Consider the following 72089-nt stretch of genomic DNA (forward strand, 5'->3'; position numbering starts at 1 on the left):
ATGAGTATAAATTTTGAGGAAAAAAACTAGGTTTGGAGAGTTTTGATGTGAGGAATGATGAAGAACATTTTCTTCATCAAGCCATCCATTTGCCCGAATCTTTGCTCAGCTATTTGAATTAGTTTTATTCAAACTCAGCATGCATTCTCAATGCATATTACCTTGACACCATGAAAGAAAATGATGAGGTGGTATCCAAGTGTGTTTAAGTGGGAAAAACCCATTTTGATCTCTTTTCCAATTTTAAAATTGAATTTTAATAAATGAATTTTCATAAAATTTATATTTTCAATTTTAAGTGAAATTAATTCAAATAATTGATTTTAAATTAAATTAATAATTAATTAAATATTTTTATTAATTAAAATAATTTAATATCAAATATTAGATTCTAATACCACAAACAACCTTCCACATATCTCCACAATTGTATGATATTATCCACTTTGGATATAAACATTCATGGTGTTACTTTTGGAACAACCCAAAAAGTCTCATACCAATGGAGATAATTGTCATCTCTTATAAACCTACGATCATCCTCTTATTTAACCAATGTGGGATTTTGGTCGCATTCCCAACAGTTTCAAGAATAAATATTGCAAATAGTTTCATACAATAAACTATGATAATAAATTAATTCCAAACAATGTAGGATAGGGATAGAGAAATTAACATCGAAAATTTTATAATGGTTCGGCACAACCGGCCACTCCACTTTCCAAGATCCTCTACAGTATTTCAATATAAGTTTTTGACTCCTTTCCTCGATTTAGAATTAAACCTTTATAACTTTTTTTCCTGAGAGCAAGAATAAACTCGATCATTTTCACGGTTGAGGATCAGATCGTTACAACTCTAGGATCAAGAGCAACGATTACAATATGGTTTTAAAATGTTAAAGAACACACTTGACAAACTGTTTAAAAGAGTGGATTTATAAATTTTAAACTCACAATAAATCAATCCTTACATAAATCTCTCTAAAAAACAAGATGTAAAGAATAAGATTGAAGTTTGGAAAGGGTAACATCGGAGACTTAATGAATTATGGAGGGTTGTAAAAATGTGAAATTATTATGGAAATTTTGAAAGATGAAGAGTAAAAAAAATAAAAAATAAAAAATAAAAAAAAGTGGGTGAAATTTTAATGTAGGCCATTGGATGCTGGTAAAAGGAAATTCTAAGGTTGGGATTAAAAGAAAAATATGAATATAAAAAATATTAAAAAAAAACCCCTCTAATAATAATAGCAGGCCACTCAATCCACTTTTTTTTTTTTTAGTTTTCATTTGACCGTGTGTATTATATATATAAAATTTATTTTCTTTTTAGATTCAAACAAAAATCAAAAGCACACCTTATATCCATCTCCATTGCTTCACATGTCATCTTTCAATTGGTCTACGATATGAAAAAATTTTCATTTCATCGACTCAAAAATTTTTATGTTAAGTTTGTTTCAATTATATTCTTTTCATTTGAGCTCTGATTTGAGTGATTGAAATTACATTGAAACGGTTGCTTCAAGCTCTACGTAATGAATGCTTTAAAACACTAAAATTGTTAGTGAATAAAAGGAGGTTTTTATCATCAAAAGATTAATTAATTAATTTGAGATCAAAGACCAAAAAGCCAATAAGGGGCACGCCCCTCAACTCGGCGAGATGAAGAATTATTCTAAAGCTACTCTAAAAATCTATCGGAACAACCCATTTCAACCATTCGTATAAACACATCATTATAGCTCTAAGAAAGATAAGTTGACTCTGCACTATAAAATTTCATTACAAACCTATCTTTGGACTTCTCCGATCTCGATTACAAGATTACTCTCTCGAAGCATAATATAACTCACACAATTGAGCTAATATACCAAGCTTAAAGTACTTCAAATTGAGATGATTTGAAACCAAAGGCATATGCTCCTTTTATAGTGCTTGGAGCCTGCGATTTCTTTGAACTTTTTCAATGTGAGATAACTGCATTTCTAGCCAACACTCAATAATCGGCACATTCTAGCAATCTAAAGCACAACTTTCATTAGTCAAAACACATTGTAAAATGCTTCAAGCCCAAATTCATATCGGGATTGAAAACATTTGATTCGACACCTAATAGCTTCAACAATCCCTTGCATCCCTTGTGATCTAGTAATGATGATGTTTTGTTCTCACTCACATGTTTCCTAGAAAAATTTTTTAATCATACTTTCCCATCTTTAAGATCGTCTCATTCCACTTTGATCCCGAGTCATTTATGTACTCTTTCTAATTCGAACATTACCCATACATTTATTGACCAAAAGGCATGAGATTTAAATGCTAACTCCCGCAACCACCCCACTCTTTAAACTATTTGCAAATAGAAGACTCTTAAAATTATTTCCAAAACTATAGTATTTAAAAAAATAATAATAATAACTAGATTTTTCATTAACGGATAAGATGCTTTGTATTTTTTCTTCCTTTATCCGTTTTAATTTTTTTAAATACTAAGAATAAAATAAATTTGTACCAAATTTTAATTGGTTGTATTTTTAAATTTACTAAAATCTTAATTCTATGAAGATAAATTACAATCCATCAGATTTAGTAATTTGTACAAGTATAATGACTTTTTCTATTTATTTATTTTCAATTTTTTAATCAATTTTACAGGAAAGAACCAAACAAAAAAAAAAAAAAAAATCATTTACGACTTCAAAAGTGCTCACATTTTTACTATTTTCTTCTCTTTGTTAAAAGAGCTTTAATTGAAAACACTTAACATTTGGTATACGTGGATAGTCTTCACTTTGAGAAGTAGTTTAAAACAAGTAGATAGTGTGAACAGATTGTAAAAAATATAGATAAATGTCGTCATAGTCATGAAGTATCAAAAATTGATCCCATCTTGAAACCGAGACGTGTTACGGGAAGATCGTGATTGATTAAAAGTTAAAACTAGGGTGAAAGAGAGACAAAAGACAAAACGTCAAAAGGTTAGGTGTGGAAGGAAGAAGTTTGGGGGAAAGCAAAGTCTATTATATAATGATTTAGTGTTATATAAATATTTATATACACATTCAAACAAACACAAAGTAAGAGAGACAAGAAGCAGTGGACATATAATAGAACATGGAAAATTAGGCTAGGACCAGCTTAAAAGCTGCTACCTATTCCAACCATTACTTTCTTTTTTATTTCTTTGTATTTTTTCCCTTCATGTAAATTAAATTAAAAGACCAAATTATATCAAATATTCACAAATTTTGTATTTTGTATAAAAGAATACTTGTCGGCTTTCAAAAGTTTCGATAATATTTTTAACTTTTTTTTAAAAAAAAATACAAAGATACTATTACTGTTAGTATTTGGTTTCGATAATATGTCAATTGCTACTAAATTAGACTCACTTTAGCTTGTATAATTTAATTAAATGTCATTAGTGGTTTCTAAGTTAAACAAACGAAAATTTAAGGTCTCATTGGGTAAAAATCTGGTTTTTGATTTTTGATTTTTTTTCATTTTTAAAAATTTAGCTTCTACACGCTACTTCCACTCCCAATTTTCGTTGTTTTGTTACTAATTTTATAGTAATATTTTCAAAAACTAAACTAAGTTTTGAAAGTTAGAAAAATAATCCAAAAATAATTTTTGTCTTTAAAATTTGACTAAAAAATTTAAATATTTTTGTAAACGAAGATGAAAACACATAATTAAAAAAGTTGACAAGAAATAAATACAAATTTCAAAATCATAAAATAAAAAATGAAAGTCTTGTTTGGTAATTATTTAAATTTTTAGTTTTTAGTATTTAAAAATTAAACTTGTAAATATTTCTTTCATCTCAATTTCTTATTTTGCGGTCTAGTTTCAACTAATATTTTTAGTTTTTATAATTTAGTTACGAATTCAACTTTATTTTAAAAGAAGAAATAGAACTAATTTTAAAAAAAAACCAAATGGTTAACAAATCGAGTAAAAACATTACTACAGTTAAAAAGAAAAAAAAATAGAAAAGGAATAAAAGTTTTTATTTTTTTTATTTTTTTTTAAATTTATGGAAGGATGGAATAAAATAGTTATTAATTGGGTTTGGGCGGTTTGGAAAAATGATGGGGCGGTCGACCTCCATGCACGCGGGGCTGTGCATTTCTGTGGTCGCATTTGCTGCCCAACCTTTTCTTTTTCCCTTTTAATTACAAGTTTTGTCATATCCCTTCTATTATAATCGTATCAATTTAAACATTTCATTATTTTTATTTACATATATTTATAAAAATTAATTATTTAAATTGATATATTTATGAAAGTTTAAGGTTTAAATTGATGCACATATAAAAGTTCAAGATTTAAATAAAATTTAGGGTTTAAATTGATACAATTCTTAATTTAGAGTTTAAATTGATACAATCTCTAAACGTTTAAGAGTATAAATTGATATTTGTTGTTTTTATTTTGATAAATTTTTTAAAATGTTAAATAGTTCAAACATTAAAAACTAATTAAGTATATAATGTTCGATCCTAATCCTTGCAATGGTTATTCTAAAAAGCATAGATATATAAGAATGAGCATAATTCAATTGTTATAATACTTGTATTATGAATCTCGATTTCTTCACTCCACATAATGTAAAAAAACAAAACAACTAGATACAAATTTGAAAATTCAAGGTTTTAATGGATAAAAAATTTGAAGTTTAAGAGAATCTCTTATATACTTTTTGAAATTCATAGACGTATTAAATATTTTTTAAAAGTTTATAGATCAAATAGACACAAATTTAAGGCCCCGTTTAATAACTATTTTATTTTTTTTTCCGAAAGTTAGCTTAAATTAAGTTAAATTTTGAAAACTAAAAATAGTAGCTTTCAAAAAGTTATTTTGAAATAATAAATATAATATTATATTCTCAACACTATTTCAAAACCCCCATTTGCTACCATATTTACTTTTACTATTTTACATTCATCATTTTTTTAGTACAGTATTTACTATTTCCTTCTCAAACTAAAATATTTTACACCTCAAACACATACTATTATAATCCAACTAAAATAATTTATACCTCAAACACAAACTATTATAACCCATTTATAATAATTTAAGACTATAATAATCCATTCATTACTCTCTTAAAAGTTCAACAACTATAGAAAAATTAAAAAAATTCATGATCTGAAATATTTTAAGAGTTCAGAGATCCTATTATCAAATGAATTTTAAGTTTTAAAAATATTATAAAAATATTGGATGAGAAATTGAGAATCCAGTTTGTAACCTAAAAATGACGTAAGCAATACACAAAAATGATGTAATATCATCTAAGGGAGAATTTTGTAGGATGATATAGAACTGTATTTGGTGGGAATAAATAAAAGTTGAATTTTTTTCTCACAATCTTTGACCCAATTCCACACCAAACAAAATCCCCACTTCTTCTCCCTTCATTTCACTTCACTTTCCAAGTCATATCCATCAATATATATATATATATTATATATAATATTATATATATAATAATATATATATATAATATATATATATATATATATATATATATCTCCCCCCTTTTGCTTTGGAAAAGAGTTATCAATCTCTCTTTTTCTTTTTGGTGTAATGTTAAAACAAAAATTTGTGGATTAAAAAAATTCTCCAATTTCCACTACTCATATATTATAGCTTTCATCCACACATCCTCTCTTATGGTTACATTTGAGGGGCTTTCTTCTTACATTAATATTGCCCACCACTTCAAATCTCCTCAAGTGCTCTTCTTTTAGGACTTCTCTATGATCTCCACCTATCATACTAAAAAGAGGATAACATAAGTTGTTGCTTTTCTATATTGTGTATGTTAGACTTGTTATAGTATTTGGATGATGTTAGAGTTTCAACATTCAATTTTTACGATTACAAATTTATGCGGTGTGATTATGATAATAGCCACTGATGTTTAGAAGTGTTAATTTCCGAAATTTTTTTCATAATTAAGGTGCTAAATTGGTTATTATAGTATGTAGGTTATAATTAGTCTGTATTTGGTGTGCAAACTATTTTAGTTTGAGTTTTAATAGTTTTTTTTTTAGGTATAGACTATTTTAGTTTGAATAGAAAATTTTAGATACTATAGCAAAGAGGAAGAAGGCTAAGTAGAAAATGGTAAACATTGTAACAAAGAGATATTTCAAATAGTACTACGTAGATAATTGTTGGAAATATTAGATACTATAACAAAGAGGAAGAGAGAAGATCATAAGTAGAAAATAGTAAGCATTGTAACAAAAAAAAACATTTCAAATATTACAACCGTAAATAATTGTAAGTTATAAATAGTTGTAAACATCATTATTATATTTTTAGTGCCAAATATGTGTGGACTAATATTAATAATAGTCTACTCCACTAACTTTAAGTTTGGGGGAGCCAAACAGCCACTAAATGTTCTTTTAACGTGTACACTAAAGTTTTTGGGTTTAGTGAAGACTTATTGTCGTATCAAAAACCATGATTAGTTCATGTGCTCAACAAGTTCTATTACAATATATGTTTCTTTCCTCATTAATATCGATAGTCACAATCGAACTTGTTGGATGTTGATTAGTATGATGCTGATTCAACTTTCAGATAGATCTCGTGTAAAATTTCGAACTCTCAACGATTCGAGAGTAAGAGTTGAACATTTTCAAAGAATTTTAGATATTTATCCATTAAGAACCCATGGATTTAACCAACAAAGAAGAAATATTTTTTTCTTGGTAAATGCAAAGCACTCAGAAACCTTATCTTGTGCAACCACTCAAACTGAATACACATATGTACTTCTTCTACATTCTTCTTATAACTTTTTTGTAAAGCATAGCATTTTGGAGGATATCTGTGATCAGGTCCTCTCTAAAATCAACATAAAAGGTGAAGACAATAAGTTTTGGAGGATATCCCAAGTAATCCAATTGGTCAATTTGCTCAACAAGTGGACGAATCCCGGCCCGACACATGTCCATTTCCATTTTACACCATGTATTGGTAATGGGTCTCCTATCTCCTTTTCAAATTTTATTGTGTATTATATCAATTGGCCACTGCCAACTCTCCATTTCTGTCCTAATGATGCTTCCTCAAACACATTTGGGAATTAAATAATGTGTACTTTTTAAGGGCTTTCCTTTTTCTAATTATGTATTTGATTGAATCAAATAAATCTTGAAAAAAATATTATTCCTTTTTTTGGGGATGAAATGATTGATTTTTTAGGAAGTTGGGAAAATAAAAAAAAAAGGAAGGCAAAAAGTATAGCCTATATTGTTAGGTAATGCTAACATAAAAAATTTCATCATCCTCTTTTCTTTTCTTTTCTTTTCTTTCCTACTCTCTATTTAGAAAGGGTAGGTTTGCACTTTATGATAGAATGAATATAAGAAGATAATATTATTAACGGAATGATTTAAGGAAATTGTTCGTTCAACATTTTTTATGTAACATATAATTCGATTCGTTCATATGAATTTATTTTTCATATTAGCTTATATTAACACATTTTATATAGAAATTTAAGACTCTCATAGTTATACTTTTGATTTTTTTTTATTATTGTTAATATATTATCTCCTCTTTAAGTATTTATAAATGTTGTTCAATTCTTTTTAAATACTTCCATGACTATATAATCAAGATCAAAGGGGAAAAAAAGTCATTTGACTTGTTTAATTATTATTGTGACTGAGATTTTAAATTTTTGTGGATCAAAATGAATTTCCAAAAAAGTTTAAGAATTGAAAAAAAAAAAAAGATAAACAAAAGATAAAATTCACCAATCAAAAGATTCAAAACTATATTTAATCCCAAGCCTTTTAAAAGGTAATATAATATAAGATGCCTTAATCTTCTTTCCTTTACATCATCATGCCTAACATTCATAAAGTCCACTTAAGTTTCATTGAGAAAGAGAGAATCACATTATAGAATGTAAAAGTCATTGCAATTTAAATGTGTATGATAATTTAGTTTATATATTATTTAGATCATTATTATTTTTACTAAAATTGAAATAAAAAATAATCAGGTTAAGTTTAAAGATGTCCTTCAAATATTAATTAAATTTTGAAAATGATCGATATAAAAACAAAACATAGTTTTAATAACTTAGACTTAGAGATGTCCACGGGTGCGATATGGTCAAAATGACTCTCATTATCTCCACTCTCATTTATTTCCCATCTTATAAAATTTTCTATTTAATTTTGTGGGAGTTGTGATGGGTTTTCTATAGGGATCGAGTTCCCTACAAAGAATTTTTTCATATTTTTATTTTTTCTAAAAAAATATTAAAAAAATTTAATTAAATATTAAATTTCTCATTGATTCTTTTATATGACTCATTAAACATGGACAATTTTAATTAAAATATTAAAATTTTCACTAGTTCTTATATGATTTATTCCACATTGACAATTTGAATTGAAAAAAAAAATTACTCAAATTTTCTAGTAGAAGAAAATAATTATCAACCAAATTATTCATATATATAATCTTAATTTAAATGTTCAATTGAAATAAATTTATTATCTTAGTCATCAAACAATAAGATTTTGAAATTTTTATATATAATAACATAACAATAATTATTATAATAAAAAAGCAAACAAAGTAGGGATGGGAACGAAACGGAGGAGGGAACATGGAATACATTTCTCGAACATCTATATTTAGACTTTATTTGATAATCATTTGATTTTTTTAAATTATGTTTGTTTTCTCCCCAATTTATTTACCGTAATTTTCATCTTTCCATAGAAATATTTTTCAATTTATTGTCACATTTCAAAAACGAAAACTTTTTTTAATTGGCTTGAATTTTAAAAGTAGATTATGAAACAAAGAATCTCATAATTAAAATCCCTATTCAAATATAATTCTACCCATAGATTATGAAGAATGTTTTTATTTCTTGCCCTCCTACTTTTATCTGAAAACTCCCAAATAATAATAGTAATAGAATATGTTGATTTTTTTAAGTACAATAAGGACAAGGAATTTGAAATACAAATCTTTTTAGTGTCTAAAAAAACAGATTTATATGCCAATTGGTGATATGTGATCTTAATCCAAGAGAAAATGACAATTGAATTAATAATATTATTTACATTAATACCAGCACTTATTTTCAAGTTCATTGGTAACTGTCCTGAACACGTTTTGTTGATTTGGGCTTGTTTGGGGCTTTGGGCTTTTCTAAATAAATGGGCCTTATCCTTTATTACTAGGAAAACTGGAAAAGAGATATACCGATCAGGTTGAAAGTATTAGTAAAAATAATACAATATACAAAATATATAAATATGGCAAAATTTAGATAGTCTATCCGTGATAGATCATATTACTGGTAAGAGTCTATCAGTGATACCAGTTTATCACTGGTAGACTTTGCTATATTTGTAATTTTTTTTAAGAATATTGTTATATACTCGATTATTATTCCTAAAAATGTTATACATTGTAATAACCCTTAGAAAAATAACAAAAAAGGACTAAGGCCGGTTTGGGATTGCTTTTTTTAATTTACATGAGAATTTTAACCACCTAAGTTGTTTGGTAAAACTAACTCATTTATTAATCTATCCAAGAATCACTTTTAAATTTGTTCTAATGTGCTAAAGCTATTCGAGTGAGCTTTTAGATTTTAACTTTTCTAAAAACTTGATATGTTCCTTACCTATCTCAATGTCATTCTATTAATTTATTTTCTTACATTAAATTCCAAATTTTAATTGATTCAATTTCTTATAACAATAATCAAAAAAATATTTTATACAAAAAATAGATTAAACAAAGTTAGTTACCGTTCAAATCATATATATTTTTAAATAATTATATTATGATAAAGTATAAATTAAATACGAATATAAAACATAATTTACTTTTTTTATATAACTAAATTACACAAATTTAATATTAATTTACTAAATATCATGACAAGTTAAAATTAAATTTTACCAAACACTATTTTACTTCTTCTAGTTGATTTTTCTAAAAACACCGACTATTGGTAATTATTTTAAAACCTACATCAATCCCGAACTAAGAATAAATAATTATATTATTATGCCTGGCGGTAATTTTTTAATGGGCCTACTAGATGGATGACTCAACTTTTGGAGAACAAAATGAGTTTTGTCCCACTTTTTGAAAAAATAAAGTTTTTTTTACCATTTGTTGACGTCAAATTCTAGTGAAATTATCAAAAAGAAACTTCATGCATGCAGAATGGACTTGCTCGCTCTCTTGCTCTCTCACTTATGCACTCTCGCTCCTTTACTCTCATTTTAGGCTTTGAGAATATGTCTTTTCATCAATTTTTTTTTTTTTTTTTTTTGAAGGGGAGAGTAAATAAATTTTCTTTATGTATCTACACTATAAGTATATATAAATATTCACAATCATCTCCAACCACTAAATCGATATTCAAGATTCTATTAACATGTCTATTGTCTTACATTTCGTCGATATTCTTACAATAAAATAATTAAAATATGCATATCAATATCGAACGAGCTTTCAAGTACATTAAAACATCGGCATGTCGATATGATTGTTTATAAATTTTAATTTAAGGGGAGGGCAAAGGAGAGGGTGTAGGAGAAGAAGAAGAAGGAAAAGAAGTGAATAAAGTTGAAAAGAGTTTATTAGCCATGACAGCATTAGCAGCATCAGAAGGATGGAAGGCATCCCAAAACACATACTCACTTCTGTTCTTGCATAGTTTTGAGTTTGGCAAACAAAGCCCTCCAATACTTGTGTCCACATTGCAACAAGAAGTATTTGAAACTTTGAAACCTGAAAATTTTTACACAATTTTTTAACTTCTTTCTTTTTGGGTATTGTCATGAATCGATAAATAAAGATAAGCAGAAAAAAGCGTAAACAGTAGAGAACCGATATAAAAATTTATGATTCACTGATAGTGTTTTAGCTACTTCTACGAACATGGAGAGGACAGTTTATTATGAGAGAATAATTTGGATTATAGATTAGAGGCACCTCTAGGGCTAAAGAATTTTATATAATACACTTCTCTAAATTCTACGGTTAAAATTGTAAATAACGTAAATATAACAAAAACATTAGATAATATATTCAAAACATTCCCTCATGTTTTTTTCGTCTTTTTAGAACAAAATGCACATAAACTAGTTAGTTTAAAATACTAGTAACCTCTTGTTATTATCATGCCGTTTGAACTTTTATACTTATTTCATTTTAATCTTTAAACTTTCAAATATTACATTTCAGTCATCCCTTTCCTTCAGTTTTCAAAAACAATTTAGTTAGCATGTTCTATTTGAACTCATTAATTAATTTTCTTTTTTTTTTGTCGTTAATTTATTTTTAATCTTTAATTTAATTTGTTCTATATAAATTCAACCTCCTCGTCATTCTAAATGAACATAACACCCACTAAATATCATTTTTCTTTACTTAAGTAACATTATATGAAGAAAAAATCGAACGATAAGGACTAAAACGATTATTTACCGTAAACCGAGGGGTTGTTGATGAGGTCAAGAACAAGAGGGTAGGTATCTGCAAAGAGGAGATGTGAATTTGGAAGTTTTTTGTTGAGAGTTGTTGTGAGGATTTGGACTTTGGAGTTGAAGTGTTGAACCCATTGGTTCACTCTCTTTAGGCATTGCCCTTTTCTTGATTTCACTCTTTGTGAAGGAATGCACCCCAATGGCCCTAGCCCATGTACCACCATTTTTCTTGCACCCAATTGGTAAAGCCTCTACAATATAATAATCAAACAATCCCAAATTCATTACAACACACTCAACTTTAAAATTCCAAATACACTCCCTATATCTATCAAATTTTTGGGATGGCCCATTATCAAGATCATGTATTTGCCCATCAAAATTTGTTTCAAGAAAAAGGTTGTTTGATTAATATTTTTATTGTCCTAGTTTGAGTTTGATTTCAAATTTTGGTCTCTTATGTGTAATATGCAAAACTCGAACAATTGATTGTTGTGAAATGGATTATTACTTCCTTGAATGCAATTTCAGTATGACTTCGGTGTGGATCATTAATACCAGTTACTCCCAAATGTTATCCTTAATACTCGTGAGAGAATAATTTAAATTAAGGTACTCTTTGTTCATAACAATGGAAACTAACAGAGAAAAGGAGATTAGTAATATAATCCCAAGATTAGAGGCACTGGTTTTTGAAAAGAAGGAAAAAAAAAATGCTTCATATCTAGATTTAGAAACCGTTTCGAAATCTTGAGATATCCATTTTTCAAATTTAAAAACTAAAGTGCCCTAAAGAACTCTAGTATACACACTTTCCAACTTGTAATTTTTTTTCATGTAAGAGCTTGTAATGGGCCAAAGGCCCAAAAACTTATGTCATTTTCAACACTATGATTTTAAAAGTTTCTCAAAACATCCTTGCCTTGTTTACCTTTATATATATTTTTTTACTTCATTACTTGATCATTTAGTAGGTATTGAGGTTGTATTTATGTAAATAATAATAATAATAATAATTACTATTTATATAGCTACAATATTAAATTATGTTTATTCTTCTAATTTCCATTGAAAGAATAACACCATCACCCATACTTTAAGTTGTGGCTTTGAAAATCCCTTTTGTCCAAGCAACCAAAAAAGGTTGTTCTAAAAGATATATTCCTTAATTCACAAGAGGAAAAGAAACATATTCTACTTGTCACAGAAAATTCTAAGGAAACTTTATATTTTATGTTTTGAAGATTCTCAAGATAACTTTATGTTTTATGGAAATAGATTTATTTCTTTTTTTTATAATAATTTGAAGAAATTATTTTGAGTAAAAAGGAAAAAAAAATTATCATACTATGTCATATAGGTCTCTGAACTTTTTTAAAAAAATTAATAGTCCTTTGAGTAATTTTTACCGTAAGTTGTTGTTCGAATGTAGAAAGCAAGAGGTCCAAGAATTCCTCATGGGTGTATTGTTGCCCATCCGCCAAAAATGGCTGCAAGAAATTGTTCACATAATCATTGCTACCTACAATTACAAACAACACCAAATATATCATATCAACTTGGAGACCATATTAAGTCACTATCAAATTCAAAAGGTTGTACCGATGATTCACAAAGTTAAAAAAGAAATGAAATTGATTTTGAAGGAATAAAAGTATGTTTCAAAGTAATTTTGAACATAACAAAGTGATTTCAACTATTTTTAAAACTCATATCCTTAGTTTGGGAAGAAATGACGTAACACGAAATTCGAACAAACGTCCAATTCTAAACTCATGACCAAATCTAAACGATGAAATTTTAATTATATCAATACTCTTAACGTACCAATTCCAATGAAATACATGGCTTCATTGCAATGTTTATTAGTAGCCTCTTCCCCAAGTTTATTTTCTATCACCTTCTTAGTTTGGTTAAAGCTCTGGATTTGATCGTCAAACGACAGTCTTTGAATCTGAAAAAAGTTTGTCAATTTCTATAAGTAAGCCAATTTGCATAATTCTTGTGAGTCTAATTTTTATTTGTTATATTTTAATTTAATTTCACTTTGGTCTCTAAATCTCAAAATGTTACATTTTTTTTTTCATTTTGATATTTTTCATTTGGTCTATAAAGTTAAGTATTTCAAATTTTTACTCCTTGTTTGGTTTTATAAAGTCAAATTTTAAAATCAATTTTAATAGAGGTGAAAAACTAGTGAAAAATAAATTAACTGGTTGTTTTCAAATAAAAAAATTAAACAAACTTATTTATAAATATAACAAAATGTTAATGGGATAAATTTCTATCACTTGCGATCTTCACTGATAAACAGTGATATTTTGTTATATTTGAAAATATTTTCAATATTTTTATCATTTAAAACAATTACCCTAAATTAATTATAATACTTTTAAATTAATTAACAAATATTAATAATAATAACCGAAAGTGTGATTATTTATTGAAATCTAGAAATCAAAAGTTAAAAAATAAGAATAAAAAATAAAAATAAAGTAAAAAACCTCAATAGTAAAAAATGTAACTTTTTTAACCCTCGGGACCAAATGAAAATAAAACTCAAAATTTGGAGGTAAAAAATACAACATGTTCAAATCTAAGAACCAAATAAAAACTAAATGACACAAAACCAAGAGACCAAAATGGTTTTTATTTTTTGCATTTTTTATGGTTAAAATACCATTTCGATCCCAAATAATTTTTAAATGTCCAATTTAGTCTAGTACTCTTAATAAATCTTATATTTAGTTTAATTTATTGTTAATTTGTAAAATATATATATATATATATATAGTATTTAAGCATTTTCCCTAAAAATTTTGAAAATATATTCACATATTTTATTTCGTTGCATGAAAATTATTATAATTATTTTTTGAAAAAAAAAATTATTACGAGTATTTAACACATTTCAAGAAAAAAATACTTTGAGGAACCAAACTAAAATTTTATTGAAAAAAAAAAAAAACTAAAACTAGACGTTTGAAAATATATGGACTAAAATTTAATAAACTCGAGAGAGTATGTTAATTTTTATCACTTTTAAACTTAAATTTAAAATTTCACATCATAACTATTTTAAATTAATTAATAGACATCGATGTGGTAAAATTGTAACATTTTGAAACTCAAAAACTAAATTGAAACTAAAATTAAATGAAACTTACGAACTAAATAGAAACTAGATCCAAAATCTAAGGATCAAAACGTTAACTTTTTCTTAAAAATTTATTGAAAATATAAACTAAATTACGTATTCATAAAAACTAAAATTAAACAACCTCCCAATAAGAACCAACGTGACATATATATATATATATACATTAAAGCAAATTTTAATTCTATGTTTGGATTTGAGAAATGTGTAATATTCTTACGAAGTAGAGTCCAGTGTCATTGAGAATTCCTGCTCCACCGGAAGCATAATTGACGCCTTGTACGAGTTTATCCTCATCCTTTGCAACTGATAAGTATGCAGGTGGTGAAGCAATTCCCAGCTTTGAAGCTACCAAACCAATCAATCTCCAAATCAATTAATAATACTCGACGGTTCACGTTGAAAAAATTAGAGTACACCTCTTGTTACCAATTAATTTTGAGATAACACGCTATATTATCTAATATAGTATCAGAATCCATAAAACTCAAACATACGACATTCGTCGAAAAAAAAAAGTAAGATGTGACATAACTAGAATGGTGAATCCAAAGAAAGACGACCTTGAAGAGCATTCTTTTTTTCGTAATTAAAACAATATAATAAAGATATAAAGACACGTACGTGACATGTTACCCTAGCCAATAACTTACATATTATATCTCCAATGGTTCTTCCATTAGTGAATCTTCCAGTTGCTTGACCACCATTATAATCAACTCCATACCAAGGATAATCAGATCTTGCTAGTGAATTCAAAAAATTGTTGTTTCCAACCTCAGTTAAAGAATCTCCAAACACATATGTGACCAATTGAGATGTTGCTTCACATGGTTTAAATCCAATCAACAACATCACAACAACAATAACAATAATTGAACCAAAGCCATGGATTGTTATTGATTTCATCCCCATTTTGATCCCTTTTTTGGTGGTGGATTTGGAGGCTTAGTTAGCCTTTATATAACATAGATTTATTTATTTGTTTGTTTGTTTATAATTCTCAAATTTGGCATCTAATTTTTTTTAGTCATGCCCAATTCTTCAAGAAATCATTAGTTAGGTGCTTCATTTCATACCCATTTTAAGTGACCCAAGGAAATTTTTGGTTGAAATAGTGGGTCAATTTTTCTTTTAAGTTTAACTTAATGTTTCTTCCTTGAAGTTGGTCAGCTGACATATCAAATGTTAGTTTTGTTAGGTTTTTTTTCTTTTTTTTTTCCAAATTAATTCCTTCTATAGTAACTATGTTTTATACCGCTAATATAATATGCTTTGTTACAACTTACTATATGTATTATTTGAGAGTATTTTTAAATATAATAACACATGTCTAATGGCATTTATTTGATTAGTATATGGATATATTAAATGTAGAGTTGAATGTCTAGAATATTAAATATTTGTATTTATATATAAGGAAGACAATTGATGTTTGGCAATTAAATATTGTTTCTATTTTACCATTTTTGTTTCAGGAGAATTCTATTTAATTAATTGATTAACTAACTATTAGAGAGTAAATTACTTAATCAAACATTAAAATTAGTATCATTTAAAGTAGGATTAAATTAATTATATATATATATATATATATATTGAGTTAAACACATATGCAGAGAAAGGTGTAGGGATTTGAAACCTTTAACATTTTGTCAAAGACAATATCTTAACAAGTTGATCAGTTATGCTCAGTAAGATACTCTTACTGTTTAGGGTCTCTAACATAAATATAAGTAAATGAGTCAAACTTATTTACAAATATAGTAAAATGTCGATATTTGTTACTGATAGATCCGACACTGATAAATGTTTATTAGTGCTTATCACTATCTATCACTACTAGACAATAATATTTTGTTATATTTAAAAATATTTTCAACAATTTTTTCATTTAAAATAATTACTCTAAAATTTATATATAAGTAAATGTTTGATTAATTTAACCATGATCTTTATATTGTTTAAAAAAAATTGTAGTTTCTTTTTCATAATTTACTCATTCTACGAATATTCATATTCATTTTTAATCATATTTTTTAAGTGGAGCAATAAGTAAAGTATTATGAGAAATCAAACATCTGATTGTTTGATCGATAATATAATGTTTTAACCAGTCTACTTCTATGTTATGAGTGATTTTAAACCAAATGATATAATCGACATCTAGTACAAATATAAAAGACAAAGTTAAGAAGAAAACATGATACAAACCGAAAATGATAACTTAGAATCAAAATAGGTCTAAGAAAAAGGATTGGCTTAAGCCCAAGCCAGTATACTTGACCTTGGCCTTAACCAAGGCCAAGGCTTACCAAATGTCTAACGGCGCATGCCTCACTCATGCCCCAACCCCATATATCATTTTAAGTCTGAAATATGGCTCAAGGAAGGTGCTCGTCAAGACCAACCCTAGCCAAACATGAAACCAATTCGGTCTGATAGGTTATCAAATTATCTTGAGAGGACTAAAAAATCCTAGTGAACAACCTAGGCCAATTTTCTCTAGAAATATATCATTATAACTTCATTAAGGCAACTTGAGTTCTACCCTCAAACTGATCTCTAACTTCCGTACTCGTTCACTCTCTGACTTAAGCATTGGGGAGCATGTGGCAAGCACCACATTAGTGTGTAGGTTTTCTCTTTTGTAGGTCATGTTCATCTCTCCTTTAAATAAATTCACTGTTGGTGTCAGGTGATAGTCAAGTGCATTTATCCCATCTAAATTTTGGCATCAAAATTCTTAGATTTATACCGACAAAATTACTTTTCTCTAAAAATTAAAAAAAAAAAAAAAAAAAAGAGATTACATATGGTTTCAAAACACTCAAAATTGATTAGCATCAATACTTTTATTAAATAATTTGCAAAAAGAAGACTAAATAAGTTTGTTTAACAAAAAAGTTTAAACATCTGAAAAAGAATAAAATGATCATATAAATTATTGTATTATTAAAAGGAAGGTTCTTTCAAATTATGGATACGCACGTGAATCGTAGCTTTAATTAAATTAATTAATGTCATCATTTTTCCTTGTATTTTTATTATCTTTATTGAGAATCAAATACTTTTCTTCTAGATAACTCGAACCTATCTTTCACGCTTATCCGAAAAACCACTCTTTTTTATCCCAAAGAGTAACTATATAAAATAATAATTAAAAAAAAAAAATTAAATAAGGCAGATTTATTTTCATCTCACAAAACTTTTATTCTTACTGTTAAGTTCCATTTTTTTAACTATTTTGTTTTTCATATTCCGAAAATTGCATTCCTTTTCTCACCATTTTTTAATTTTAAAGAAATGTTTGTATTCTTACCCATATTTTAAAAACTATAACAAAATTTATGAGAATTACTTTTTTCTTTTTTTTTTTTCAAACCTTGATTTAGATATTGAAAATATTTATAGGAGTAGATAACAAAATGAAGAGTTCATAAGTTGAAATACTTAGCTTAATTTCAAAAACTAAAAACCAAAAATCAAATAGTTATCGATGAACCTAATTTACCAAACATATTATTTTTTAATTTTATGTAATAAGTTTAAGAAAAATATTTATATCTTTAACCATTCAATTTTCATATCTTCAAAATCTTTCTCATTTTGAATGATCTCGATTCATTCATGTATCTCCTAAACTCGAACAATATATGGTTAGTGTTTTTAGTTTGAATAATTCTCACACCTCACAATTGTATTAAAAAATATGATTTAGTTCTTTTTAATAAATGCAAGTGGGATTAGGAAAAACACAAATTATTGAATCCCCTACCTCATAAAGAAATTATATTTTCAACTTCTCCCATTAAAAAAAAAATCTCCCACTAAATTTTTATTTTTTTTGCTTCGCAGTCATTTACTCGGATTGAATATTAATTGATTATTTGATTATGATTTGAATATTAACTATTTTTAAGTACTTTGAATTTTGAATGGATCAAATTTTAGTGCAAAATTCAAAGGGATGTTGAATTTATTTTTGACTATATCTTGTTCTAGAAGGGGTTTGGGTTTTTTTAAGCAATAATGAACTTATGATTCCAATAAAATAAATTTTTTTAAAAAAAAAACAAAAAATAATTGAATGAATTATTGAATCATTAAAAGATTAAGAGATATTTTTTTTAATATTTGGTGCATCCCAAGTATCATCAATCTACATGCATCCCTTCGTTTCACTCACATAAAAAATATAAAATGTTTTAAAAAGAAGAAAAGACAAAATTTACCGTATGACAAATTATAATTGAACAATTTAGTGGAATATATAAAGATATGTGATGTTCGAGATGCAGTTAAATATTTTTTTTGTTTTGTTTCTAGATTATAGGTTAATGAAATTTGTACGTATATATGTATACAATCTTTGTTTTCTTTTATAAATACCAGAAGGAAAAAGAGAAAAAAAATTATAAATCGTTAAAATACTAAAAATCTACAATATTCAGAATTCGAAATAATTCAAGTATGAGAGGATGATCATGAAAATTTTCTTATAAATTACCATCTCCAATAATACTAACCTACATTTAACAACCTAATTACCAACTATTCAACTAAAAATCACACAATAATATTTATCATCAAACAATTAATTCACAATAGATTTCAACATTTACAGCAATTAGTTTCTAGAAACATATACTATTACACAAATTATATTTTAGTATGAATTTATATTTTATGTAAATTGAAAAATCAATTTCATTGCTAAAATTGATATTCATCCTCCATTATTTTTACTTTTTTTTTTCTTTTAATTCGACGATGAAGAGAAAAGAGAGATCGAATTATTGACTTTTACACATGATAATTAGTATCTTATCGATTGATCTACATACAAGTATTTAAATCTATTAAGAATGTTTTTTTTATTGGTTAAAAAATATTTTAAATAAAAAAATTATAACATTCGAAAAGTCTGTATTTTTTTAAATTAAAAGAAAATCATAAATGATACTAATTTTTGGGATGTGTTAATATAAATACTACTATTTTTGTAACATGTTAAAGATAAATGATACTAATAATAATAATTAACATTCTTTGAACCTCATTTTCAAAATTCAAAGTCAGAGAAAATACAAATCTTTAAATTTTATTAAATTGTGTAGATTATTTGAACGAGATTATAATTAAATCAAGTCAATTTCAGAATAGAATCATCCAAAGCCGACATGAATCAAAATTATTTTGCTTTACTCCATCCGTTGGGTTTAAATTTCAGCCTATTTTATTAGTTTGCCATGGTTTCTTGTCCCTTTTTCTCTTCATTTTTAATCAATTTATTTGAATTTATTTTTATTTTTATTACTTTATTTTTTTGGTTCGAGAAATAGTTGAGTAGAAATCTTCAATTTTAAGAGATGTTTGGCTCACCGACTTCATAAGTCGGTGTTAAATAACTTAACTCTATAAACTTCAACAATGTTCACTATTGAAGTTTATATATTTATCGAAAAACTCCATCATCCTCTCTTTTTCTCTTTTATACATTTGTCAAGAAATTCTAACTAAATAACCTTACACCCAAAACACATATCTTTTAACTTCATCGTATTAGATCCGAACTTTAAATTTAACTTAACGCCTCAAACACACTTTTAGTACCTTATACGTTGAGGTACATGTTGACTCCAAATCATGTTAGAGTTACCAATGTTTTTATTCAAGTATCAAGATAATTCATTAGTCAATTGAAATACCTAACAAACAACATAGTCGAGCATTCAAATAAATAAGGGACAAAAGTCATGGAGAGGGATTATCTACCCACACTCCCCCTTCCACATATTCAAAGTTCGAGATATAAATTTAAAATCATATATGTGGGTTTTTATCATTTTCACTCTCTAATCTCCTCCAAAATAACACTTCGGGATAGTAAATTAGAATATTAGCATGAATGGTATTGACAAATTTTGGGAATCAAATTTAACCCAAAAAGTCGAAAAACTCATTTCATGCACCAGCTATGAGTCGAGAAGTAACCCCAATTGATTTGAGAAGATTTTCAAGGATAGAATAAATCATCTCTACAAGAAAAAAGAAGGCAAATCACAAAATTTACAAAATCACGCTGATAGATGAGAAAAAAATATTCTATAGAATCTACTACACGTCACATAATAAGATCTCGACATCATACATGATATGTTGCAAAACTTGCTGCTCATAATAGGAAAACAAACTAGCAAATATGCACTACACATATCATATAAGAAAAAAAAATCTTCAGGCAGAATCTGCACGACACGAAACATGTTGCTGACATAATGCAAGACATGTTGTGAATTATCTTGCTCAAGATTTGTCTATCATAAAATCAGTCAATCATGTCATTTGCATCACAAATCACTTGCTATTCTTGTGTCATAGTAATAAGACTGGAAAAAACTTTTAGCACAAATCAAAAGTAAATATGGAGATAGCGGATCACCCAAAAGTAAGTTACACTTCGGTTGAATCAAACTGTGAGCACCATTGATCAACACAGAAGATGTAACAGTGGTGACACAACTCACATCTAACGTAAACCATGGACCCTCAAACCCCGAATGACTCATAATACACTTAAATAACAACCATTCCCCAACCATTCCCTCCAAGGATAAAAAAAATGTTATAAACAATCGTTACAAATTTAACTATAAAAGAAATTGTGTGACGATACATTAAAAGAAATTTATATCAATCAACAACTACCCTAATTTTGATCTTTTGTGATTACTATAAATATAAAATATCAAGCACAATACTTTTGAAAAAGAAAAAAGAAAGAAAGAACGAACTATATTTATGCCATCTGAATAGTTTAATTAATATAAAACACGTAATCTCTATCTAGAGACAAGAAGTTCAATGCATTTACCGTACATCATTGTAAGAAAGATGCAAATCATTATAAGAAATATGGAAGAAATAGACTTAATTTTCAAAAACTAAAAACTCAAGATAAAATGGTTACCTCTTATCAAAAGTGGCCTAAATTGATTATTGATTTTCAAACCATTCTCACATATGATAAAACCAACAAAACATAAATCAACTAAGAAAAACAAAGGTTAAACTATATAATTTCAACCAAAAGACTAGATATTCAAATCTTTACCCTAACATATCATTTAACTAAATAAATAAATAAAAACTAATCACATGCACATCCTTAAACTAAAAAAAATAATCACATGTGATAAAAACTTCTTGTTATATATATATTTTTTTCCTTGAAAAGAACTTATTGTTACTATTAATTATACAAAAAGGTGTTTTAGTCAAAAAGAAAAATCCAATTGGGTTGAGAATTAAAATAATACAACATTTTAGTAAGGTTGAGATTCTTAACCACTAAGTTATGCTAAGATGGTGAATTATTCAATAACTTAAAAGCATAAAACAACTATTCAACAACTTTAATATCATTCTTTGAGTTTGATATCAAAGAATCCAATTCCTACCCGTTAGGGATGAACCATAAATTCACATAAAGATGAAACCTAATTTTACATTCAAATTTCTATATACATAACTTCCCATTTTCAAAAGGCTCTTCCTTATTTTACTCAGTCCTACAATTTTATTTTTTTATTTTTGGAAACTATTAAATTTACTTTCAACAAATGGTTTTAAGAAAATGGTATATATTTCTAATGACTTTTCTATCAAAATTTGAGTGGAGATTCAAAATTTAATAGTTTATATCTTACCAAGTGGTTTAAGTTAGACATTTTTTTTTAGAATTATCTTTTAGCCTCCAAATTTTGAAGAAAATATATGAAAATATGAGATTAAAGCTCCGTTTGGTGATCATTTTGTTTTTCGTTTTTTCTTTTTTAAATTAAGCTCATTTTCAATTCAATTCTTATTTGCATCTTTCTTTAACTGCAACGGTTAATTCTTATCCAAAAACAAAAATAAGTTTTTAAGAACTAATTTTTTTAGTTTTCAAATTTTGGCCTAATTTTTTAAACCATCAATAAAAAGTAAAGTATAAAGAAAAAAAATTGAAAGTTAAAATACTGTCTATAGACCTAATTTTAAAAAATAAAAAATCAAAAGCCAAATGATCATCCAACGAAGCATAGAAAAAATATATTTTGAAAATTTAAGGAATAAAGACACATATTATTCAAAACTTAGAGACTAAAAATATAATTTTTTTTTCTTTTTTTTTTTTTTTTTAAGTTGAACGTAGATGAGAGAATAAAACCTTAAACTTTTCTTTGGTACAATAAAGATAAGGATTTAAATCGCACGTTTTTTTTATCGATAACACATCCATATCCTATTGAGTTATTCTCACTTTTAGCGATAGATTTACTTTGTTTTTCAAAATTATTGATACCCTAAGATCATGGGAGTTGAAATAAAAATGAATTATTGAACACTAAAAAGAACCCAAAGAATTCAAATCCCACTGTTTTCTTTGAACTTATTCAGTATTAAAATGGAGATGATTTGAGAAAGAAGGAGAAAAGAAAAGAAAAGAGAAGAGAAGAGAAGACGGCTCTTTCTGTAAACCAAAACAACCAACCAAAGCAAAGTAAAGAAGAAAAGAAAACAAATAGACAAATCCAAAGCTCCCAAAGCTTCCACTGAAGTGAAGCCAAATCACTCTCTTTTATCTCTAAGCTCAGAAATCACCATTTCCTTCCTTTCTTCCTCTGATTCTCTGTGTTTCTACAATACCCATTTGCGATTCGACCAAAACCCACATTCCATTTCTCTCTAGAAATGTCATTCTCCTGCGGAATCGAGTGCGTTGTGGTTTTGGGTTGCTTAAGATGGGCTTGGAAGCGATGCACTTACATCGGCTCTTACGACAGCGCCACTTGGCCGCCGGCCACTTGCGACGACTTCGAGCCAGTCCCTCGAGTCTGCCGCTTAATCCTCGCCGTTTACGAGGCCGATCTCAATAACCCTCAATTTCTTCCTGATGGGGGCTACCGCCCCAACCCCGAATGGCTAATCAAGCGCGTCACTTACGAGCAGACACTGGGTCGGGCTCCGCCTTACATAATCTACATCGATCACGACCATCGCGAGATTGTTCTTGCGATTCGTGGTCTCAATTTAGTCAAAGAGAGTGATTACAAACTGTTGTTGGATAATCGATTGGGGATGCAGATGTTTGATGGTGGGTTTGTTCATCATGGTCTTTTGAAATCCGCGACTTGGTTACTGAATCAGGAATCTGAGACGCTTAAACGCCTTTGGCTTGAGAATGGATCCGATTACAATATGGTCTTTGCGGGTCATTCTTTGGGGTCTGGTGTAGCGGCGTTGTTGACTGTGATTCTGGTGAACCATCGGGACCGGTTGGGGGGTATTCCGAGGAGTAAAGTCCGGTGCTACGCGGTGGCGCCGGCCAGGTGTATGTCGCTTAATTTGGCTGTGAAGTATGCGGATGTGATTAATTCGGTCATTTTGCAGGTAATGGATGAGTTTTGCTCAAACCCCATTTGATTATTAATGATTTTTGACAAGTCTATTGCAGCTCCATACCAAACCGTGTCTTGATTTCTTCATGTTCTGTGGTATTTAGATCAAATTGGTGTTGAAGGATTTTGAGCATTCTTTCATTTTTTGGATTTCCTGATTTTCATTTTGTTCATTTTAGTTCTTACGTCTATTGTGGGATCCTTCACCTCAGTTTCTCCCTTCCCCACCATTTGACTGGAGCTTTGTTTTGTTATTTCTTAAGGACTTGCTTGTCGTCCTCGAATCAGTGCTCAGCAATTTTTTGTTCACCATGAAGCGATAGAAATTCAGTTGTTATGGATAAAGTTTTGTTTGTTTCTTTGTTTGTTATTTAAATTGACATGATCTGGAGTATTTGGTTCGAAAGAAATCATATGTTTTTGGAGAATAAAAGGGTTCCTTGGGAGGAAAGCTTGGCTTTGATTAAGATTCCTGTGGCCTTTTGAGTTCTTTCTAAAGCTTATTGCTATTCAGTTTTTCAGTTTAATTCTTGTTGTGTAATTCCTTTGGTTTGTATGTAATTTTTAGTTATGATTTTGGAGCTTCGTAGTTACTTGTTACTGCTCCCTTAAGGGCAGTCCTTTAGATTGTAGCTTTTAATTATCGATAAGAACTTTTTTCCTGTTTTTTCTTTACATGGTTTGGTTTGTTCTTATTCAGGATGATTTCTTGCCAAGAACAGCCACGCCCCTGGAAGATATATTCAAGTCAATCTTTTGGTATGTGTCACTATTGGGCTTACTTCTTTGGATCTATGACAATGGCAACCTCTTCTTCCTAGAACTAGTGCAATAAAATTGCTATTAATATCTCTTAAACCAGGCCTTGATGCTTTGCACAGTTTGCCTTGCCTATTATTTCTGGTTTGCTTGAGGGACACCTTCATACCAGAGGGTCGAAAGCTGCGGGATCAAAGAAGACTTTATGCACCTGGAAGAATGTATCACATTGTTGAAAGAAAATTTTGCAGGTATAGGCCACTTAAATTCTCCTTAATACATGAATGTTGAATATTGAATGTTCAGTCTTCCAAACTGAACAGGTTCATGCCGCTTTCCAAACATTAATCATTTACGTGACTTCAACTACAGCTGTCTTCATAAACTAAGTTTTTGTCCTTTGTAGCTTAATTCTTAATTCCAAATTTGCAACAAGACAACTGTTTGGTCTTCACACGACAAATCCAGCTGATTTTCACTGTATTGTTTTCCCTTTTGTTCAAATAAGCAGTTTGGTATATGGTGTCCACGACCTTTTTTTATACTTTTGTTGGAACATTGATTACGATTTGGAAATAGAAGAGGAGAGTGGGACCTATGGGTATATTTTACCACATTACATGCTTGAGACCCCTCAGTTTGTAAATGCCAATGTGAAGCATAGCACAATTAGGGGCAAAATTCAATTATTTGTTGTGGGTTCTGTATAGATAGTGAGCTCGATAGGTACACTCTATTCTGTATCAGGTTTAGTCTGATACCTTTCTCAGCCTTTTGGCTAAGATCAAGTGTAGTTGGAAAGCTTTATCCCAAGGATTTTGTTTCGTGGTGTGGTTTGTTCTTTGGGTAGTTTTAAGGTTTTATTTCTTTCTGTTTGTGGTTTTCAAGTTTAACCATCTCTTTATAGAAACTTCATTTATGTTTTTTTTTCCTTTCATTTATGTTTATTTTTCTTTAAGGAAAAAAGAGAGTAGAGGTCATTAATGAACAATCCTATTGTATAAGTTCCCGTTGATTTTCTCTACAAATCTATTTCTCAACTTCACTTTGCTTGCCACCAAAAGAAGGGGAATACAAGAGGGGAAAAAGAAAAGAAAAAACAGAAAAAGAATCAAAGTGAACTTCATCGCCTTGCTGATTTGCAAATGATCCCTGTCATTTAAATTTGTTGTTGGAATCAATTGTGATCCATTATCATCTTTCTGATTGTAATTTGAATTCCTAAGCCAACAATCGCACACACACAAGGTCTTAGCGTCGGACACTCTAATGAACACTCACAATCATTATCATCTTTCTGATTGTAATTTGAATTCCTATGCTTTCACTCCTTGCTTTCCAGATGTGGGAGGTTTCCTCCTGAAATTAGAACTGCTATTCCTGTTGATGGAAGATTTGAACATATTGTCTTGTCATGTCATGCCACATCAGATCATGGTATAATTTGGATAGAAAAGGAAGCAAGGAAGGCCTTGGAAGTAAGTATAATCTCTAACACTTCTTAATCGATAATTCATTGTTTCTCATTTATGTGCTCCAAAATCTTTTGTTATCCTCTTTCCCTCGCTTCTTCTGTGATGGGGATTCAAGGAATACAAAAAGATAATAAAGAATGTTTTTTACCACAAAAATTCTATAGTATTATCATAATTGTGCGGAAATTTATTTGAGAGTGCCCCCTGAGAAAGCTTTACTGGATAAATATCACAGAAATAATAGAACTCTTTTCTAACAACAAAAACTCCTGCCTCTCTGAAGCTTTAACTCCCCATATACAGTAGCTATATCTGCGCATCATACCACAAGATCTCTGTTTCGACTTAAAAGAGGCAACTGCAGAATTTCGTAGAAGCAGTTCTTGATCTTCATTCTTCTGGGTCCGGGGGATGATGCTATAATCACAAAATAGTAAACTCTTCCAACATGGCAATTTTTTTCTTTTCCTGCATATTCTAATAACATACTTGGACGTTGGGCCTATTGCAAGGACTTCTGCTGTGATTATACCTGCAACCATGCTCTTCTTCTATCACCCAAAAGTCTACCTTACTCCACGTCTCCAACATATTCTTTGTTTCTTTTTTCATATTTCTTTTAATTAAAACTCTATTCTCAAGTCAACAGATAGATCAAAGTGAGCTAATTTTATAATTTTGAGGACTATGCCTATTGCCTATCACTGAAGATGCACGGACGAACGTTAAATATACAGTGAGCACTCCTAATCCAGGGAGTTTATGTATAACAATGTATTGATAGAATGCTTTCACTGGTTATAAGCCCATTCCTCGAGTCCCACTAACTGCATCCAATATAAGCACACTACACAACCCTCTTCCATAAGCCCTCGAAAGTTACTACTAGCTCCATTGAGAAATTCTTCAGATATTTCCTATGGAATGGAACAAAGATGAAAGGAGGTAGGCAGTTGGTCAATTGATCTAAAGTCAGTCCTTGTCCCCCTGAATGGCTTGGGCTTAATAGGCAAAGGAACCTTCTCTGATGGTGAATACTTATGGTGAAATGAAACTGAAATTATGTGGGCAAAAAAAAAGTACAAATGCTCAAGGAAGTGAAATTACATGGTGTAAATTCTTAATGAAGATTCCAAAGTCTGAAGTTCCTTGTCCCATCATTTTCTTGTTGTCATTGTCCTTTTCCAATGACAACAGTGCCATACCAATCAGAGTTTTTCCCATTTCCAATTCCATCCCATAATTTAAACCATAAAACTTAATTATTGATGTCACCCAAAGAAATTTATAGGATATAAGTAGGTATCTTTACATCATGTATGATTTCTTCATAAGTTTCCAAGGCAAAATTTTGCTGAAATACTCTTTATGCCAACATCTAAAAGTAGCTGTGATACTTTGCAAATACTAATACATAATTTAACAAAGTATTTCACACTCAGTTGATGAAAGAATCTGCCGATACTACAACTACAACAGCACCAAAAATACAGAAATTTGAGAGGAAGAAAACCCTTGATAAAGAGCACAAAGATGCTTTAGAAAGAGCTGTTAGTCTGAATGTTCCTCACGCCGTGAACTTGGAGGAGGAAGCTTCTCACCATGAAGATGAAACACAAGAGCCTCCTCCAAGCAAAAGTGGAGATTCCTCGACAAAGACGAAACCAGCTTCTGCCAGGACAACCTGGGACGAAGTAGTTGAAAAGCTATTTCATAGAAACGAATCGGGAGATCTTCTTCTTAGAAAAGATGTAGCAACAGCAACAGAAACAGATGAAGGCCCCCCTCAATCTCAATAACATTGTCACTCCGTTCCTCGTGTAAGTCATTTTGAGGTTAGATTTCCTTGTGCATTTTACGTCTGTTGCGAGTATAAGGACGGGATACATCTTATTCTTCATGTTTGTGAATTTTTCTGTAAAATAGTCATGATTTTTACAATTGGGCAGTTTGCCTTCAGCGTAAATAACAATTATACAGATGAAGGGAAAGAAAGTGTTGTCCTATTATGTCAAAAACATTCTTTAAATTGTGATTGATGTTATTATTTTGCTTGTGGATTCCTTTGGCGATTAATTGACAACTGTTGTGATTTTTTTCCCCATCTTGTTTGTCTGTATTCTATTAAAGCAGTTATTACAATTACATTGGAATTTAACAACTCAAATGTTGGGGATGCGCCGATTTGAATTTCCTTGCAGGTTTTTTTAAGCTTACATTGCTATATCAACCTAAAAAGAAAAAAAGAAAAAAAGAAAAGAAAAGAGAATTCTCCATAATTAGTTAAAATTTTGATAACGTTGATATCAATGTCAATAGTTCAAGTGCATTGATGTGTTGCCAAAATTTTTGAGATCTGCTTGTAAATTAAATTAAATTACAAAAATACTATGTACTTAAATGAAATAGCATTTTAGAAGATGAAACAGACAATTCAATTGATTAAATTGTAGTCGAGCATAAAACATGATAGCCGATCAAGCAAAACATAAACTTCAATCACCCAAAAAATTATCAACTTGATCAAACACAAGCTTGCAAAATCCCAGAGGAGAAAAAAAGGAGATGAGAGAACGGACGGAGTTGGTTTCAAGAATGAGAAGCTGAAGGGCAAGAGAATTGATGGAGCACAATGTCGAGATTCTTGACGGGGAATAGAAAGACATCTCGAGGTTTTGAAGAATAGGTCCTATAAATACAGGATATCTTAACATTGTGTGAAGACAACTAAACTTAATCCTTTATACATAAAGCAATTTACCTATTTGCAATATCGATGATCCCAAGCTTGGTTCGTTCAGAATCAACAAAAAAGGTAGAAGTTTTGATAACAGAGGGTCAAACAGCATCATCTCCATTAACAGGCAAAATACAAATCTAGTCTACTGGAGCAAAAATAAAATAAAATAAACTAAATAATCAACCCCGAGAATGCGATATATATTCTTACAGCTAACAATAAGTGGTTAATCAGATCATACTTTGATTTTTGCATATTCAAAGGTTCCTCAGGTTTGCATGGCTTCTGCATGGTAGTTTTCAAGCTCTTTGTCAAGTTCATCTGAGGACTTCTCCACAGGTTTCTTTCTTCCCTGGCCACGGCCACGACCACGCCCTCGGCCACGGCCGCCTCCACCTCCTCCTACACCTTGTCCACGATTCCAGCCACCTCGCCCACGGCCACGGCCATTCCTCAGCCCTCCACGATGGCTTGGACTATACAAAATCCAAGAACTTTAATAAAACCACGGCAACAAAAACTAGTTTTACCAATTCAAGCAAAGTTTGTTCATCTTTACTCCATTTCCAACTCGCGATGTACAGTTTTAAAACTTGAAAGGAAGCTGAGCCATCGTACACATAATATCGCTTCGTTCATCTTTTGTCAATTCCTCAAATTAGGCTTCGGGACCTCTCCCATAAGCCTTTGGGTTATGTTCTCTTTTCATTTATATATATAGTCTTGTTTCTCATTGAAAAAGAAAAATAATAATAAAAGACTTATTAGACACTTTTTGAAGTTTAGAGATCTATGGAATACAAAATTGTAAGTTTGAAGATCTATTAGATATTTTTGAAAGCTCAAGAACTAAATAGATACAAACTATAAAGTTGTAATTTAACCTCATAAAAGCTACAAGAAAAATATTGTTTTGCTTGTGTTTTCATTTCTTTCTCCATATCAATTTTCAAAAATAACTTAGGCGAATTTAGACAGTTTGATTTATAAAAATTTTAAAACACACGCACACAAGCATTGCACTACTATTACTAACATCTGTTGTCCGCTTTTTCTTTTTTGTTCTAAAAACTGTATTAAGGAAATAATTCATTAGCCTGTCTTCCACACTTCCAAACAGGTAGAAAAGAAATAAGTAAATAACTCTCAGTTCTAACGCCCCTAAGAAAATCAGGGATACGAGTAACCAAGAACAACTGACTTCAAAACCAATCCAACTAGCAGGCAGTAAAACAATCCCATAACATAGTAATGATAATAATAATAATAAAACCTAGCTACTCCACTACTGAATATAAGAATTTCATGCTGAAAGCAATGTCCAGTCAGAACTTACCCAGGAAAAGGGTTGACCACGTTGGAGCTAGCAGTACGACCAGATTCAGGCCTGCATATACCCAACAAATATTAATATTACTAAACATTGTAGCAGATAATATTTCTTTTCATCAAAAAAGTTAAAAATACGACTTTTAAAGGACAACACAAAAAGGCAAGGGGGTCAGTTTCAGACACCGCAGCCAAGGACATAGGAAGATAAGAAACCATTAACAGACTACAACAAAATTTATCAAAGAATCGAAAATACGTAAATTTTTTCCTTCTCTTTTCTTCCTCCTTTTTTTTTCTTTTTTTGATAAAATCGAATATAATACGTAAATTTATCAAAGAAACCATTAACAGACTACAACAAAATTTATCAAAGAATCGAAAATACGTAATATTACTCCATGTTAAAAGCGAGAAAGCATGCGTTTTCAGACCTAAAACGAATCTTGAGGTTGTATTTTAAGAAGTAACTTGACTGCAATCAGCAAATGCTAGTTTAGGCCAGTTGGAAGAATTTGTGCATCTAGTATAGTCACATTACATTGGAAGCAGCATACTCACGATGGAACTTCTTAGAGATTTTACATACATACGATTGAACTGAAAATACTATTTAGATGAAAAGAACATTTATTACATATCTTCAAAGCATTAAACATTAAATTAAAATGGCATAACCAGCCCATCAGAATCTTCCAGTTTGAGATTAGTAGAGATCATAGTATAAGAACCTATAGGTCAAAACTCAAAAGTTACTATACCATTTTGTTTCTAATGAGGACTATTTGAAATACTCACAAATGCTGTTTTCTGTCAAAGATTAGTATTTTCTCCAAGGTGATCTCGATGAAGCCTTTCCCTATTACCTAAAGACGAAGAAAACAACTCAAAGATGGCTGCTCTTCCCCCTATTTCGGTTGATTTAAGTTCTTCTAAGGGTATTTCAAAACATGTTTGTTTTCATTTTATTGGGAACAGTAACTTATGTTGACTAAATGAATTTACAAAAGGTGAGATCTTATCCAGTGGATTACAAAAAAAAAAACATCTCCCATTGGGCATGAGATTTGATAAACTATAATTTAGAAAGGTGAGCTCAATTTACACCAATTAAAGGAGACGTATCTAATAGATGTTAAATAAGATTAGAGGTCTTGTTCCTTATCTAAAAAGATACTAGAGTTGCATTCCAACCAGTAAGACCATGTTAAATAAGATTAGAGGTCTTGTTCCTTATCTAAAAAGATACTAGAGTTGCATTCCAACCAGTAAGACCACAAGAAATCCCGAATGAAGTTCAGACAAAGAATCTTCCTCTCCTTGAAAAGGTCTACAATGAAAACCAATGCTTTCAAGACACAACCAAGCGCTCACCTTGGGCGATGCGATATGAGGCATTTCTGCCTCTTGCAATCTCTGGGCAACCAACTTCAAAGGGGCGCTCACATTGGTGGCACCTCACAGTGCCTTGATGCACCTTGGCTATTTGACGAAGGCGTGCACCCAGCGAAGTACTGTGTTTCATTATTTTTTTTTTAATTTGCTTGATACCCAAGGAATTCAATCCGAAGCCATGAAGAAAGAGCCTTGGTGAAGATTTTCCATATTTGATTCGATTTTATTAGGCATTTTAAATTCAGCATCTTTCCCCTTCAATTTCTTCTTCTTCAAGGCTTCTTCCGATAGACTCTTCTTCAATGTTGGTCTTTCAGAACAGAGCGACAATTCTTCTTCAAATCTTCTTCCACAAACGAGTGACAGTTCTTCTTTCAACGTCTTCTTCCGCAATATTCCTCTTCTATTTTGCATCTCGTTCTGATTTGAAATCTAAGTGAATAAACTTAATGTTCCTCTCCTATTTTATATTCTTCTTGTCGGTTGGGTTTGTGCTTTGTGGTCACCTCCACCGATAAATTTCAATTTTCTTCTTTCCACTTTTTTTAAACCATTGAATCACTGATTAAATGGTTTAAATGTTAAATTGTTAATATTCTGTCGGTGGGTTGGTGGGTTTTGTAGTCAATGATAGGTTTTGTGATCAGTGGGTTCTTTGGTAGTTTTTTAAATAATGAAATAATGATTATATTATAGTATACATATTAGACTAGTATATTATATATTCTTAAAAGTTTAGTTTAATTTGTATTCTATCTTATTATTAATTTTGTTCATTTTTATTGGTAGGATTTTGTTCATTTTTATTGATTAGATTATTATTTAATATTTTAACATTTGGATTATTTTACCATTTATTAGAATTAATCTTTGAAGTTTTGACATATATACATATATATCCTTATGTTCTGCATATATTATTTAATTATTTATTTATTCATTGTGCCTCGCTTCATTCAGGCATCGCCTTTTTTTCGCCTCTTGCCTTCGCACTTAGTGTTTTACACTTTGAAAACACTGCTGAAAACAAGAGGGAGAATGTCCCTAACATCAAGAGGAAAGGTGATCTGCCACCCAAACTCTTGACGAATGAAGTCCCAAAGATTTCGGCTTGCTTGCACCAAAACAAGAGATGACTATGCAAATCTCCATCGACTTTGCACAAAATGCCGCAGTTAGGAGACATGGATATCCAAATAGATTTCCTTTGAAGGTGGTTGTAAGAATTAAGACATGACTGGCTTGACGACTCTCCTATAAAGAACTTCACCTTTTTGCGGCATAATTCTTTCTAAATGCTTAGATAGATCTTTACAGCCAATTGTTCCATCGAAGCTAACGAAAGATTTTGATGAGGAAAAAAAGAAACCCATCCATCTCTAAATTCCAGCATCAAATGTCAGGGATACATTGACATTCACACCGACAAGAGCATATGAAGGCTGGCCCAATCCCAGTTTCTCCTTGAGTCAAATATCTCCCACACCAGAAGCTCCAAGAAGCCAAAGATTTGTTACACATGTCAGCCACAAAATAACCAATCCCGTGCAATAGCAAACAAAGAGGGAAAGCTCTATTTCAGAGCCTCAATACCAATCCACAAATCAGGAGTACCAATAACATTAGCAACTTTGCAAGTGATGAGTGAAACAATAACTTTCTTCCACAGGGTGGTGGATTTCTCTTTATGAAGTCACCAAATCCATTTAGCCAACAAGGATATATTATTCCAACAATCCAGTAAACCTCCTACTAAAGTTAACTTACTTCTTCCCATCTAAGATTAAGAACAACCCTTTTATTTGTTGCCCATCCACAAAAAGTTCCAAAAGAATGTGATGGATGCTGAGGGAGTGGATGGGAAAAAGGGATAAATAGTAGATGGGAAGGTTGGCCAATGATGCTTGAATGAGAATCTATCGGTCTCCATTAGAGATGTATGAGTAGAGCCTTTCCTAAATTTTCTCAATGATGGAAACCAAAAAAAATGATGAAGTTTTATGCTCAGCATTTGGAGGCAAGCCTAGATAAGTCATAGGTGGCTGGCCAATCACCAACCTTGCAGTCCAAATTCACCACTAATGAAGTGAACATATGGATCAAGGTCAACCCCAAAAAATTCCAACTTTTGACAACTCATGTTCAAACTAGATACATCCTCAAAACATGTTGGGTTATTATGGGAGTTATCGAAAGAGGTCCACCCCTTTTTTAGAAGGAAAAAGAACTTTTCATTGATATAGTGAAACGAGTCTAATGTTTAAAAATATAATGAAACAAAGCAAATAAGAAATTTAAAATACAAACATGAGCAGCACAAGAGTATCTAACAAAATGATGCTAAGACAAAGTTCATTGTAAAGAAATTCTTCTAGAAGGCTTTTTTATCCCTCTTCAAGAGGAAAATTCCACTTTTCTTGTTGCTAAGATTATTTTGGTTAATGGGTGATAATGCTGGTTTTGCATTTGGATGGGATAGTATTTTAGCTTCCATGGCTTTCCAAATCTAAGGCCTTGCTTCTTGGATTACTTTGCTTGTTTTCTTCTCCTTTGGGTGCTTTATTCTTCGATGTTTAATTTCAGCAACAGTAATTTTTGGACACTTGTACTTCATTAGTTTCAATGCTGTTCTTTTCACTCCCTTCAGAAGCTTGTATTTTTCAACTTTTTTTTCGTTCTATCTATCAATGAAAAGTTTACCTCTTTTAAAATTTACGACTGTTTGGAGGGTTCATCTTCCCAAAGCTATTTTCTTTATTGTTTTTCTAAAGAAATAATTTTATTGATGAGTGAAATTACAAAAGGAGAAAAGGAGATATCCCCAATCCAAAGGAGTTAAATTGGACAAAAGAGAGGAAAGAGTATAAAAGGAGACAAGATAATTCAATTTACACCAAGAAAAAGGAATAAAGAGGACATTATCAAAAAATTGTCTACATGTAGTCTCCTTAAATTTGAAGGTTCGACGATTTCTTTCACTCCATATAGACCAAAGAAAGGCACGAAATAGATTCTTCCACAAAAGATCCTTCTCTAATTTGAAGGGATGACCCAAAAGAAGGGCATCGAGCATGTTGGGGTCATTTGGAAGGACCACCGGCCAGTTGAAAGAATTTCTCAAATCATTCCAAAAATAACAAGCATACTGGCAATGGATGAATAGGTGACCTAGCTTGAATCTCCTGGCTGCACTTACAATCATTCCATTAGCCTATTTTCTTTATTTTCATCTACCAATGAAAGATTTGTTCCTTTTTTTTCATTTTATATATGTGACTGTCAAAGCCAGCTTACTCACCGCGTCCTACTACATTTTGATTATCGAAATAACTTGCAGGATATTAAATCCTACGTATATGACCACCATGTCTACAACCTATTACCCCTAGACCCTTTATTATTGGACCCTTTATCATTTACATGGGCCCTTATTGATCACTAGGTCAACCCATAGTGATAATGAGATGTTTGTTCCCATTAAAAAAATCCATCGTCATTCCATGCACAATTTACACGGGTAGGTCATGTGGTTGTTTTTTAATAAATGTCGGAACCCACAAATGGAACAGTTCTTGCAACATGAAAATAACTCATACATGCCATGGAAAACACAGCTAGGTGGGTCCCACTATTAAAAAACACCAATTTTATAATTATAATTTATAAATTCCTTATATTATGGGCCCCAAGTGTTCACAACTCCCTAGATTTCATAACTCCTTACTTTCACTATTCCACTTCTTACCCCAAACACTCCCTAAGTGCTACCTCCTTGTGGAAAAATGGCACAGTCGCAAGGTGGGTAAGGGAAGCGAGATATGGTTATGGGAAGACCAATGGCTAAGAATATGCACCAATAAAATTCACTCACCCACTCTAGGGTGGGGAACTCAAGAGGATTAACAATGTCAAGCAGAGGTTATTAGTTAGAGTGTGTTTGGCCCAAGGAGTTGTAAAGTAGGAGTAGGGAAGTAAGAGTGTGAATTCCACCATTTGTTTGGCCCAAAGAGTTATGGGTCCCACTATAAAAAAAATCAATTTTATATCTTATCAACTCCTTACACCGTAAGTCTAGGAGTTCATGTAACTCCTTACTCCCCACTATTCCACTCCTTATCCCAAACAACCCCTTTAGGACTTGAAATTCTCACGAGAAATCTAACGATGAAGCTTGTGAGTAGCGCCATCTACCAGATCTACCAATTAGTTGTAGTTTATCTTTGCAAGAGGATTCCAACAAGTGGTCAACATTAACGGACACATCTCTGATATTTAATTTGTCAACCAAACATAAATTAACCCTGCTATTATTAACTGAATTTGGAAGTCTCAAGTCCCAGTAGAAGTCATCACATATAGTTTGAAAATATTCCTCATGGTGTTCTCTCTCTAAGAAGTTTGCTAGGCCTTTCTATTCAAGATATATATTGCAATTGGGTTGTTTGATTGTTTCCTTTGTTCCATTTTAGGTTTCATTTGACTACCATTCCCCCTGGAAAAGGTAAGGACAAATAGGGGGAGTTCACCTACCAAGAACTTCTGAAGGAGGCAAATGATAGTTTCCCTTTAGGGAATAAGAAGCAACTTAAAAGTAGGAAGATAAAAATGACCAAGAAATAGAATAATGTGCAGTAACTTTCTATTCCCAGCACACAGTCATTAACAATATAGATGTTAAAATTAATTAAGAAAATAGATAAAAGGAAGAGAAGAAGTAACTAGAATACTACATACGTTAAAACAACTGTCCTCCTGCTTCTTCCATTCACTCCAGTAACGTTTATACGTGCAGAAACTGGCATTTCAGCATTATCACCAAGCATTTCAATCTTCATTGGCCTCCCATCCAATAACACATTGTTATACCGCTTCAAAGCAGCAAATGCATCACTTCGACGAGTATATACCACCTCTGCTGAGCCCTTCAATAAACAATGGGAAGTTTATCAGCCAACTAAAGCTTGATAAGGGAGCTAACTTTTATATACACATCTAAAACAGAAATACAATGACTATCATATTTTCTTATAAATCTCATGCTAAATTAAGAGAAACTAAATATAAATAACAATAATAAGCAAAGACAATGAAGAGGAGCAAGAATTAGAGAATACGTGGTCAAGGAACGATACACACTAAAGAATGAGACTATGCCACCACATGTGAAACCACAATCAATCTCATAAACTGTACTGGTTTGCAAATAGGTTGAGTCCTTAAAGAAGAGGAAAAGAAACTCAACCCTGAAAACCTTAATGGAAGGGTTGGAATAACAAGTTTTTGAGATATCTAGATTCAAATGAACTGAATATATTAGATTAGCTATGTTCAAACTCCTTAAAAATGAAGTGCGTTGAGCATAGCCGGCACAAGTTGATTAAAAATACAACATTCTTTTTTTCTCACAATAAGATCGCTTCTATTCCATCCCTACTTTAATTCATAAACAGAGCCTATTGCACATATTACTAATAATTAATTACTTTGTAGTGTAATTTTATTCATGAAATAAAATATCAAACCATTATAGAGATTATTTTAAAAACATGCAATATATATATATTTGCACACATATATATCAAGTAATATATATACACACATATATATCTATACAATATATACACACACACATACATCCGTGAGTGTCCGGGCCAACTTACGTGCACCTCGACTAATCTCACGGGACAACCCGCCTAACCCTACAACATTTGGGTGTCAAGTAAACTCGTAGGAAATGGATTGAACCCTTGACCTCTTAGCCATTTAGTGAGACTATATTTCCTTTTTACCTCTAGGTCAACCCATGATGGTATATGTATATATGTACGTGCATATATATATATATGTGTATATTATTCATTAACTTGAAGTTGTTACATGTATTCTAGTTAAAAGTTCAGTATAATAGTTTTTTTAGCACCACCAGTCGATCCAACTTCTAAAGTAAGGATTCAGTACAGCATACAAATAAAGTTGAATTCACCAAAAGCAAATACTAACTCAAACGTCACACAGCTGTGGCTACAGTCCAAAACAATATTGATACTTGATTCCAGAGAGAGCCAAATAGCAACACGTTACTGCATAATTTTACAAAGACAGTGGAGGAACTTACACTTGGACGACCATTTTTGTCATAATGAATTGCAAATCTTTTCAGGTCTCCAATCTCAGAGAATAACTCCTGAGTTCACCGTCGGGTTCCAAGTGAATATTAATCAAAAAAAATGAAGAGAAAGCATCTTTAGTCAAATATATATGGCTTGAGTTGTACCCTTATATCTTCTTTGGACACCCCATAATCCAAGTTGGAAACGTACAACTTTGTGCCAATTTCAATCCCAGAAATCCCTGAAGCTCTAAGACTATCTTCGAATAAATCATGCTGCCATTGAACATTCTTCATTCTGCGTGGGGGCTGATGAAAGCATGCAGATAAGAATCCAGACGGGGAAAATACATATCAGCTTATAAATCGACAAGAATATAATTCTCCACCCTTGAAAGTCCTTTGAAAATAACCCAGATAACCCACACGTATTCAATATTTGCAAAGATAATGGTACGAATACACCAGAAGACTATTCGGATCAGAGGGTGACCCCCAATGAGATTCTCCACAGAACAACAATTTTACTGATCCACTTCTGTTAAAGTTACTATAGTGTTGTTATTTGAGATCCACGTGAGCATGTATTTTCAAGGAATATCAGGTTCTCAAGCATATGCATTAAACATCACAGTTTAAAGCTTGCCTTGCGAATTGAGTAAGCAGATGCCCGTGCATTTATGCCGAGAGGACCCCTGCGAACTGATCCTACCACTACTCCTCTTCCACCATTAAAAGACCCACCTGCTCCACGACCACGACGGGCCCTACCTCGTGCTCTAAGCTTCTCACGGTTACTCTTCTTTATCACATCCTCTAATGACATATCCAAAGGAGTAGCCATTGGTGTGGTAGGAGGAAACAGATTACAAGAAACTATAGAAAAGAAGTCCTGCAGAAAGGTAAGATAAACATTAATCATGATACTTGCACGAAACTTGATCTTTCTTTGTTCTTTTTTTTTTTTCCTTTTTTTATTTTTTTTTTTTTGACAATAACAACCACTTCCATGAAACTTGATAAATCAATACTTCATTTGATGAATCAACTGTAACATCCATCTTCGACAGAACACAAACTCCCATCCTGACTACAGCCCAACCAGGACTCTAAAGTGCCAAAGTAGATTTTTCTAAAACAATGTGTTTCATAACACTAGTAAAGGTAAAAGTAATAGTAAGGCAATGCATAAACATCAAGACAATGTGAGGCATAAGCATGAATTTAATTTTTTTAAAAAAAAAAAAAAGAAACAAAAACACTCATGAAAAAGCACACAATGATTACAGAACATAATGATTATACCAATTACAATAAATAAAGCTTACAGATCACAGCTATGAAAATGAGCTAAAGTAGAGGGGACGACTAAGGGTACAATAATGGAGAAAAAATAGAAGAAGTAATATCTAGTTATTGCTTGGATCTCCAAATTGTGATTAATGATTATAAAGATTGTTTTCATAATGTTGTGGGATCCTTGTAATTGAAAGAATTAAATTATTCAAATAATATCAAATACATAGGAATTAACCGATTATTTACATATTGTGCAACTTGACAAAAGGAAAGAAACCCTGCTTTTCTGACACCTCGTAATTTATGCTCCCCAAATTTATTCCATTTTGATTCACCTCGAGCTTTTGAAACGACAATAAATAAACAAAACTACTCATAAAACAACCCCATCCCTAAGTCTGTAGGTCTGTTTCTTTTCCAACTAAACTCCACCATGAGCTTTCAGGTTCTTTTACGTGGACCTGGACCATAATGATGATTTTATAATTAAAAGAAAACAATATAGTCCTGATGATAAAGAGTAGAAAGTCTAAAATAAATGTAATTCTCGTTTCTTATGTTCTGTTTTAAGATCGTCCTCCAGCCTTTCAATAACTTAAAACTTTGGAATTCATGCAATCAAAACGTAGAGTTGTAAACAGATTTTTTAGAAAAAGAAAACGCCAGTCCATGATTGCTCCAACTGCGGTATCCATGCCCATATATGATATATTTGCTTCCAAAATCAATGAAATTATAATAAAGACACACTCAAGACAGTCCAATTAACTCAGATTTCAGATCTAAAACCGAGAAGTAGGAAATAGACGCATGAGAAAAAAGAAAATAAGCATCATCCAAGGGTTAAAAAGATATCTACACTCACCACCACTTATAAGGGGAAAAAAATACATACAAGAATGTAAAAGACAATAGAAATGAAGTCAAAAAAACACATAGAACGATGGTTATTAACAAAACATTTTATGCAGGAAACAATAGTTCATCATACAAAAGAACCAAACATCCTCGCTCGATTTCAACTTCGAAAACACTTTCAAGATCCATAATCACACATAACAACCATATTCTTATAAACATAACAAAAGAGAATCCCGATCGCATCTTCTCAAAAAAAAAAAGAAAAAACAACAATATTTCCATTCAAAACTCCGATTGACAAATAACCTAACAGTAAAACGACATATCAAATTCACATAATGACCAGAGTTTATATAAAAAAAAAAAAATAGAGAGAGAAAAGAAAGAAAGAAAGAAAAAGATTAGAAAAGTTACCTGAAGATTATCCCTAGAAACAGTCGAAGGACTTCCGAGAGAGCGAGAGAGAGCGAAGATCAAAACTTCAACAAGATCAAAGAGAGGGTTTGGAGGGGATGATGATGGAAAGTGATATCAGGGCGTCTAAGAGAGAAACTGAGATTCTTCAGGCGAGAGGCGGCGGCTGTGGCGACCTGAGAGAGACTTTTCCTTCGGGACTAAGAAGACGATATTTTTCTCATCGAACATTTTGTTCTTCCCTTTGTTTTTTAATTTTTACAATTGCATTCTCGTAGACAAAAATAGTCCATTTTGTCGATAAATTATTGAAATTTGACCTTGTTTTCCTGATTTTATAAAAAGAGTCTTGAATTTTTTACCTATGGAAAATACCTTAATTGCCCTTTATTATACATTTATATATAGGGAGAGTGCACCGCATGAATGGAAATAAAAATGAGTAATACTTGGATCTAGCTCCAATCTTTATACGTCCCCTTCAATCACGAAGTAAAAATAATATATATTAAAAAAAAGGTTTATCACATGGCAATTTCCGATCAGATAATCCTCTTTTTTATTACTATTATATAGCTACTAAACCTAAGCATTTTATGAGAAATTTGCATCATTGTGTGTTGAATTTAGCAAAACAAAGTTTGATTAAGCATAAGTCTTTTTAATAGGTTTTGATGATCTAAGTTCTAAAAATGAAAGCTTGAAGTGGATAAAGTCATATTTTATTTTATTTTTGTGTCGAAGAGTGTTTATGTCACAAATTAGTTGCAATTCTAACAACAACAAAATAAAAGTTTGAAAATATGTCAATGAATTATTCTAGAGATGTCCATTTTTTCCGTTGGAGCCACGAAAACCCATCCCGCTCGAGGTAGAAAATATTTGATTAGACGAGGAATGTGGGAGGGAGAATTTTCCTAATTCTCATCATAAGTTTTTTCATATTTTAATGCATTTATAGGTAAATGCCAAAAGTTTCTTACTTTTAATAAGACATGTATATTGTAACGTTTAAGTTGGAGACTAGAGATTAATATTTAAATTTTAACTTTTAAAAACGAGGAGATGAACTTTTTAATTATATATTTGTATATAAATTATTGTTGTCTTTCTAAGAAAAATTTACAGTGGTTTATTTAAATGAAATATATTGGTAGAAAATTCTAAAAAATTATATTGTTGAGAATAAAAAAATAATTAAAAAAAAAAACCTGTCAAACAATAAATAAATTCTAAAAAATTTAACAAAAAAAAATTTCCACCCTTCCCGCCCGTGGAGATCTCTAGCATATTCCAAGACATTATGTCCCTTTATTCCTAAAACTTAGGGCAAATCCTTCGTCATATCGTCCTTAAGAACAACCCTAGCCACATGAAGTCTATATAAAGGCAACAAATCTCACTCTTCTTCTCAGCACTCGACAGAATTTATACATTTTTATTTTTGGCTTTTATTTTAGTTCATTTATAAATTAAATTCGGTACCTTGATACTTGATCCAATCCTCTCGAAAGTTGGGATTATAATAACTAGATTCCTCTCGACAAAGAAGAAATCGAGTTAGATTAAGTTTAGACTTGGGTTGATTCTTTAGCTTTACAAATTTATGCAATTTTATAGTTGAACTACACTCTTGTTTGCCTTTGATTTTCATTTCATATTCAGTTATGTTATTGTATTGATTGATCTTTAATAAAATTGCTTTTGTAGTTTCTTTTTATCTCTTATCTTTATTCTCCCTCTTCCATTGTTGACGTTTTCCTTTTTAATTATGTTATTTCTTTCACCATGGAAGCCTTCTCTTATTTATTTTTGTTTATGTTCTTTGTTTCTTGAATCATGAACTCAACTTTTTCTTGGGATTCAAGTATATGAATGCCCTAAAGAAAGTAAAATAAAGTTTAATATGTCAAGATACTTTACGATCCACTACAAGTTATATCTTTATATTGGATGGAGGAGTTATCTGGCTACAAAAGTGTTAAATAAACACTTATGGCTTCTTCTACCGTGGCTCCAAAGTTTATAACATGTTATGAGGCGTCCAATCATGTAATATGGTTGCATATTTTTTTTATCACTTGGCTGGGCATAGAAAAACCATTAAAATTATTTTGTGACAATAAATCAGCAATGATGTATTGCAACAACAACAGAAGCAAATACACAGTCAAAACATGTAGATGTAAAGTTTCTAGTTGTGAAAGAAATCGTTCCTAATGGTCAAATTTCAATAGAACACATGCAAACAAACTATATGGTGGCAGGTCCATTGACTAAAGATTTATACTTAAAAAGTTTTTCATGAGCATGTTGCTCACATGGGTGTAGTCACTTTTCTAATTTCATGGTTTATGTTTTATTATCTGAACTTGTTTTATCATGCATGTAGTTTTGCAAATGCGATTTAGCATGCATTTTTTAAGAATGAGAATTTGAACCCGAAGGAAATAGACATGATCTAAATCAGCTTGCATATAGTTTCCATGTTTGATCTATATCATTGAATATATTGGAACTAGTGATCAAGGAAGGTTTGGTTAGAAGGGTGGTGACAAAAGCTGCCTTGATTCCGTGCTGATACAGGAGATGGACCTAATTGAACTAAAAAGGAATTCTATTATTAAAATAACATATTTATGCACGCTTAAGATTTGACGTATTTAAATAATAATATGTATAATTAAAGTATGAACTATGTATGTGGATTAATATTTTATCGCATTGGGTTATTTTATTAGATTTGACTCTATTATGTGATCTAATTAATTAAGGCCTTAGATTCTTAATTGAGTATGAGCTTAATGCGTAAAAGTTAATTCCTAATTAATTAGGGTTTAATGGGAATCCTAATTTTACTAGTATATAAAGACATGGGGCTATGGTCCCCAATATACCAAAATAATTCACTTAGGGCTATGGTCCTAATATACCAAAATAATTCACACTTCAATATTTCTTGAATCTCATCTAGAGAGAGATTTCACTAAAGGTATTCAAAGTTTTGGTTTAGAAAGATGATAGACATCCTAGAGTTATTATCGATCTATCAATAGAATCTAGTATGTGATGACATGCAGAAATGCATATTATCTTAGGTCTTTTACTTAGAATTATGAAGGTTGTTAAGCAGAATATGCGGTAATTGTGCTAGAAATTCATGAGAAAATGAGTTTGCGTCGATCAGCATGATGAATCTCGGCTAACCCGTTATTATGTGTTATTATGCGTTCAATGTTCTATTTTTGTAGCTAATACAGGAAGTGGACGCAAACATGGAAATCGGACCACCGCATGCAGAGAAACACTCCATCGCAAAGGCAAACGTGTCGATCAACGCATGGATGTTGTGGTAATCAACCGTATGCGTCCATCGCATGGGAGTTGCGCTCGTCAAGCGATCGCGGTCATCGTGTAGAGTTGCGGTATTAAACGAATGCGGTCATTGAATGATTGCGGTTACGCGATAATGCATACTAATGGGATCAACGCAAGGTTGATGGAATGAACGCATCAACGCATCTACCTTGAGAAAATAAAAAAATGATGCTGACATTTCACCTACCACACCTTTAGCGGCAGAGGTTTAGAAAAGGACTAACGCGCCGAATGTCAGACTTAAAGCAGTCCATTAATGCTGTCGGCAATCCAAGCTCTATAAATAGAAGCCGATGAGCAGAAATTCAAGTTATCCAGGGGTTTTCACCTAAGGTTGAATCCAAGGTTTTCGCCTAAGGTTCACCTAGGGCGGATCCTTGTGATCAAGAAAAAATGCGTGAGAAGACGCTTGAGAGTTCTTCACCTCCTTCATCCATTCCGAGTGACGACCAGAGCCTTCGACCGGAGCTAGATCTCGAGAGAGTCAGATCCACCACCCATTCATGGCACCACCGGCATCCTTGACACACATCCGTTGGGAGCAAGTCTTTGCTTCCAGCCCGTCATTTCATTTTCCTTTCTTTTCTTATATTGTATTGTATGAAATTTTGTGATTAAGGAATTAATACAATTTGTTTTCAATGCATTTCTCTGTTTCCCTCGACTCCATCTCCATCTTCTTTGCTTAGCATCTTTACTTTCATTGCAACACTTAGTGAGATTGCTTAGGTATCGCATACTTAGTCATGTGGATTAGGGATATGAAGCATGTAGCAACCCACTGAGAGGTGTGCGTTGCGTGAGTGTGTGAGTAACTTTATTTGCTTAGTATGAAGCTGCGGCAATGCCAGTCTATAGGCTAATGCATTGCTTATCCATGAGTAAAGTCAGCAACAACTAACTGCCCAAGAGGGTAAGTGGTTGGTTGCATTAAGCAATGTATGCATTGTTCACTAGAGATAGGAATAGTCTTAGGTCAGCCAAGTTCATGTGGTTATCTTGTCCTACGAGCGCATCATTCATCATTTAGGCATACTTGAGAAAGTAGTCTAAAACCCAAATCTAAGACTCAAGAGAGCGGATTGGAACGCATAGACAAGAATGGGGAACTTAAAGATAAGCTCTGTTTGCTATCACATAGCGTATGTGTCCTACAGGTAGGATATTGCATACATCCAGGAAGTAAGATAAGGTGTTATACGGCAACCATGTTCATGCAGCGAGAGCTAGTGAGCGGGTTATAGAGGTCTAGGCAGGCATAGGCTTCTCGGCAATATCACAGATACACCACATACGTCTTAGAGTCAGGTTCACATGTGTGTAGCATGATTGCATGGCTTGCGTTGACTAAGGTTGCCCTTGCGGTCACTCTTAAGAGTTGCAATAAAAACATCTCCGCATTTTATCTATTTTCCCATTCATTTGTTTCATGTCAAGTGTTGTCGCGGGTCGATCACATGACACTTGGTAGGAACTTCTACCTCTCATGCATATTCTCATTGCATTGTCTGTTAGCTAGGAGTAGGAGTGGTGTTAATGTAGAAACCCCTCCATCATTCTTTTATTTAAACAACCGCATGCACATTACCGCATTCATTTTGCTACAAGTCCCTGTGTTCGACCTCGGATCACCCGAGAACCTTGTGTTCGCGTTATACTTGGCGTGAGTGCAAGAAAACTTGTGACAGGACGCATGGTCATCGAATACATTCGTTAATGCATTATTATTCTAATGCATGACCATCGACGCATGACTATCAATGCATATCTTAAGAACATGCATCGCATATTGCGTCTACGGGATTTTAGTTGTTGAATAATTTGACTTCTAATTTTTCGTCATCAAGTTTTTGGTGCCGGAAAATTGTGGATGAAATGCGATGGTGAAAAATGTGTTGAGCACTCAAGTTTCCTCAGCGGAATCCAAATGTAAACTCCGCTGAGTTTCCTGGTAAGTCTAGGGTCGAACTCAGGGACTTGTAAAAACAGGTTGCGATGGTGATGGTAATTTTTAGAAAACTTTGCGGCAACCGGTAACTCAATTAATTGTTGGTTTGTTGTTGATTGCGGTAATGAAAAATAAACAATTGCGGCGGATTTGAGAAAAGTCGGATTGCATGATAGATGCACTGAGTATGTGGATGAACGGGTTGAGAAGGTCTTTAGCTAGTGTTACTTGGGAATGCGTCAGACTATGCAATCATGCTACAACCATGCACAACAAGTCTTTTCCAATGCAAATGCGATGCTCCTAAGTCTAGGACGCATGTGTTAAATGTAAAAGTGTCTATAGAACTTATTCCTAAGTCTCTACTCTTGTCCTATGTGATGATGCAAGATGCATAAAGGCAAGGTGACCGCACACAATCATATCCTATCTCTAGGATGCATGCGATGCGTTAATAGCAAACAATACTTATTCCTAAGTTCCTATCTCTTGATTATACGTTCTAATCTGACTCTCCAAGCCTAGATTCTAACCTGATTTTCCCAAGCCTAGATCCTGTCCTTAGACTACCCTCTTGAGTATCTCTAATAGACGAATGAAGCATACATAATACAAGATAATCACATAGAATGAAGATTCCCAGTTGTGCTAGCTAAATGCTTCTCAACCCATTCAACAGATTTAGTTACTCATGCGTAAATAACAGAGAGTGAATAGATATAGAGAAGGAAATTCCATTTTTATAAATGAGTTTGAGTAAAAAATAATAATGGAAGATAAAGTTAGTGAGCCTGGTAGCAATTCCTTGCTAACCAGGCTTTTACACTGTCAATCTCTATTCAATTCCAAAGATATTCCTGCTTCCGCAGGCGTCGGCCCTCTCTCTGTCTTTAAAGCTTCCGGCGCTCTCCCAAGCTTACTAGAACAATCTACCGGCATAACCTTCTTCTCTCGTGTCCGCCTTAAAATAAAAGAACAAGGCTAAAGCTCCTAAGTTAGTGAATTTGTTAACTGGTGGAACCCCTTTTCTGAAGGATGCCTCTGGTATTTATAGAGCTTTGGGGTAGAGGCGGCTTCTCTCTTATGATTGCACAGATGGGATGACTTTAATTCTTGATTGATGCGTCGAATATTTGTCATAAAAAAGCTGAATGTACTTGTTATCGTTAGCTACTGCCAGCTTAATTCAGATTCGACCGTCATCAGCTTTCTGTCCCATCGCGATTAATTATGCCTTTCACCGAGATGCGCCTACCAAGTTGCAGCAATCCTTCTTGAGCAAATGTTTGCAAACACAATCACCGCAAAGTCTTGTGGTAATGCTGCGCTCAATCAATGATTTCTTATGATCACAATTTTTGCCTTGCGTCAACGCATATTCTGCAAAAAAACACAAAAATCAACTGTTTCTATGCGATGAATGCATGCGACCACAATATTATGAATTTGATGCTTTTTGGACGCAATTTAACATATTTTATCAACGCAAGCCAGCATTGTATAATGACTTAGCACTATGATAATGTACATTTATGCCCATTATCACACCCTCAAATTTAAACAATGTTTGTCCTCAAGCATAAGCTAAAGATTTCCTTTAGCAAGTCGACCGCAATGTTCTTTTCCTAGATTTCTCAAGGATACTTCGTTCATATCCTATATACCAAAGTTTCCTTAAGTCTTATTCAAGTCTCCTCTTAAAATATTTCTAAGACCTAGGGATTGCGAACTTAACCTTCAAAAGGACTTTACTAAATTCCGAAACATTACATGATTTATTTTAAAAAAAAATTTCCACCGGGGTGTTAAATGATTTTATTCTTGCATATTTCTTGACGTTATTATATTTTTTTTCTGTCCTTGTGTTAATCCAATTGTCTTTCCTTCGTTTTGGCTTGCCCCTACGTGTGTCATGCAGACATCCAACTACGAGCAATGCGCTCTTTCTCAGACTAAACTCATACCTACTTGGCAGTGGAGTTGCGGTCATTTATTTATGCATTGATCCTTGTGACTTACCTTCGTTTTGGCTTGCCCCCACGTGTGTCATGCGGACATCCAACTACGGGTAAGTGCCCTTCACAACTTAACTCTTATCAACATGGGTTTCCCATTGCGTTGACATTGAAGTTGTTATTTTCCTCTTTTTTATTTTTCTTTTTTTTTTTTTCAAAATAGCAAGGTCGAAAATAAATACCCCACCCCCAAATTTAAAATGTGACAATGTCCTCATTACCAAAAGACTGAAATAAGTCATGCGATGTTCTTAGGAAGCTTCATAAGGAGAGTTTGAAAGAAAGCTAGCAAACCCCTAATTTCTAGAAATATTTCATGAGGTGACTATCTTAAAGTTAAGTTAATTCTAGTATATATGAAAGAAATAGAAGCATGTTTTTCATCAGTTGAAATCATAATTGGCAAAGAGACAGCATGCGGTAACTTACTAAATTTATCAATATTAAATGATTGCGGTAATCAAAGAGGATGCGATGACAAAACTTTTAAAATTAAAATGCGATGTGATGGCGCAAAATTTGAAATAAAGTGAAGGAAGAATACAACCCCTAAATTTGCGTTGTCACCCACATTATGTATTGATGCATCCTTCTTTGCGGCGATCTATCTTCTTTGGATTGCGGTGACGGAGTAAGATGAGTTGCTTCTTCGTGAAACACTTCTGCAATCTTGTGCCTCAATCGTTGCACTAAAAACAGTGAGAGGGTCAAATAATTTTAAACAAAACAAAATTCTTTTACCGCAATCGTTCATCACGATCGCTTTTTTTTTTAGAGAAGAAAATAATTAAAATGCAGATAGATAAATGATGATTAAGGTGTTGAAGAAATGAGAGTTCAAGAACCAAACAAAGGATACTCTAGAAGACTTACATCCCAGATGATGTTGCTTGCCAATGTAGGAGCCATTCCATTTTTCTCTATTCCGGGTTTTTAGATCCACAGAGGTCTTTTTTGGCTGAAAACCACCCCCACAATATGTCTTAACTCGCTGTCCATTAACCTTAAATGTACGACTTCCATCCTCAGTGATCAGATCTATCGCTCCATGTTGGAATATTTCTTTAATGATGAAGGGTCTGGACTACCGCGATTTTAATTTTCTAGGGAAAAGCCATAGTCGTGAGTTGAATAATAAGACCCTCTGCCCGACTTGGAGGTTCTTATCGCATATGTGTTTGTTGTGCTAGTGTTTGGTGCGCTCCTTGTAAATCTTTGCATTCTCATATGCGTTAATCCTCCATTCTTCTAGCTCGACCAGTTGCATTTTTCGCGCTTCTCCTACTTCTTCAAATCAAAGTTCAACTTCTTTACCGCCCACAGGCCTTATATTCTAGCTCCAAAGCAAATGACACGCCTTACTAAATACCAACGCAATATGGACATACATGGATATGTATTAAGATCAGTCCATGCCACAACGCGTCGTCGAGCTTTGGTTTGCTCAATCTGTTATGAAGGCCTTACTACCTTCTCGAGTATCAGCTTAATCTCACCTGATTGACACCTCGCCTGACATTGTTTTGCGGATGTATGCGGTGGCCACTTTATGGAGAATTGTGTATTGCGCAACAACTCCTTGATAGATGATTGGCAAAGTGAACCCCCATCATTATTATGCAGATGGGTGCCAAAACTAATGAAATGTTTTCTCAGGTAATTGAGAGACTTCGCCGATCGCTTACAATCACACCACTGCCTTCACCCACTTGGATAACATGTCGACGCTAATAAAATATAGATGTCTAGCCATATTCTGGAGGGAGAATGGTCCCATGAATCAATACCCCATACTCGTACAATCAAGGCTCCAAATGGTGATTATCGGCATTGCATCGTTCACATTAAAATGTTACCTATGCGTTGGCACGAGATCACAACTCTTGGTATAGTGTCAGTGATGGCATCCTTAAAAACAATGTAGGCCAAAAGAATCCACTTTGTAAAAACCTTGCGTTTCGATGCGTTGTCCCAAAGTGCTCACCATAGGGAGTTCGTGACATTGCAAGAAAAGGCGCTTGTTGAGCAGCATTGGTATCTCATATTCCCAGGATTGGTATATCCCCATTTTGTATTAAAAATCGGCTCGATTCCAATAATAATATCGACATTTCATGCCGATTTGAGCTTCCTTTGTTGTGTAGGTATAATCATGTCCGGAAATTGTCCACAAACCAAAATAGTTGATATGTCCGCATACCAAGAAATTCTTCAATATGGAATAGCGCTCATCCGGGAACACCGCACTCACCTCTGACTCATTACGGTCAACCTCAGGATTTTCCAATCTGGACAAGTGATCCGCAACTTGGTTCTCCATCCCCTTTAGATAAATTATTTCTATGTCAAATTCTTGAAGGAGGAGAACCCATCCGATCAACCTCAACTTTGCATCCTTCTTTGTCATTAAGTACTTTATCGTCGAATGATCAGTATGGATGAGTACCTTCGTCCCTAGCAGATATGCTCGAAATTTTTCCAACGTAAAAATTACTGTCAGAAGCTCTTTCTTTGTGGTGGTATAATTGATCTAAGTAGGATTTAATGTCTTACTCACATATGCAATGGGATGTAAAATTGTTTTTCTCTTTTGTGCCAAAGCTGCTCCCATCGCATACCCGATTGCGTCGTACATTATTTCAAAAGGAAGTGTCCAGTCGGGTGCAATTAACACGGGTGTGGTAATTAGAGCACTTTTCAAAACTCTGAACGTGTTGAAGCAATTGTTGTCAAAATCAAATTTTCGATCAGCCTCCAACAACACACTTAATGGTCGTTCTATTTTCGAAAAATCTTTGATAAAGCATTTGTAGAATCCAACGTGCCCCAAGAAACTTCATACAACCTTCACGCTTGTTGGAGGTGGAAGTTTTTCAATTGCTTCGATTTTTTCTTTATCCATTTCCAACCCATCCCGGGAAACCTTGTGCCCCAACACTATGCCCTCATTTACCATAAAATGACATTTTTCTCAATTAAGCACCAGATTCGTCTTTTCGCATCTCTTCAGTATCTTCTCCAAGTTGGCTAGACAAACTTCATAGGTGTTCCCATAAACAGAGAAGTCGTCCATAAAGATTTCAACAGAGTCCTCAAGATAGCATGAAAAGATGGCCATCATGCATCTTTAGAATGTGCTTGGCACATTGCAGAGGCCGAACGACATGCGACAGAAAGTAAAGGTCCCATATGGGCAGTGAATGTAGTCTTGTCTTGGTCTTTTGGAGCTATCATAATCTGGTTATACCCAGCATAACCATCCAGAAAGCAGTAAAAGTCATTTCTAGCTAGACGGTCTAGCATTTGATCAATGAACGGTAAGGGGAAATGATCTTTCTTTGTGGCCGCATTCAGCTTGTGGTAGTCCATGCAAATGCGCCAGCCAGTAACGGTCCTTTGCAGTATTAGTTCAACGTTTTCGTTCGGGACTATCGTCATGCCACATTTTTTCGACACACACTGCACGGGGCTGACCAACGTGCTATTTGCTATCGGATAAATAATGCCTGCATCTAACTATTTAATGATCTCCTTTTTAACGACCTCTTTCATCGTAGAGTTGAGCCCTGCGCTGATGTACGATCGTTGCCTTATAGTCTTTTTCGAGACGAATGCGGTGCATACAGCACGCTGGGCTGATTCCTCGAATGTCGACGAGCGTCCAGCCAAACCTTCCCAAGTGTTTCCTCAGAATGCTCATCAACACATTCTTCTAGTCTTCATTGAGTTCAGAGGAAATAATTACTGGCAGCTTCTCATTCTGCCCCAAAAATGCGTACTTTAAATGGGTCGACAAGGTCTTTAATTCCAATGTTGGTGGTTCTACTAGGGACGGTTGCGTTGTTTTTCTTTTTTCTTTTTCTGTTGGCTCTTCTTCTCGGTTTGCGATCATCTCTTCTTCCTTGCTTGTTTTTGTTATGATCGCATTACAAGCAGCAACGGATGCATTTGCATCCTCTTTTTCATTCTCTTCATCAAACTTTTCTTTTTCCATCAAATTCTGGTCGTCGTCTGAGTCATGCAGGTCTTCTTCGTCATGAAACTTCATGGCACGGATTATGTTGAACTTGAGCTTCTGTCCATTGATGCTCATAGCGATCTCCTCTTTATGCACATCAATCTGGATATGACCTGTTGATAAAAATGGTCGCCCCAAAATGATGGGCACATCTTCGTCGATCTGTAATCCAAGATGATTAAAGTCGGCGTTAAGATAAAATTTTCAATGTGACAGCATGTTCCTTCACTTTCCCTCTAGATGCACCAGAGAAATCTATCGACCAGTTGAGAGTCACGGTTGTGGGCGTAAGTTACCTCACATTCAACTACTTAAAGACGACAAAGGCATCAATTGATGTTGTTCCAAGGTCCACACAAGGCTGCCCGATGTACAATTCTCCTATTGGAGGAGGGTATAGTAAAGCTCCCAGGATCGCTCATCTTCGGTGGAATGATTGATTTCGAACTTTATATCAAAGCCACCATGGAAAACTTCCAGCTCCCTTCTTCTTGGACTTATATCCCTTTAGAAAACTTTGCATAGGCAGGCATCTCCTCAATCGCTTCAACTGAATGGAATATTAACATGTAATTGTTTAACATATTCAGAACTGTTGGTACTGTACCTTTTCATTCTTTTTCTTTCTAGTCTCTCTGTGGGAAAGGTGGAACTGCAATCTCACGGTCCCCGTCTCGTTGCTTTGAGGTCAAATGCAGCGGTCTGGCTATATTGCCTTCATTTCTCCTTCTTCTTTGTGTCACTACAATTTCAGGTTCGCCACAATGAGCAGTCTGACTCGGCTCTTTTCTTTCTCCCTCCACAAATTTTCCACTTAGCAATGTCACAACCTGACATTGCTCTTTACCTGATCTTCTCGGGTTGCGTGGGAGTTCTGTTTAACTCGGCAGAGCCCCTTGCAATCTATTCTTTAGCTCACTTGTAATCTGGCCCATCTGTAATTCTAAATTTTGGATGGACGTAGCCTGACTTTGAAGCACCGTTTCGTTTTTCTCTATATATTGCTTCAATAGGCTTTCCAAGGAAGAAGATGTGACGGTTGCGTGCTACTAGCTTGATTGCTTGTCTGACCGTTATTGCGCGGGAAGAATCCAAGTGGCCCTTCTTTCTGCGCTACAGGTTGGAAATTCTGCTGCTGATTCTTCCATGTAAAATTGGGGTCGTTTCTCCACACAAGGTTGTAGGTATTCGAAAACGGGTTATTTTTCACAAAGTAAATAGACTGTGGATTCTGTGAGCATTCTTCCATTGCGTGCTCATCACCACAAGTCGCACACCTTGCGGTGTTTTGACTAATTGCATTGATTTGCCCATTTTGCGGTGTTGGGCTGCTGATCGCAATTCTCTAAATTAAGTTCATCATTGCGGTCGTCTGATTCTATAGTGAAGTAATAGCACCATTACTTGCGTCGTTATCCTTGATTCTCAGTCTCTGATCACTCTCTCTTCAATCTTTATGGTTATTAGAGATGCGATCCAAGATATTCTTAGCCTCGTCATACATTTTATCAAGCAGACCACCAGCGACTGCCGCATTGGCAGTAGTCTGCAAAGGGGGATTCCAACCATGATAAAAGATTTCCATCTGAAGGCAGTCTGGCAAACCATTGTGTGGACAGTCCCAGACCAACCTCTTAAACCTTGCCCAGGCATCGCTGAGCGATTCATCCATGTCTTGTTCAAAATTTGTTATGAGTTTCCTTCGTCTAGTGTTCTCAGTAGACAGAAAATATTTCTTCATAAATTTCTCTACGACCTGCTCCCATGAAGTGATCTCTCCCGACTCGAGGGAATACGCCCATTTTCTTTCCTGATCACAAAGAGAAAATGGGAACAAAGTTAGTCGAACTTCTTTGGCAGAAATGTTTGGAAACACAAAAGTATTGCAGATTTCGATAAAGCTATGGAGATGGGCGTGCGGGTCCTCGCCACGTCGGCCTCATAATTGTCCTGCAGTCTGGATCATCTGCAGCATCACCAGTTTCATTTCAAATCTGCTTCCATCGAGGGCAAGTCTCATGATTCCTGAAGAGAAATCATAGAGGTTTGGCTATGTGTAGTCCCTAATGGGTCTATTGCGATTATGTCTCCCGAACAATCTCAGAGTCGGATCTTCTTTATATATGTAAATTTTTCTATCTGCGAGTATGAGATGAGCATAAATCAAGTTGTTTATTACATTAAGTGGGTGACCCATACCAATAAAGGCGAGTAGAAAAAAGACAAAACCCGCATCTCGTCAATCAAAGAAGGATTGGATTCGCCATGACGTTGTTTTTGTTTGGTGCTTTGTTTCCAAGCCACTCCGCAATTCTTTATCTGACTGTTGTTGTTGGTGGTCTCTTAATCTTCTTCTGAATGTTCTCTCAATCTCCGGGTTGAAATTCGCCAGAGATTGAGAGTCTGCAAAGAAATTAGAAAAATTACCGTTAGCACACTATTTTGACAATTTAACATGAATCATCCTAGGGATTAATCTATTCAATACAGATTTAAAGTAATTATACCAACACTCTTGTCGTGTCTCTTGGAAAATAAATGAATTTTAATTGAGACAATGGGAAGAAAATGGGGTGTGGATTTTAATATAAAGAGGAAAGGGAATGTGTGTTTTTTTTTTTTTTTAATTAAAGGTCAATACAGGAATTATAAAATTGCTCAATGATAAACATGTCCAAAATAATTTTTTTCCACATTAATACTTTTGTATAGATTATAGATTATACATATAGATAATATAATTTTTGTTTTTAAAAAATAAGTTTGTAAACCTCATTTCGACCTACAATTTTTTTTTTTTGCTTTATTATAATGCTTCTTAGAAACGCTTTAAAGGAAAAAAAAATCAAGCCAATTGTTAGTTAAGTTTGGCTTGGACGTCAAATATGTTTTTAGAAATGTGAAAAAATTATAACAAATTTGAGAAGAAGGAAACATAAATAGAAAAGAAAAGACACAAACAAATATACTTCTTAATTTGAAATAACTAAAGATAATTGAAATCCTATTATAAATGAAAAATAAATAAATAAATATATAAATAAATAATCCATCTAACTGTTACAATCTAATCAATTGAGAGATGAAAGAGTTTGTTAATTGGTTAAGAAAGTTGCTAAGGGGCTCATGTCTATCTGCTAGACTTATTCAACGCTCTTGTAAAAGAGTATATACTTAAGGAAACATTGAAAAGAAAATATCTCTTCACTTCTTTAATTATATTTGTTAGAATATCATATCAAAATTCTCTCTTTCGTCGCTGTCATCGAAGATTTTTTAGTTTTCTTCTCATTTCGACATGGGTACTACCTTTTCAACCAGAAGTTCATGTTCACCTTTTTACCCTTAATCTCAAATTAATTAATTAATTAATGATTTGATGATAATAAACCTACTCTTACTCTCTAACAATTTTAGTGTTTTGAAGTATCCGTTACGTAGAACTCGAAATAACGATTCCAACATAATTTGAATCACTCAAATCGGAGCTCAAACGGAAAAGATATAGCCAAAACAAGTTTAAAGGAAAAAATACCTAAGCTAATGATTCATCAAAATGGATCTAATTAAAAGATGACGTGTGGAGCAATAGATGAATGATACAGTGGATTTTTGAGTTTTTATTGGGTTTTAAAAGCAAATGATTTTAAAAAATATTATTATATAAAATTATGTTTATGTCTATTGGAGTTTAAAAATTAAAAAAAATAATAATAATTAAAAAATACAACACATGCTACTTTTAAATCTCCACCTTTAATTTTCTTTTACCAACATCCAGTGGCCCAAAATGAGTTTAGTTTTTACTCATTTCCCTCTCCTTTTAAACTTTTCATCGTTTTTACGCATTTCCATAACAATTTCACATTTTTACAATCATCCATGATTCGTTAAGCCTTCATTATTGCTCTCTCCAAATTTCTTTTTTTTTTTCATCTTATTTTTTAGAGAGAGATATTGTATTGTGAGGATTGATTTGTTATGAGATCAAAATTTATAAAATCACTCTTTTAAAGGGTTTGTCAAGTTGTTCTTCATTTTCCAAGCTTTTGTGATGTTGACTCTTGATCCCGGAAAAAGAGTTGTAACCATTCAATTTTCAACTATGGAAAGGATCGGGTCTATTCTTGTTTCTGGAAAATGAACGTTGTAGTGGTTCGACTTTAAGTCGTGGAAAGAGTCAAAGTTTGAGTGACATATTCAAGAGAAGCTTGGGAATGTAGGAAGAGTTATGTTGAACCACTATAAAATCACGGGTATCAATTTTTCTATTCCTCTTCTAATTTATTTTTGTAATTAATTTTTGTTATTACACTTTTTTTGCATACAATCTAAACAAAAGAGTTGACTGACTCTTCTAGTCCCCCCAGGATCGTGGGTGATAGCCTGCACTTTGAGTGCTTGCTGCCTGATTCAATTTCTTTGTATCTTCCATACCGGATCGATCTATTTATTGAAAATGTTGAAGAATCGGTGAAACGACCTTTCTTCCTTCCCTTTTCTGTACAAACAGAGCGTAGTCGGATCTTGTAGTGTATTTGGGAGTCCCCATTGTTCATGGTAGGGCTTCTAAGGAATTATATGCCCCGTTGGTGGATAAGGTGCTTAAACGCCTAGCCAATTGGAAAGGTAAAATGTTGATCCCGTAAAGGCGCAAAACTCTAATATAGTCTACCATTTTGACCCCCCTCTCCCCAAACTAATAGGCTGAACATGTTCTATATTCACCTCGATGGAAGAGAGCAAGTGCTCGATAGAGATTATCTCGTCTTGCTCTACCGTATACATAGGCTCGACTTGTCGATAGATTCGATTCATACGGCTGTAGTAGCGGTAGTTGAATATTTCGATACAACATTACTTGAATTGGAAGTTGATGAATTTCCTTCTTTGAGGCCTATGGAATATTCCGCGTTTAAGCTCGTAGTTGAATTAACAGAAGAGAGGGCAACTAGCCTATTTTCTATTAAATAAGAAGAGCTATGTTATGATATTGACTTTCGAGCAACTTCAAAGGATAATGGATTACTTAGCGAATTACCAACTACTACTAAATAGTTGTATTTTTTTTTTGTTCTTTAAATTAATTGATCATATTGGTTTATTTTGATCGGTCGTTTTTAAATTTCTATATCATTTACATCGATCTTATTATTAGAATTAAATAGGGTGCTTAAAAGTGTTGGTTTAGTTAATTTCTTGATTACTTTGAGTTGAATTCATTTGTATGAAATTTTTGTTTAAATTTCTCATTCTCTAAAAGTATATTAATTCACTTAATTGCGCTCACATCATTAAATTTTTTTAATTAGTTTAAATAAACTATATTCACTCTCTATAGGGTTGTCATACCAATCATACCGTTCATACGACTGTCAACCCATCACAACTACTACATCTTCGGTGACTACTCCTTATCACGTGCCTTGACAATTAGGTAATCTACTTATATTTCAGCCACAAATTCTCCACAAACTTATCCTTAACCTTTTGTTCAGAGGCCTTCCACTTTTATTCCTACCACCAATGTTCCCACCCAAGTAGAGTATTCCCTTCATTCTTATCACTTTTATTCTCAAATTTTCCTAACTGCACCAGTTTTATAATCAAACTTATCCTCCACCAATCACCTTTTGACCTATTTTTTCCAACCTTCCACAAATTTCTCCAACTTTCACACGAATTTTTCACACAACCCCTCCATGTCTCTGCCTCAACCTCTTGCTACCAAACTTGATGATAACAATTTTATTCTATGGAATAATCAACTGTTGAATGTGGTGCTCGTGAATGGGCTTGAAGGTATTCTGTAAGGCACGATTATAGTTTATTTCAAGTTCCTATATCAGCATCAATGCTACAACTAAAATCGGATTTTCTGGTATGGGAGAGGTATAATCGGTTTATTATTAGCTGAATTTATTCTTCTTTATATAAGGAAAAGATGGGTGAAATGGTGAGTTTAGATATTGTTGTTGCTATTTGGGAATCATTAAAACGTAGTTATGATTCTAATAATATTGCCACGATTATGGGATTGAAAATCAATTACAAAATATTTGTAAAGATGGATTGTCTGTTAGTCAATATATGTCTCAAATTAAAGAGGTTGCTGATACATTTTCTACTATAGGAGAAACTATTTCTTATCGTAATCATCTTGCACATCTTTTAAATGGCTTAGGGAGGGAATATAATGCTTTTGTAATATCAATTCACAATCGATCTGATCGTCCTTCCCTTGAGAATGTTAGAAATCTTTTGATGGAGACTCTTTTGGAGAAATAAAATAATGTTGGTAAGCTTAATGTTGCTCAAGGTAATTTTGGTAATCTCTCCCTTCAACAAAACAGTAGACAAAATTCTCCTAAGCCCTTGAACTTTAATCCAAGACAAGCTTCCAACTCCTTTCAAAACTAAGTCCAATAGGTTATGCCTTCTAGTACGCTAGGCAAGCCCCAAAATTAACCTAAATGGCCATCCAAACCATTCAATTCGAAATCACAATGTCAGATTTGTCATAAATTCGACCATACCGCCTTCACTTGTCATGATTGTCCTATAGGGGTTGGTGCTCTAAATCTCGTAGGATCCTATAATTTGTAATTGTAATGTATAAACATTTTATTTATGTAATAAAATATGTGATGTTTTATTTCAAAATTAGTTTTATTAACCACAAACCAATAAATTAACATCCAAGGTTATCTTGTAGCTTAAACATGTATGTAGAGACATACGGATGAATCATGTTTAATTGATAACCTAAATGGTATGTAGTAGATAGATAAGGTTGGATACCTTATCCTAGTGACACTACGAGTATGATCCACTTTGTAGATGTTACAATTATTGTAAAATGCTACAAATGATCTGATACCGATCATTCATGTGGAGATATGTGAGTGGGGATATTCTATACAAAGGAGTTTATATAAGACCAGACCACAAAATGTTTAGTTTCATTATACAACGCTGTTCATAATAGGGACTTACATTTCACTAGAATGACCATAGGTAACATGACCTGAATCCTAAATGAGTTGTGAACTCTTGCCCAAGAGGGTGGTCCTTTAATTTGTATGGGTGAGAGTGGTCAGAGCGTCGACTCAACATGCCTACCATTTTGGGGATTCGTCTGATTGGGGAGCTGGTAACACAGCTACACAAGAATGAATTCACTTCTTCCCCAATATCAGGGCAAGTAGATAAATTGCTCACTTAAGGGCTGATTCTGGGGCTTGAACAATGTGGCATCACACTCTTTCCTGGCCCGAGAGGGGTATGATCATAGTTGGACTATGATTTATTGTTCATTAGAGGGATCAATGGTACTTAAGGAGTTAGATGTAACTATAGGGGCAAAATGGTATTTTTGGCTAGTTATACTCGAGCAATTTGTGAAAAGTCATCGTATCGTTGATTAGTTATATCCAATGGACACAGAAATACATCTGCGAAGAGTGCAGTTGTCGGTCTTTAGTAGAGTGCCTGACAGTTAACAGATAGTGAATAATTTAATTAAAGAGTTTAATTAATTATTCACGTACAGTTGGAACTTCAAGCTATAAGTCCATGAGGTCCCCTCGGTAGCTCAACGGGAATAAATGAGATTCCTTTTTTTTTTATTAATTTGAATTGTTCAAATTAATTGAGAAAATTAATTATATATGATATAATTAATTAAATTTTAATTATATGTGATATAATTACTATAATGTACTTTATACACTATAATATTAACTATTTATAAGAGGAAATAAATATTTGAATGTGATTTAAATGTTAATTACATGATTTAGATTCATATTCTTAAATTTAATGTAAATGTGATTTATATTAAATATCATTAGTGAGAGAAAAGAAACTATAGATTATATTGTATATGATACAATCTTAAAACTATAGGTTATATGTTATATTTGATATAACATATAGTTTAATATGTATTATATGATAAGGTAGTTATCATATTAATATATAATAAACTATTTATTAAATAAACAAATTATTATTTATCTATTTTTAATTAATTTTGAATTAATTAATGGGAGACAGTTGTAAGTCCTCCTATCCATTGTCGCTTATTATAATTATGAGATCTGGCAAATGGACGTCAAGACGACTTTTTTGAATGGAAATATTGAGGAGACCATTTACATGGTGCAACCCGAAGGATTCATTGCCCAAGGTCAAGAGCAAAAGTTTGCAAACTGAATCGGTCCATTTATGGACTGAAGCAGGCGTCTCGATCTTGGAATATTTGGTTTGATGCTGCGATCAAATTGTATGAATTTGACCAAAACGTTGATGAACTTTGTGTTTACAAGAAGATAGTCAACAGTTCACTAGCTTTCTTAGTATTGTATGTAGAAGATATACTACTCATTGGAAATTATGTAGGCCTACTGACTGTAGTTAAGAACTGGCTAGCAACCCAATTCCAAATGAAAGATTTGGGAGAGGCTCAGTTTGTTCTGGGTATACAGATCTTTCTGGAACATAAGAACAAAATGCTAGCGCTGTCTCAGACATCGTATATTGACAAAATCTTGCTCAAGTACTAGATGTAGAACTCCAAAAGGGGCCTACTACCATTCAGGCATGGAGTCACTTTATCTAAGGACATGTGTCCTAAGACACCTCAAGAGGTTGAGGAAATGAGACGGGTCCCATATGCATCTTCCGTTGGCAGTTTAATGTATGTGATGCTCTGCACTAGGCTAGACATCTGCTATGCTGTGGGAATAGTCAGTAGGTATCAGTCTAACTTAGGCCAGGGTCACTGGATCGTAGTTAAGAATATCCTCAATTATCTTTGGAGAACGAGGGACTACATGCTTGTGTATAGGTCTAAGGATTTGATCCTTACTGGATACACGGATTATGACTTTCAGACTGATAAGGACTCTCGGAAGTCCACTTCAGGGTCAGTATTTACTCTTAACGGAGGAGCTATAGTGTGGCAGAGGACTAAGTAGAGGTGCATCGCCGACTCCACGATGGAGGTCGAGTACGTAGCGACTTGTGAAGCTGCTAAAGAGACTGTCTGGCTTAGGAAGTTCTTGACAGAGCTAGAAGTTGTTCCAGATATGTCTAGGCCCATCACCCTCTATTGTGACAATCGTGGTGCTGTGTTGAACTCCAAGGAGCCCAGGAGTCACAGGCACGACAAACATATAGAGCGGAAGTATCATCTGATCTGCGAGATAGTGCATCCAGGAGACGTGATCGTCACAAAGATCACCTTAGAGCAAAACATTGCTGATTCGTTTATGAAGACTCTCATGGCTATAGTGTTTGAGGGTCACCTTCAGAGCATGGGTCTACGGGACCGGCCGCAGTTGAACTAGGGCAAGTGGGAGATTTTATTGCACTGGGTTTTTATGCCCTAGTTTATTGTTTTGTACTTGTTTTTTTTGTACTCTCCACTTCGCTTTAGGATAAGTGGAAGATTGTTGGGGTTTGTGCCCTAAAGTCTCTGTCCTGTAGTTTGTAAACAACTTTGTAAGAATGCTTGTGATGTATAATATATATGATATTTACTTCACTTCTTGACTTTGCTCATTTAGATGTTTTTTATTTTACCACATACCAATAAACTTAATATCCTATTGGTTGTCTTTATGTAACTTAAACATGTATGTAGTGACATACAAGTAAATTATGTCTTAAGTGACAATCAAAATGGTCTGTAGTATATGGATATAAGAAGGAAAGCTTATTCTGGTAATAACGGCCCGCTTTGTGGAATTGTTACAAGTGTTGTGACTTGTCACAGATGGTTTGATCCTGATCATTCGTGTAGGGGACATGTGAGCAGGGGCGTCCTATACAAAGAGTTTGTATAAGACCTGACCTCGAAGTGTTAACGTCTCGTCATATAACTCCGTTCATGACTGAGACTTCACTTTATAGGATGACCATAGGTAACATGATCTCAATCTTGAGTGAGTTGAGAACTCCTGCCATTGAGGGCGGTTCTTTGATTTGCATGGGTGCGAGTGGCTAGAGCGCCGACTTAAACCTACCACTTTGGGGATTCGTCTGATTTGGGAGTTGGGAACTCAACTTTATAAGATGGAGTTCACTCCTTCTCTGAAGCAGGGGTAAGCAGATAGATTGCTCTCTTAAGGGCTGATCCCGAGGCTTGAACGATGTAGTGCCACACACCTTCTTATGGCCTGGGAGGTATTCACACATAGTAGAACTATGTTGTATTGTTCATTAGTGGGATTAGTGGTACTTGAGGAATAAGATGTAACTACAAGGGTAAGACGGTAAATTGGCTTATTGTAATTATGAGCATATGTGAAGGGTCATCGTACTGATGATTTGTATATCCAATGGACATATAAATATATCTATGGTAAGAAGAGTTCAACTACAGTCTTTAATGGAATGTCTAGCAGTTAATGGATGGTGGATATTGTGGCTAAAGAGTTTAGTCAACTATTCATGTACCGTTGAAGCTTCGAGTCATAAGTTCATAAGGTCCCCTTGGTAGCTTGGATACAAGTTGAGAGTCAATTTAGTTTGAAATGTTCAAATTGACAAGAGGGAGTTTGATTATATATGATATAATTAACTTTATGTATGAGATACATTAATTTGGAAAAAATTGGATATAAATATGATTTATATCTAGTGGAGGAAAAATACTATGATTAATATATGATATTAATTCATAAGTTATGAATATGATGTGATGATATTCATTGTCTATTAATTGGACGGTTAAAGGGGTAATAGAACGACGTCTCTTTTGTTTTCATAACGGATGAGTAAGTTGAAAAATCACTTTGAGACGCTTAAATAGCTCACGGTGTGTTAAGCATGGTATGCGTGAACATTGTGTTGAAGAGTGTCATTGCTTAGAAAAACCTGTGCCTATACAATAGTGCTTAAATGATCGCTTATCTATACGATAGTGCTGAGTGATTGTTTAACGATTACACCCACACGCGCTATTTACTAAACGATTGTTTACCTTTTCCTAAGCGATCATTTAGCGCCCAATATTTACTAAACGGTTGTATAGACAATCAATTAGTTTTTCCTACGTGATCGCTTACCTTTTCCTACACGATCTTATACTTCACCTAAATGATCAAACATTTTGTCTATACGATAGACGAGTGTATCTCCCACTTGCTTGATCGTTGTATACGATCTCCATTCCTCCTTCCTTCTACCAAATCTGAACAAAGCCCACTCTTTGGATTCTCACTCCAAGAATACTGAGGGCTATGAGTGGTGGTGTCATCCCCGTTTTCTTCTGTTCGTGTGGAGACTGTTTGAGGTAGACGATTGGGTTTTGCTGAGCAATAGCTTACCGTCTCAGCAAAAGAGAGATTTGCTGTGAAGAATAAGTCTTCAACTGGTATCATCTCTCGATCTCTTATTTATTCTTCTTTTGAGCATGTCAATAATTTAGCATTATGAATGCATATTAGTATATTTGAATGTATATGTGAAAATTCTATCACAATGAATTGGAAAGTTCCGCTTCCGCTCGTAGGTACTCTAATTAAGAGTTCCTTCAGACTATAGTATGAATACTTAAACTTTATGCAGAGACATAAAAGAGGATCAAGTTTTAGTATATAGCCAAAAAGGTCTATAAGTATATGGATGAGGTTGGGTACCTCATCCTGAGGACACTATGGATGAGGCCTACTTTGTATAGTGATACAAACGATGTGATCCTAAAATTGTTCATATAGAGACATACGAGTGGAGGCATCCTATGAAAAGATGTTTGCATAAGATCGGACCACGAAATAGTCACATTTCTTTTTAACAACTGTTTACTGTTAAAATTGACTATTTCAAATTGACGACCTAAGGTAACTCGATCTTAATCCTGAGATAACTATGAACTCCTGTTTATTCGGGATTATCTTTTGATCTGAATAGGTGAGAGTGGTTCAATATCACTGCTTAATAAGCCTCCCATTTTTGGGATAAAATCGGATAGATAGTTGGGGACATAGTTCTACAAGAAGTAATTCACTCATGCCCGTCTTAGGGTTGTTCCTTTAAGTACTAATTCCTGGATTTGAACAAAAAGACCCCGCCCTCTCACGATAGAGGGATATAGTTTATTAGTTGAACTATAAAGCAATTGTTCAATAGATGATCGGTGGAGACTTAAAGAGAAAGATGTATTTATAGGGGTAAAACGACAATTTTGACCTAGTTCTAAATATGAACGACCTGTGAATGATCGACTTACTGATTATGGTTAAATCAAGTGGACAGAAATCTATCTACAGTGAGGAGAGTGCAACTACTGAGCTATAGTGGTATGTCTCGATAGTTAAGAATATTGATTAATTTGGTTTAAAGCGTTTAGCTAATTAATCTCAAATCGTTGGAGCTCATGATCTGTAGGTCCATAAGGTTCTTCTACTAGGTCGTAAAAGATTAAACCTTGGATTAAAATATTGAGTGAATTTGAAATGTTCAAATTCAATTTAGGGTTTGGATAATTATATTCGATGTAATTAGCGTTTAAATTTATTGAAATTAAACGTATTTGGAGAGTTTAATATATTTAAATAACGATTTAAATATTGATTACATAAATAGGGATTCATCTTTGAACTAGATGTTTTATTAATTTAATATTTGATATTAAATTATTATTATTTAATTAATTAAATTTGCTTATTTAATTATTTAAATTAAATCAATTTCAAATTGTAAATACAATTTTAGAAATTTAATTTATATTTAATTAAATTAAATTAAAAAATATGAGTTAAATGAAATTTGAAAAATTGATTAAATAGTGGATTTGTCCCAAATTTCAGTTTAAGTGGATTTTTCTACAAATTAACACCTAGCCCACTTTGTTAGTACCTTTTGATATGTCAATTGGCTGATTAAATAAGTGTTTGCATGTTTAAGTTGAATAAATATTTCTGATTTGATCAGGATTATGAGGCATGCAACTTGAATTTTAGAGAAATTTCAACTGAAAATTGTTTTCTTTTCCAACCCTAAAAAACCATTCAAAATTCCCTTTCAATTGGAGTTCCACCACTCAATCCAAAGTTGAGATTAGTAGAAAAGACACTCTTGGTGGTCTACTGAAGAGATTGAAGGCCAATTTCGTGGAGTTACAAGGATTAAGTGGAAATCTATAAAGGTAGTAAAACTGAAACCCTATTGTATTGTTACTTTGAGTTTGCTTTCTTCTTACTCAAATTAATGTAAATAGAATGCTTAATGATTCTGTTAGCTTCCGTGTTTTGCATATTTACTTTAGCATATGGCTTCTGTCCAATCTTCCCCTGCCCTTTTTGTCAAAGATTTCTCCACCTTTTCTGAGTACCAACATCCTGATGAGGGTTGGTTATGGGATTAGAAGCCAACATCACTTAAATCTTTACTTAACTTCCTTATGCAACCCTATTCATTATCATGGTGGAGAATAGTAAATATATTTCTATTTATCAAATAGGTTATGTTTCCTTTAATAATTTTGTCAAACCTGTTTTACTTCAGCATGTGCTTGATACTCTTGATATATCTAAACGTCTTATTAGTATTTCTCATCTTTATAAAGATAATCAAGCTTATGTTGAATTTTATGCTTCCTTCTTTCTTATCAAGGATCTCAGATCCAAAAAGATCCTCTTTTAGGGCAAACTTGACAATAGTTTATATCGCCTGTCTTCCACTCTTCCTCGTGCATCTTCCAATGCTTCTCCTTCTTCCGCTTTCATCTTTTTGTCCTCATTTTCAACTCCATCTACATGACATCTTCAGTTGAGACATCATGCTTCCTCTGTTTTGAAGCAAATATTGGCCTCTTGTAATGTCTCTATTCCAAAGGCTCACGAATATTGTAATTATTGTCAAGTTGCTAAGAGTCATCGTCTTGATTTTCCTATATCTCAAAATCATACTAATGCACCTTTTGAACTTGAGCATTTGAATGTATGGGGGTACTTCCCCATAGATTCCAATATATAGAGCTCGTTATTTTCTATTATTTGTTGATGAATTTACTCAATGCTCTTGGCTTTATTTACTTCGTTCAAAAGATGAAACTCTACAGTCGACTGGAGAATGACCGTCGTAAACCTCTCTTTGATAATCAAATAAACTTTATAATTACCAATCATTACTACCTATACTACTACATAGTACAAGTGGCAAGACCAGGTTGATTCACAAGGAAGTGCAAATGTAATTTCAAGGTAATTAGGATTTCTAACTAAAATGGTAACTGTTTAAATCCCAAGCGTAGTGAAAAAAATCCAGACCATTTTCAGATTTTAATAACAAATTAACAAAGGAAATAAAATTTAGAATTCTTACTTTTGTTGACGACTTTGGAGGGATTCACCAACTTATGGATCTACAATCTCGATTCCTCTACTGCAAATCAAGTGAACACTACCAAAACGACATTATTCTCCTTGGGCTAGTGAGGTAGAAGGAGGTAGAATCCTTGGAGAGATTTTTCTACAGAAAAAAAATCTTAGAAAGTCAGAAGCCAAGAGAGAAAATTTTACGTATCACTTTTTCTTTTGTGATGTAGAGCGAACTGACTAGAGAGAGGAGAAAGTTTGGAGAAGATCTCTCTTCCACTCCCATATAATTCCCTACATTAGGGAGTTGGTTAAATAAATTTATTTTAAATTCATTATTTGTTTAACCAATAAATTAAATCAAATTTTATTTATTTAATTAAATAATAAAAAAATTCATTTAATTTAATTTAAAAAATAAATTAAATCAAAATTTTATTTATTAAAATAAATCAAATAATTTTTAATTAATCAAATTAATAATAATAATCAATATCTCATATTTAGTAAATGTGCATTAGAAATATTCTAATACATCCCTCCTCATAACCTATAGTTTTAATTCAATTAATATAATAAATCAAATTTAATTTAATTTAATAATTCATTCATTCTTCAATTAATTAAACATTAAATTAAATATCAAATATTTAATTTAACCTTAATTGAATCATTCAATTATGTTTTCTTTCATATTACCTATAGTTTTAATGTGCATCTAATGCACATTAATTTTAACTTATAGTTTTAATATGAATTCTATTCATATTAAATTTAATATTTGAACTTACTTCAATATTTAATTCTTCCGTAAATTAATTTTTAAATCAAATTCAAAATAAATTTATACTATAAAGTTTAATTAAAATATAAAATTTATATTATAATGTATCACCATACATTATATTCTTTCCCTCAGTAAATTTGAACATCTCAAATTACCTTAATTACCTCAATACCCTTTATGAGCTACCAGTGGAACCTAATAGACTTACAGATTAGAAACTCTAATGATGTGAGATTAATTGGCTAAACTCATTAACCAAGTTAATCAATATTCGTTAACTGTGGGCACACTCCATAATAGACTCATAATTGCACTCTTCTCACTGCAGATATATTTCTATATCCAAAGATATTAATTAATGACAGTAAGTTAGCCATTCACGAGTGTTTGTAACACCAATTGAGTCAAATTACCATTTTACCCCTGAGTTGCCTTTATATACTTAAGTTTCAGTGCTTCTCTAATGAATAATTTGTTTATGGTCCAACCATTAAACAGAAATCTCTTTCGAGCCAGTGAGAGGGTAGGGCCCTTTGTTCAATTCCCGAAAACACCACTTAAGGTAACACTCATTTACTTACCTTAAAGTCGGGAAGAAGTGAATTCCATCTCGTAAAATTATGTTCCTAGCTTCTCATTCAGTTTTGTCCCCAAAATGATAGGCTTATTGAGTCGGCGAACTATCCACTCTCACCCATACAAATCAAAGGACAGTCCCTCGTGAACAAGAATCTATAATCCACTCAGGATTGAGACTAAGTTGTCTAGGTCATCCTAGTGAAATAGAAACCTAACTAGTCAATGAAGTTAAATCTAGAAGTTACTATTTCGTGGTCCGGTCTTATGCAAACTCATTATATAGGATACCTCACTCGCATGTCCCCTACACGAATGCGTTGGATCATTGCATTTGTATCAAATGCAAAGTGGGTCATATCCATAGTGTCACCAAAATAAGGTACCTAGTCTTATCCATATACTATAGACCCTTTAGGTTATATCTTGAACATTGATCCCCGTATGTCTCCACATACAGTTCAAGACTCATACAGTAGTCTAGGATGTTAGTTTATTGGATTATGGTTATTTAGGCAAGATGAATATAAGATAATCAATAATTTTTTTTATTGTAATAAACATTAACAACACTTTAGTGAAGATGGGTCAAATGTTACATTTACTATCTACGAGTTTTAGGGCATAAAACCCAACAAACTCCCACTTGAACTAAAACTCTAATCAGTGGGTCATATATATAATAAATAATCCAAAGCTGGAAATGTCAAATGTATAATGTGTTGGGTTGATGCCCTAAATCTTGTGGGTATTATAGTTTGTAATTGTAATGTATAAACAATTTGTTTATTTAATAAAATATGGGATATTTTATTCGACATTTAGTAGCATTAATCCATAAAACCAATAAATTAACATCCAAGTTTATCTTCTATAGCTTAAACATGCATGTAGAGACATACAGATGGATCATATTTAAATGATAACCTAAACGATCTATAGTAGATGGATAAGGTTGGATACCTTATCCTAGTAACACTATGAACACATCCCCATTTGTAGACGTTATATTGTTGTAGAGTGATACAAATAATCTGATTCAGATCATTCATGTAGAGACATGTGAGAGGGGGTGTTCTATGCAAAAGTGTTTGTATAAGATCGATCACGAAATGAATAGTCTCTTTATATAATATCGTTAATAGTGTAAACTTACTTTCACCAGGATGACAATAGGTAACATGACCTGAATCCTAAGTGAGTTGTGTACTCCTACCTATAAAAGCGTTCATTTGATTTGTATGGGTGAGAGTGACCAGATTGTCGTCTCAATAAGCCTACCATTTTGGAGATTCGTCTGATTGGGGAGCTGAGAATATAGTTACACAAGATGAAATTCATTCATTCCATAATGTCTGGGTAAGTAGATAAACTGCTCCCTTAAGAATTGTGGTGCCACACTCTCTCTTAGCCCGAGAGGGGTTTGGTCATAGGTTGACTACAAATTATTATTCATTAGAGGGATTAGTGGTAGTTAAGAAGTTAGATATAACTATAGAGGCAAAACGATATTTTTGGCCCAACTGTACTTACGGGCAATTTGTGAAGGGTCATCGCATTATTGACCTGTTATATCCAATGGACACAGAAATATATCTGTAGTGCAAAGAGTACAGTTGTTGGTCTTTAGTAGAGCGACCAACAGTTAATGGATGTTGAATAACTTAATTAAAAGAGTTTAATTAATTGTTCAAGTACCATTGGAACTTCAATCTATAAGTCCATAAGGTCCCTTCTATAACTCAATAGAAATGATTGAGAATTAATTTTGGATTAATTTGAATTGGTCAAATTAACTGAGAGAATTAATTATATGTGATATAATTAAAATAATGTATTTGATACATTATAATATAAAGTTTATTTTGAGAGGAATTAAGTATTTGAATATGATTAAAATATTAATTATATGAATGAGATTCATATAATTATATTTAGTATAAATGTGATTTATATTAAATACCATATATTATTGAGAGAAATAAAAACAATAGGTTATGTGTTATATTTGATATAACATATAGTTTAATATATATTATATGTATTATATATATATATATTAAAAATAAATTAATTTTTTGAAAATTAATTTTAGGAGGCTTCCCCTCTTTTCTCTTTGGTGGAAGACGTGAGTAGGGCAGTTTCCTTTCCACGAAAACTTTATCTTCTTCACAGAAGATTTACAAAGGTTACACTATGTTGTTTTCCCAAGAATAAACACTCTGTTGTTTTCCCGATAATAAACACTATGTTGTTTTCCCTAGAATACACACTTTTAAGAAAAAATTCCTCTCTCTAAAATCTCTCTCCCTCTACTCAGAAGATCACAAAGCCCATACCTCCTCTGATTTTCATCCTCTATAGAGAATACAAAAGGCTCACTTTTGGTGGTGTCCCTTTGGTTTATTGTTTGTGATCTCAAAAGGATTCTTGATTGTGGTTATTCGTGATCGAAGATGAGGAATTATTTGAAGGCTTTGGTTTCTTCAAGGGTAAGTCAATTTCTAACCCTTCTCCCACTTTTCTAATAAACATATCGTAAATTCTGTGTTGATACCTATGAATTTTGATTATGTGAAATAATTAAAATTGGGAAGATCTCGTTTCCATTGCGGACCTCACGGTTCCTTCATAATGTACATTATATGAAAAGTAAATATACAAATACAATAAACGAGGGCATCCTTATACCTATTACAAGGACTTGGGAGCAACGCTTAATATGAATATCTCGTTTTATACTTTTCCTCCCACTAAAATATCCTGCCATATTTTAGGGTTATTTAACTGAGATAAATTTGGCTAAGTCAATCTATCTAAGTCTAGACCTATTATAACTCTTATAAAAAGGTCTTTACACTATTTTTTAGGTGATTAAACTCTTTTAATTAACCTAATGACATTGCATGCTAACATTAAATTATGATTAATTCAACTCAAGTCCCAAGTCAGTTCCCAGGTAGAAGGTATTCCGTAGACTATCAACTTAAATACCTCTAGCCTAGACAGAACCTAATCAATAGAGTTTCCTTATAATCATGGTAATGTTTTTTTCTACTAAATTCATTAAAACTATTTTAAAACTAAGTAAGAAATAATTATAGTCCTAATAGAATTAAAATGATCAAATTAATCAATTTATCCTATGATTCTATATTTGTATATAATTCTTGATTATAAATTGATGGTTTCTAATTATTAATTTTTAAAACTAGTTTCAAATTTTAATGATTAGCCCTATAGTCATGCTCTTTTTGGTTTAATTTAATTAACAAACATATTCTAATCAACTAAATAATTAAATCATAAAAAAATGCATTGTGAAGGGTCATGCTCAATGCATCTTGATTTTCATATTTAATTGACATAACATCTTATATTAAGCAAAACATGAAAATCCTACGAGCACGCTCTACACATTGCATTATATATAATTACACGTTTCATGTTTTATTAATTTCATTAAGTTAACGGAGTCCCTTACACGAATAAGGTACCCAACCTTATCCATATACTATAGAGGTTACTATTTCGTGGCTCGGCCTTATACAAACTCATTGTATAAGATACCACTACTCGCATGTCCCCTACACAAACACGTTGGATCATTGCATTTGTATCAAATACAAAGTGGATCGTATCCATTGTGTCACAAGGATAAGGTACCTAGCCTTATCTATATACTATAGACCCTTTAGGTTGTATCTTGAACACTGAGCCCCGTATGTCTCCACATACAGTTCAAGACTCATACAGTAGTCTAGGATGTTAGTTTATTGGATTAGGATTACTTAGGCAAGATAAATATAAGATAACTAGTAATTATTTATTGTAATAAACATGATAACACTTTATTAATGATTGGTCAAATGTTACATTGACTATCTACGAGTTTGAGGGCATAAAATCCAACAATAACCGGAGGGAGGGGGATTTTGGAATGGATTGAGAATTTAAAGTGAGGAAAATAAAATGCAAGAATGTAAATTGCGGAAGATTAAAGTGTAAGAAAGTAAAATGGGCCTAGTTTAAAGAATAGGATCCACCCAATTGTTTGATTTGATCATCGAAGTTCCATTAAAGAATTCTCATGAATTAATATACCTAGCCTACTTGCCCGGAACGTCGAGTCAAGGGCCCTAATGCATTAATTAATTTCTTATTTAAACTAGATGCTCGATAATCTGGTTCGATAAGTAACCATAAATACCAAAACATCTGCATTAAGCCTAAAGGATTTCAATAGGACGATTATTAACCCAAAAAGTCCCTAAGTTACTAATCGATCATGTTCTTGGACTATCCTCGCAATGCAATGAAGCGAAAAGGGCTATCCTAGACCACTACAAATTTACTCACAAGCACGCTTAGGAATTTCTACTTGTAATCAACACATTCATACAAATATATCATGCATTAATCCTTAGCTTAAGAGAAATTAAAACATACCCAATACTTGGATTAGCTACTTGAGCTTAATACAATAACATGAAGTACAACATCCATCAAACTCTAACTTAGCAAAGAATATATGAAGA

General features: G+C 32.6%; 3 protein-coding genes across 3 annotated transcripts; 1 reads left to right on the forward strand and 2 right to left on the reverse strand.

Annotated features, from left to right (window-relative positions):
* Positions 1-10543: 10543 nt before the first annotated feature.
* On the reverse strand, positions 10544-15590 carry LOC120077490 (GDSL esterase/lipase At5g37690). Its single transcript, XM_039031395.1, has 6 exons — positions 15329-15590; positions 14896-15023; positions 13346-13472; positions 12928-13040; positions 11520-11769; positions 10544-10820 (listed from the first exon to the last, which is right to left on the reverse strand). The coding sequence occupies exons 1-6, from the start codon at positions 15588-15590 to the stop codon at positions 10594-10596; spliced, it is 1107 nt and encodes a 368-aa protein (XP_038887323.1). The 3' UTR covers positions 10544-10593.
* Positions 15591-23093: 7503 nt separating this feature from the next.
* LOC120085003 lies at positions 23094-28459 on the forward strand. The gene is made up of 5 exons (XM_039040822.1): positions 23094-24113; positions 24822-24880; positions 25003-25131; positions 26223-26358; positions 27798-28459. The coding sequence occupies exons 1-5, from the start codon at positions 23415-23417 to the stop codon at positions 28152-28154; spliced, it is 1380 nt and encodes a 459-aa protein (XP_038896750.1). The 5' UTR covers positions 23094-23414; the 3' UTR covers positions 28155-28459.
* Positions 28460-29005: 546 nt separating this feature from the next.
* LOC120085013 (THO complex subunit 4D-like) lies at positions 29006-40759 on the reverse strand. Its single transcript, XM_039040833.1, has 7 exons — positions 40503-40759; positions 38575-38820; positions 38094-38237; positions 37935-38003; positions 36554-36741; positions 30432-30482; positions 29006-29571 (listed from the first exon to the last, which is right to left on the reverse strand). Exons 2-7 carry the CDS (start codon positions 38770-38772, stop codon positions 29364-29366), a joined length of 858 nt encoding a protein of 285 aa, XP_038896761.1. The 5' UTR covers positions 38773-38820; positions 40503-40759; the 3' UTR covers positions 29006-29363.
* Between the last annotated feature and the right edge of the window lie 31330 nt (positions 40760-72089).

This window comes from Benincasa hispida, chromosome 1 (assembly GCF_009727055.1).
Source record: "Benincasa hispida cultivar B227 chromosome 1, ASM972705v1, whole genome shotgun sequence".
NCBI lineage: Eukaryota > Viridiplantae > Streptophyta > Magnoliopsida > Cucurbitales > Cucurbitaceae > Benincasa > Benincasa hispida.

Excerpts from the sequence above, each read along its gene's own strand:
- LOC120077490 (XM_039031395.1), bottom strand. The coding sequence starts at position 15,590 with ATGGGGATGAAATCAATAACAATCCATGGCTTTGGTTCAATTATTGTT. Across the intron at positions 13,041-13,345 it reads CATGTATTTCATTGGAATTG|GTAGCAATGATTATGTGAAC; the intron begins GTACGTTAAGAG and ends TTGTAATTGTAG. Across the intron at positions 11,770-12,927 it reads CATTCGAACAACAACTTACG|AGGCTTTACCAATTGGGTGC; the intron begins GTAAAAATTACT and ends ATTATATTGTAG.
- LOC120085003 (XM_039040822.1), top strand. The coding sequence starts at position 23,415 with ATGTCATTCTCCTGCGGAATCGAGTGCGTTGTGGTTTTGGGTTGCTTA. Across the intron at positions 25,132-26,222 it reads GTTGAAAGAAAATTTTGCAG|ATGTGGGAGGTTTCCTCCTG; the intron begins GTATAGGCCACT and ends CTTGCTTTCCAG. Across the intron at positions 26,359-27,797 it reads AAGCAAGGAAGGCCTTGGAA|TTGATGAAAGAATCTGCCGA; the intron begins GTAAGTATAATC and ends TTTCACACTCAG.
- LOC120085013 (XM_039040833.1), bottom strand. The coding sequence starts at position 38,772 with ATGGCTACTCCTTTGGATATGTCATTAGAGGATGTGATAAAGAAGAGT. Across the intron at positions 38,238-38,574 it reads CTGCTTACTCAATTCGCAAG|CCCCCACGCAGAATGAAGAA; the intron begins GCAAGCTTTAAA and ends TGCTTTCATCAG. Across the intron at positions 36,742-37,934 it reads ACAAAAATGGTCGTCCAAGT|GGCTCAGCAGAGGTGGTATA; the intron begins GTAAGTTCCTCC and ends TGTTTATTGAAG.